General features: G+C 51.4%; 1 protein-coding gene across 1 annotated transcript; it reads left to right on the top strand.

The window, feature by feature from the left end:
• The first annotated feature begins 21,388 nt into the window (after positions 1–21,388).
• On the top strand, positions 21,389–64,186 carry LHX4 (LIM homeobox 4). Its single transcript, XM_027086459.1, has 6 exons — positions 21,389–21,526; positions 39,386–39,557; positions 56,007–56,209; positions 60,843–60,997; positions 61,399–61,570; positions 63,730–64,186. Exons 1-6 carry the CDS (start codon positions 21,451–21,453, stop codon positions 64,122–64,124), a joined length of 1,173 nt encoding a protein of 390 aa, XP_026942260.1. The 5' UTR covers positions 21,389–21,450; the 3' UTR covers positions 64,125–64,186.
• Positions 64,187–67,036: the final 2,850 nt, after the last annotated feature.

Genomic DNA, 67,036 nt, shown 5'->3' with positions numbered 1-67,036 from the left:
CACCCCTGCCCCACGGGGCCCTGGCTGACAGGCTGACAGGCCCACCAGAGGGTGAAAGAGGCTCCCGGGGCCAATGCCCACTGGGCCAAGACCGCTTGAGTACGCCCGCTCCCTCACCCCCTGGAACCTGACACGATGCCAAGAGCAGAGGATTTCTTCCAGCCAGCCCTTATGGCTCCAGTGACCGTATTTTCTAAAACCAGGCTCGGGTGTTCAGAATTAGGACGAGGCTGGAAAAGCTGATGGAGCAGCCCCAGCTCCACGGTGACTGCCCACAGTGGCCGAGGCAGGAGGCAGGGCCTTACGTGGGGCCACCAGGGCCCTGGTGGTGGCTGTGGGTCCCCTTCGTCACCGCGGCCTCTGGCAGGCAGCCGAGCATCTTTTCACCCTGTCCCAGCCCCTCTGATTGATAAACAGGGGTGGGCCTCCTCCTTAGCAGGACTGCTGCCTTTCACCTTGATTTCCCCAGGGCTCTTAGAAGCATCGATAAACCCGCTTCACCCACCAGCTGGTCCCCTCCCCCAACCCGGGCTGCCAGCCTGGGAGCTGGGGCTTCTGTGGTTTGAATGCAGCCCGCCTGTCGTTCTAGGTTGTTCTCTGCACCTTAGCAGAGCTCCCATGCAGGAGAGGTTCCTCAGAGGAGCCCTGCAAAGCAAAGGGCCCTTGTTCTGGGGCCCGACAGAGGATTTCACCACTGCCTGGGATGTTACATACTGAGTTCAGGGATGATTTCCGGGAGGAGGAGGGAGCTGGGCTGGGGTTTGAAGGATAAGTGGGTATTAGCAAGGAGAGCAAGGAGGAAAAGACGTCACAGGCAGAGGAGAGAGCACACGCCAAGTCCAACACAAGAAATTCTAAGCAAAAAGCTTCAAAAAAAATTTAAGGATTTTTTTTTCCAATGCTGCACGGGGCTAGAAGCTGGGGATAAACAGAGGAAAGAGACGTGCTGTTATGGAGCTTACGCTCTAGAGGAAAAGACAGACAAGTGAGGAAAAAATGACAGACTGTGGGAAATGCTCCAAAGGATAAAGAACGGCAGGGGGATGGGGAAGTTTCTCTGAAGCCTGAAGGAGGGAAAGCCAAGAAGGGGTCCCATGGACAGGGCTGGAGGGACCACCAGCCTGAAGGGCTGCTTCATTCAGAAGCCACCCCTGGGCTGTGGAGGGCCCAGAGCGGGGGCCCACCTCTCGCCTGGCCCCTGCACGGCAGCCTTGGCACAGGATGGGCAAGGCTTGGCAAAGGTGGAGGCACCCCTGCCGAAAGGAGGGGTAAAGCTAAGGGGGACAGCCAGCCCATGGGGGCATAGGCCTTGGGCACGTAGAGGAAGACTCAAGGAGCATCTATTTAGATTCTAGGGTGAGATCTACCTGGCAGGGCTGGCAAGTTTCCAGGTGCTTCTTTGGCAAGACTTACTCATCTCTACACTGAGAGAGCAAAAGGCCTCTCCCTACCTAGGGCGGCTGGGCTCCCCCAGAGAACAGCGGGCCTCAGTGCTGCCTGTTAACCTCCTTCCTCCACCACCGCAATGGCACGTCCTGCCCTCACCACTGTCTTCCTGGAAGCCTCTGCCACGGCAGAATTGCAGCTTGTGGTTGGACGGGACCAAAACCTCGTCTAGGTTGACTCTGCTCTACCGTGTCCCCATCAAGTTCTCAACCCTCAGCGCTTCCGATGGTCACAGAGTTTAGCAAATAATGTTAAGAATATTGATCCTTTGATAAAAACTCAACTAAGATCCCATTTTTACACCATACACCAGAGTAAATCCCAGTGATGCAAAAATTAAGGCATAGGAAAATATAGCTGAATACTTTACTGTGTTTTAAGCACAAAAACAGTGGAAAAGGTAACTAAGGTGAGAGTTTGAACTACTTGATAACACCAATTTTTAAAAATAAGTTAAAAATAAAATCAAGCTACCTATTAAAAGAACTGGGAAATATATGTGATAAATATCACAAAAGAGGCACTTCCAACTGGTGGTCCAGTGGTAAAGAATCTGCCTTCCAATGCAGAGGATGCAGGTTCAATCCCTGGTCGGGGAACTATGATCCTACATGCCGTGGGGCAACTAAGCCCACGTGCCACAACTACTGAGCCCACGTGCCGTGGAGCCCATGTGCCCTGGAGCCCACACGCCACAACTAGAGAGAGAAAACCTGCACGCCACAACTAGAGAGAAGCCCGAGTGCTGCAGTGAAGAGACCGTGTGCCACAACTAAAAGATCCTGCATGCTGCAACTAAGACCCGACACAGCCAAAAATAAATTAAAAAAATATTAAAAAGGAATATGTCCATTATGAAATATGCCATCTTCAGAAGGAGAGCAATTTGCAAGTATTGACCTAAGATGTCCAAGGATACATTTCTGTTAACATAAATATTACTATTTATTACTATATTAATAAATGTACATATTTAACACTGTAATTATTGAATGTAATTTAATGTAAATGTAAAATTATTAAATGTAATATATCCATCTATATTAATAATGTAATTTATAGCATTGTTTTTTATATATATATATATGTTAATGTTTGGCTAGAAAAAGTCTGGAAGAATATACACCAAACTGTGACCAGTGCAGTTAGATCTAGAAAGTGAGGTTGGGTGGACTTAAAACAGGGCAGGGACTAGAGTGATCAAGGGAGGTATGTAGGGTGCAAAACTTAAGGAGATGCTTATCTTCAGGGTCCCACTATTTCAGGTCAGCCCCTGAGAGTGAGTGCCTCCTTAAATTTGGTGCCAAGGGGCCTCCATAGCCTCACCCTCATCCTGGCTCTGACTTAAACACTTAAGTACGTTTTTGAATTTTTGCAATAAACATTTTTGAAACAAAAAAAAAACAAGGAAAATAAATAGAATTAAAGGATCTTACAGGTCTATTGTAAATAAGAAAAGCACTAAAGCCCTATTAAAAATGATGGGCCAAAGTATTAAAACCAGAAGAGAGATGCCACTTTTGTCTATCCTGTTGGCAAAAATGGAAGGAAAAAAAAAAAAAGATAGTGGTAGCTAGAGTGAGAGGAAATGAGATGCATCAGTTATCTATTGCTGTGTAACAAACCACTCCAAAGCTTAGCAGTTTGAAACAACAACAGTCGTTCATTTTGATCACAAGTCTGCACCTTGAACAGAGTTTAGCCTAAAATGGCTCATCTCTGCTCCATGCAGTGTATCTGAGTGTGGTCCATCTGGCAAGTTGATGTTGGCTGTCACCTGGAAGCTCAGCTGTGCAGTGGGCAGGAGGCCTCAGTTCCTCTCCACGAGGGCCTCTCCATGGGCTGCTTGGGCTTCCTCACAGCATGGTAGCTGATCTCCAAGAACAAACATCCAAAGAGAACAAGGTGGAAGTGCATGGCATTTTTATGTGCTAGCCTCAAAAGTCAAATAGCATTACTTTTGCCATTCTTCATTGGTTGAGGCAGATTTAAAGGCTCACCCAGGATACAGATACAATGGGCTTCCCAGGTTCAAGAAGAGGAGTCCCAGGCTCCACCTTTTGATGGGTCAGTGATAAAAAGTTCTGGAAAACTATATAAGATGGAAGAGATTGTTGAGGTCACCTTCGTACAATCTGCCACAGAGCACTCTCAAACACTGCTAGTGGTAGTATAAACTGATACAAATTTGGGGATATATGTAATGTTTAATGTAATGCAACTGGTAATAAGTTTTAAAAGCTTTAAGAAAATATATAACCTTTGATCCAACAATTCTATTTTTGGAATCTATCCTAGGGAAGTAATTGAGGATATTTACTAAGATTTGCTACATGATGAATATTTATAATACCAAAACAAGATTGACCTAAAGTCCAAAATAGGAGATTGATTAAATTCTGGTACATCGTTACAGTGGAATACAATACAGCCAACAGAAATGATTTGAATGTTTTTTTGTTTGTTTGTTTGTTTGTTTTTGCGGTACGCGGGCCTCTCACTGTTGTGGCCTCTCCCGTTGAGGAGCACAGGCTCCGGACGCGCAGGCTCAGCGGCCATGGCTCACGGGCCCAGCCGCTCCGCGGCATGTGGGATCTTCCCGGACAGGGGCACGAACCCGCGTCCCCTGCATCGGCAGGCAGACTCTCAACCACTGCGCCACCAGGGAAGCCCTGAATGTGTATTTTTTAACCTGAAAATATTTCCACATCATATTGGTAAGTGAAAATATGAAGTTGCAGAAATAGTATGATCTTGTTTTTGAAAAAAGAAAACACGCATATACTTATGGATACTGGATATAGGAGCAAAAACCTGGGATATATACACCAAAAATGTTAACAGTGGTTAATAGTCAGTGGTGGAGTTATGGGTGTTTGGTTTTCTTTTTATTTATCTGTATTTTCTTATGTTTATTAAATAAATATATATTACTTGTACAATTGAAAACACTTTTTTTTTTTTTTTTTTTGTGGTACGCAGGCCTCTCACTGTCTTGGCCTCTCCCGTTACGGAGCACAGGCTCCGGACGCGCAGGCTCAGCGGCCATGGCTCATGGGCCCAGCCGCTCCGCGGCATGTGGGATCTTCCCAGACCGGGGCATGAACCCGTGTCCCCTGCATCGGCAGGCGGACTCTCAACAACTACGCCACCAGGGAAGCCCTGAAAACACTTTTAACAGGCCAAGAATATGAACTGTCAATTCATAAAAGAAGAAATACAAAGATCAATAAATATATGAAACAATATCTTTTCAATAATCAAGGGAGTGAAAGATTAATAAAATATCTTTTTCTATACATCATGCAACAATAAAATCTGATGTTGGTAAGGTGATAATGTAAGTTGGCAGAATATTTCTGAAAAAAATCAATCTTAAAGATGTTTATACTCTTTGATTCAGTAATTTAACTGCTCAAAATCTATCCTAAGGAAGTAATCAGAGATACTGACCAAAACCTGGAAACACCTACATGTCCACTATCAGAAGACCTGCCCCCACGGAGTGCAATGCCCACAGGACAACTGGGTCCCCCCTTCCCAGGGCCATAGTTCCCACCTCTTCCTTTTGCATTCCCGATTTGGAGGCCAAGGGACAAGTTACCTTTATCATCACATTTGCACTGTTGATTTAGAAGAGGGAAATATTTCCAAGCACTCATATCTCTTAACTACATGAGTCATATTTCAAGAAAAATGAAGAAAGCGTTATCTGTGTGAAGAATATTCCTATATATTTGATAGGCAGAGCATATCTCTGTCTAAGAATGGAGCTAGCTCACCTCATTCCTTACCTCAGCTGCCTGCCCCTTGGGCATATGAGTTGTGACCTGATTTGAGACTCAGCTGAGACCTCACTCCTTCGGCAAAGCCCTCTGAGCCCCTCAAGCCTGAGTCAGGTGCGCCAACCCCGTGAGAGCCAACCCCATTACCACCCGGCAATGAGGTCCCCTGTCTGTGGCCTCCTTCCCCAGCTCCTCTGAGCTCCACGAGGACAGGGACAGTTTTCCACTCTTCCACTGCAGCGCCAGGACTTAACACGGGGCCTGGCACATCAGAGGTGGCCAGCGGATGTCTTTTGAATAAATGGGCATACATCCTAGGTTCTGCATTTCTCAAAGCATGTTGTCCCTTTTCGTACCCCTTTCAGTGCCGCTCAGTGAGTGCCCTGAGCGTCAAAGATGCTTAACGATGTTAGGATGAGGGAATAACAAATTGTTAAGAATTTAAGAAATTATTGGGACTTCCCTGGCGGTCCAGTGGTTAAAACTCCATGCTTCCACTGCAAGGGGTGCAGGTTCCATCGCTGGTCGGGGAACTAAGATCCCACATGCCGCATGGTGTGGCCACAAAAAAAAAGAATTTAAGAAATTATTAAGTGGTATAATTATTATTACCACTGTGGATAAACGATATTTTAGAGTCAAGAGACCTGGTTTCAAATCCTGCTGCTGCTTTTTACCAGCCACATAACCTTGGCAAGTGTTCTCTGAGCCCGAGTTTCTTCATCTGTAAAGAAGCTAGCATGGGGTTAAAGGTGTGTGTGTGACAGGGCCCAGCACATCACAGGATTTCAGACAGAGTCCCATTATCGATAGCTTCAGCCTTCCCTCCTAATCACAGCGGGCCAGGCATCGGGAAGGGCGGTGGACTCCAGAGACCCAAGCAACAAGGGACAACCAGGCAGCCAACACCCCTGGCTGCACGAGGCGCCGAGGCGCCAGGCCCTGGGTGTTGGAACTGGCCTGGAGGCTTGGCCACTTCCTACGGCTGTGGAGCGGCAGAGACAGGGCCCGGCTCAGGACAGTTCCTCAAAGGCAAGAAACACTATGTTCTCAAAGTCTTCTCTCTGAGGCCAGTTTCATTCATGGCCAGCCACAGGTCAGACCAAACGTGTGTGGTAAAATGGACAAATTATCCTGATGAGTTCCAATTTTCACTCTCCAGGAGCAATTCCCCACAGGCCTGTTCCAGAGCTGCAAGTGTGAAATGCGGCCTTCATGGTGGATTACCCGCCTAAAGGAAGCTGTCATCTCCAGGCCTCGGGGAGAGAGTGGGGCTAATTCTGCTCCTTCCTGGGAGAATTCCTTTCTGTGTCCAGCTCCTGGCCTGAGCAACCCTTCCTGTCACCACTGCCCTGTTTCTGTGACTGAAAAGACTGAATCCACGTTGTGTGTGTGTTTGGGGGACAAGAGAGGACTTGCTACGGCAGGCCACACGCGCTGCAGACTGGGGAACAGTCTCCTACAGAGGGGCTGCCCCTCACGCCTTATCTCCCTTCTAGGGGAGAGTTTTGGGTGGGCTTCTCCTGAGGGGCAGTAACAATCATAGCAGATAGGCATATGGTGCCGTCCTCAAGGAGCATGAGTTCCATTATAATTGTGCCACAGGATGGCTGAGGTGCTGAGGAAACCCTGAGCTGTCACCTGCTCTTCAGGAGGGGAAGTGGCGGGGAGGCACAGCAGGTGTTCACTGGGGAGTTAGCATGGGGGCAGGTTTGGGGGGAAGCACCAAGAGTGAGTGGGAGGGACGTGGCTTAAGCAGGGGTCTGGAAGTCGGGACTTGATCGGCAGGGGCGGGTGGGGTGTTTCAGCAGGAGAGGGCACCGTCTCAGGTGGTTTTCAGCAAGATGTGCCTGCTGTGAAAGGTGCAGGCCTGAGGTCCAAGTTCTCCTCAGCCAGTAACATGTAACACCTTGGTGCGGTTGCCCAGCCGTGCTCTGAATGCTTGCCCGCCTCTCCAGCTGCCTCTCTGGCCATACCCACAGGTACCCTCCCCACCCCAGGCTGGACAGTAGGACTTGTGGGCCCCCTCAGTCTCAGGATCTCTCACTCCATGGGCCTCATCAGTGCTCTTCTCCCCACCAGAAATCCTTCCCCACCAAGCTGTCTGGGATCCTAGGTCACCTCCTCTGAGAAGCCTTCTCTGGCCCTCCTTATACACCCTGCCGCCAACCCCACAGTCAGGCTCTTCCTCCCCTCCCCTCTACAGGCACACTAAGCACCCTCCTTTTCCTCTCTTGTTGCTCCTGCATTACTGAAGGTGCGTGCTGACTACACAGCCTCCCCCGTCACACTGAGAACTCTGGGAAGGCAGGGGCTGCATCCTCTCCATGCCTGTATCTCCTTGTTTGTCACCCTCGCTGCTCAACGAGTGGTTGATGAATGAATGTGTGACCTCCACACGCACTTGTAAGTAAAACACTTCCTGACTTTGCTAAGACTCATCTCCTCTCTGTCCCAGGCCAGTTCGGCTCTCTGCCCTGGCTGCACTCAGTACCCTAGGGAGAGCAGAGATGCCAAAAAGTGTTTTTTTTTTTTTTTTAATTTAGGTTCTCAGAAGCGCTGTAAGATGTGTCCATTGATAGACTCTTTTTGGCGAGCTTTTGGCAGAGCGGTGAACATCTTATAAACACAGGGCCGCCAACCCCCCCCCCAAGTGCCATGCCTTCTTAAAGCTTAATCCCAGAACAGGCCCAGTGACACACCTGCTGCATTCTATTGGTTGAAGTAAGTCACAGGCCCAGCCCAGATTCAAGGGGAGGGTACCCCACAAAGGCAGATACTAGAGATGTTCATCAGACATCACTTGTGTGACACACGACCATGTGACCTCTTCTGACTAGCATAAACCCCAAAGGTCTACTCCATGGATGAGAACGTGGTGTGGTTGTGTGTGCTCTTTAAGGATCTGGTCATGTAAGTGGCAACCAAATTTTTGAGAGCAACTCGTTTTTGTGTTTTCAGGAAATAGTCAACAATCTAAAATTCAGTTAAAAATCATAGCCCACTTTGAAAAAGCAAAGATCTAATAGTGAATTTTGGAGCTCACCTCTTATCATTGTCATTTCAATACATGGTGGAAAAGCAAGTAACTCCAGATGGTACAGTTATTTTGAGAGAATTTACAATAATTTGGGCGCTAACTCTGAAGCATACGTAACATACACATAGCAAAATCACACTTTCAATTAAATTTATTCGAAGGCAAAACTTTGTGGGAAGGAATAGTCCTGGGCAGAACTGCCTGGTAATGGTCCTGGCTGCCTCTGAAGAGGGAGCCCCTGAAACCTGCCGTGTCCACACACAGGCCAGATGCGTGCCGCGCAGGGGTGCACGGACCTAATTCTGCAGGGCAGGCAGTGGGCTAGAAGTCCTCTCAGATGCTTCCAGCCTGAGGATCCGGTCCTGCGATGCCAGAGGTGGCTTTAAAAAGGGGCCAGGACTTGGAAAGAAGGAAAGAAGCAGTGTGCACCCTGGGCCTGGGGCCGCACCCTGGGGGCTGGTGGGCAGGAATCCCCCAGCCTTGTCCCAGCAAGCAGCGCTGAAGCAGGAGGCTGCTGTGGCTTTTCCTGGGTCTTGGTGTCTGGGTGGTTATCCCAGGCTTTCCCCTTCTTCTTTAACTCTCATCACAGGGATCACGTGGCATATGTAATAAAGTCCAAAGAGTGCCACGGGAGAGCAGGAAGTACATGAAAAGCCAGGGACCATTAAGGGTGAGAGGTAAGTAGGGCCCTGACAGCTGAGTCAGCCTGAGTCCCCAGCCAGCGACCACGCTGATAACAGGCCCGGCAGCCTAAACAGGCCCGACAGGGCCGCGTGGCCGCCCGGGGAGCAGCAGCTGAGAGCCTGCTTCTGCCCCTGGGAGGATGCGCTCCTCCCGTTCTCGGGCTGCAGCAGCGGATTGCTTACAAACTCACTCGCTCCTTCATTCGTTCGTGTAACATATATTTACAAAGACCCCATAATATGCTGGTCCCTACACTTGGAGCTGGAGACATAATGGCAAACAAGACAGTTTCTTTACTGTCAGCAGAGAGTGTCAAGGACGGGGCCCAAGGCTGTCATAACAACATTTATTACCATCTATACAGCACCTGTTCAGGGCCAGGCCCTGAGCGCAATCATTTCAGGTGTAATCCTGAGGCAGGTGTTGCTCTCTCCGTTTTCCTGTGGTTGAGTAACTTGCCCAAGGTCTCCAGCGCTGAGGCCGCTAGTAAATGAGGTCGCCTTTGGAGAGAACAGCTAGTGAGAATCAACAGTGCTTGAATGCCTTCTCAGAGCCGCCCAAGAGGATCCCCATGACTGAGTGGCCGGGACAAGGTGCGGGCACCCAAGCTAAGGGCAGCAATGTGTGTATTATCATGGATGTTGTTGTCATGACAATGCTGGAACCCCAGGAGGGACCTGCCCCATGTTAGCACAGGGATGAGGGGAGGGCGTTCTCAGGAAGCAGGGGCCTCGTCCACACTAGCTGGTGTGTCTGAGGCCAGAGAGCCTGGACCCTGTGGGACCTGGGCAACCTCCACGGGGAGGGCGCCAGCCGGCTCCTAGGGCTCACCTGTACTTCAGGGGCTAAACCCACACCCTGACAGTTGAGCAGGAGGCAGGGGTGGGTGGGACTCACTGGAGCCCATCCCTGGGCGGGGGTAGCTTCTCTGAGAGAGACCCTGGGCTGGAGAAATGGGCAGAGCAGTCCTGGGTTTCTCCCCGCTGCAATGAACAGCGTGACTATCCTGCACGCGGCCTCGAGACTGGGGACCTCCTGCACTCCGCACAGCACGCACTTCCTTTCTTTCCCTCCCTTTCTGAACACCCCCTCTGCTGCCCTCCCCACAGAACACACATTTCTTGCTATTTGGGCTAGTGCAACCACCCCAGCAATATAAAGAAACGGTTTAACCCTTGGTTTAAAAGTCAAGCTCGCTTGGGGCTGAAATTCTATGTCCTCAAGGCACTTGGGGGAGCCTTAGACGAGCCCTCAAGAGGAGGGTCACATACAATAGAATAATTCCGGCCGCAGGTCAGAGATGCTGCTGCATTATGTGTTCTCAGAACTCATTTTATGTTGCCTGCACTGATGTTTCTGCTCGTTCTGGAAACTACGTACGGGCTCTCCTCATGATACATTTCAGGTGTTTCGCTAAGCAGATGAAATAATTTTATAGCCAGAAATGGAAGGAAATCAAGCAAACGCTTTCAATACCGAGGAGAGGAGGCCCCGCACCATCTCTTCATGGGCTGATGGCCGGCAGGGTCCAGAGGCTGGTCCAGCCGGTTGACACTGGCCCGTGAATCAGGGACCTAACCCTGGTGAATCAGGTGCCACTGGTGCTAGGAAGTAGGGGGCTGGTAAGTGGGCCTCAGTCACGGGGCCTCAATCTAGACCTTTCTGCCAAAGCTTGGATACAGTGTGGCAGGTATTAACACACAGCCAATAGCTAATAATACTATCCTGAACACTTGGTGAACTCAGTATGTGCACTTGGGTAGCACAACAGCCCCGTAAAGTACTTGATAATATTATGATGCCCATTTTACAGATGAATTTATTTTACCAGTTACTGTTCCCTTACATTAATTTATCATTACAGTGGACATTCTCCAAGTGTCGTCACTTGTATTTCTCTGTACCTACTCCCTGGTGCCAAATTCTGCCCATTCAAACCCTGCCTCTTTGTCCATCTCCTCACTTTTACTTGTGCCCTTTCGCTCACGGGAACCCCTTCTCTTCCCCCTTCTCCTCCTATCCAGATCCTTCCCATCCTCCAGCCATCTGACCACCCGGTGCCCAGTGGTCTCCTTCATCTGACCTCTGACCTCCCCCATCCCTGCCCCAGGCCTAAGCAGTGGGAATCCCAGCTCGGTCCTCCCTGGCCTTGCCTGTCCTTGTTTTCGGCCTGTGCTCTAGGAGGACAGCCAGGGGCTCACACCCTCTTGGCCACTTTCAAAGAGCCTGGGGGGCCATGAGTGGTGAGAGAAGGGTCCTCCCAGAGTGGGCTGGGGGGCAGGAAAGGGAAGCAGGGGCGGCTGGGCCCCCAGAGGCCACAGGCCCGTCTCCCCCAGCTGAGGGAGAGAGCTCACCAGGCTCTGGGGTGGAGGTGCTGGGCTGAGCTAATCACCTAAATGGACGCAGGCTGTTGAGAGACAGGCTCTATTCCCTAATAGAATTTGCCCTCAAGTGCAATTTAATTTTCTCTGAGGCGGTCTCTAGCCCCTCTGCTACCCTCCCCCAGACAGACCCTCATTTCCCCAGCTTCCAAGGGGGAGAAGAGCACCTTTCCTCAGAGGAAAGAGGAGAAGGGCCTCCCCTGGGCTCTGTCCCGATCTGTCCGTTTGGCCTCCTCCTTTGGAACAGCCCCGCCCTTGCCCCCCACACCCCTCCCCCAGCTCCCACCCTAGATGGGGGTGCCGCTCCCCTCCCAGACACTCTCTGACTTTCCTCTAGAGCCGCCTGCACTCAGCACGCGTTGAGAACAGCAGCTCCAGCCTCCAGTCCTCACCATGAAGGCAGAGTCTTCCCCTGACCTCTGGTAAGTTCACATGCTCCGAGAATGCTTTGTCCTGCTTAGTATCAGAGGCGTGGAAAGGAAACAGTCAGGAGGCGGGTGCGGGAGATACTGAAGTGGGAGGATAAGGGCCCACGTGCACACATGCCCAGGCCCCGGTGGAGGCGGCAGCAGTCCCCTCGGAGCCCTGTGGTCTGGGGCAGAGCCCAGCTCCCGAGCACCCTGGGGACTTTCCTGCTCCACCACAACCTCTTCTGGGCTGGTTTTCCTTCCCCGTATGTCCTCGTACCCCCAGATCTCAGACTGCAGTGCCCTGGAACCTGACTCTGGTCGCTGGTGGGATCAGAAGATGTGGGAATCTGGGCTCTGCGCGGTCCTGCTAGTTTCAGAGTGGACGTGGGGAGCATCTTTAGAAGCTGCTTGCCATCTCTTTCTCTAAGACCCCGTCGGGCTGTGACAGGGGCTCAGGGAGGTCTATGCACGTTCATACCTGGCCCGTGCCCATGATCTTGGATTTCTCTCCCATCCCTCCCCCTTCACCCCCACCCCTCCTAGCAGGGATGGGGTGAAGACCACAGAGAGAAGCCTGGGAGAGGAAAGCAGAGGAAAGGGGTGGGGCCCCCAGTGTTAGCTGAGGTGGCTTTCAGGGAAGGCAGGAAGCCTGCGGGGCCCAGACTGGTCCCTGGATTCAGGCGACCCTGTGACCATCTTCTTTATCTGGCGAGCCCTGGGGAGGGAACACTAGAATTCCTTTTTCTTTGCCATCAAAGCCTTGAAAAGAGCAGAGGGTGGGCCGAGGATGACGGAGAATGGATGGGTGGCAGGTCAGGGTCAACTGCAAGGGGGAGATGGCCATTCTTCAGGCAGAGCCACCTGCTCAGCCCCGCTGGCTCCCTGCTGCAGCTGAGGTCTCTTCACCAGCGTGCGGGGCCATCTCTCATGGGGCTCCATTTGTGGGCATCCTCCCCACTCATGCACCAGCAAATGCTTATCAGTCCCCTACTCGAAGCCAGAAAATGTGCTAGGTTCTAAGGGGGAAAAAAGGGACTGCTGTATGCGTGTGTGTGTGTGTATGAGCACAGTACAGCCAGGTCAAAACGCCCAGGAACAGTACGGTCCAACAGAAATATGATGCCAGCCACTTGAGTAATTTTAAGTTTGCTGGTAGCCATGCAACTAGAAAAAAGAAATGAAATTAATAAACGATTTTATTTAACCTAATATAGCCAAAAGATTAGCATTTCAACATGGAATAAAGCTTTCTAAAATCTTAATGAGACACTTTACACTCTTTTCTTTGTATTAAGTCTTAGAATCCAACATGCAATTGACATTTATAGCACATTTCTTTTCCTATCAGCCACATTTCTCAGTAGCCACATGTGACTAGCGGCTTCTGTATTGGACAGCGGTGCCCTAGAGCATGCCCACACACAGTGGCGTCCACGGGCCAGCAGGAAGGGCATGGCCTGGCAACTTGTTAGAAATGTAGACTCTCAGGTCCCAGACCTGCGGAATCAGAATCTGTATTTAAACAAAACTCCCAGGTGAGTTACGCACACTGTAAATGGAGGATCCTGTGTGTGCAGGGACGGGGGAGTAGAATGAACTTTCACGGAGCATTTGCTTCAGGGGCTTTTCATATGATCTCATATGATCCCCAACAACCCCTTCTCAGGAGAACTATCTGAGTATTAGCATCCCCAGCTAACACAGGAAAACAGAGGCTGGGACAGTGCAACTTCTCACAGCCACCAAGCTCAGAGGTAGAGTAGAGCCAGGGTTTATGTCTTCTATGGACTGCTTCCTCGGTGAGGTCTTGGGGAAATCCTTTGCCCCCCAGAGCTCTCAGTATTTCTTCTTTGACCATCCAAAATGGCCATAGTCACAGTATGTCTTTGTCCCTTCACTGCAGGCAGAAAGTTTTGGTGATGAAGGGCAGGCCCCTTCCCAGTGAACCAGGGCTGTGAAGAGAGGAGATGGCCGAGCAGTGAGAGAAGTAAAAGAAGTTCCTCGTCCTTATACACTCACAATAGCGGGCATCTGTGGGGGACTTTCCATGTGCCAGGCCCTGTGCTAACAGCTGGAGCCCTCCTGTGACAATACTAGCACTCTCCACATACCAGTCAGTAAGTGGAGGCTCAGAGTGGGTCACCCTCCAGCAGTCAGCGAAACTGAAGTCCATCTGGTCTCGGGGTCGGGAGTCTGACCCCCGCCTCACCACTTCTCACATGAACTCCACCCCTACCCTGGCCTTTCTCCTGTCACCTCTGCCCACATCTGGCACATTCATGTTTTTTTGGTTGTAAGTCAGTTCCTGAGAGGAAACTGCTGAGTTAAGTTCCTCCAGTAAAAATTCTTTCGCCGAGATGATGACAGGGTTGTTTTATAGGTTAGCCTTGACACCTGCAGCTATTTTCAAATGGATCCAGGCTGGACTTCCCACCCCTCTTCCTCCTGCTCCCCGTTTATAGCCTCCTCCTTAGAAGCTGAGACAACAGATCATCAGGTTAGAGGCTCTGGGAGTGGGCCCTGGTATGGTAGTGTAGACAGCCCCACATTTTTGCATTGTTTCCTCATCGGTAATGTGGTCGGATTACGATGGGCCCTACCTGGCTTGGGTGAGAAAAGGTGTGGGAAGGCCCTTAACCAGCTATAAAGCACCACAAAAATGTTGGTCACTGAATCATTCTTGGATTCAGGATGCCCCTGAGTCCTGGAGACTGAAGAGGGAAATGGGGTAGGGAGAAAGGGTGTCAGCTGTGCAACATCTGGACTCCAAGTTCTTTCTTTAAATGAACTTGGATATTAGGTCAACTTTAAAAACAAAGGCAAAGAGAGCATAATTGCAGGTTGTGTGGGCAGAGCAGTTCTTCTGAAGAGAAGATATAGCATCGAGTATCTCAGTGTGCCATGGAGAGGCTGTTTGGGGAAGGATGCAGAAAGAGCAGAGCCCAGTTACTGATTACGACTGTGGGTCACCTTCTTAACAACCACCACAATGACATCTGATTGCCTTCTGTGTGTTGAGCACAGGGCTCTGGGCTTTATGTGCATTATCTCTAATCCAACAAGCACCCTGCAATGTAGGGGAGGTGTTTCCCAATTTTACAGTTGAGGAAAGAAGTTGGCAAGATTAAGTAACTTGCCCTAGGTGTCAAGGGAGCCCTGATGGTCTGACCCATTGCATCAGAAGGCTATTTTCAGGGAACCCTTCTCCCAGCCACCACCCAGCTGTACCATCCTGTCTCCTTTGCTTGGTACAAAAGCTGCCTGTTTCCATAGTGGAGTGGGAGCTTTTCACAAGATGGTTAAAATTTCACCAAGGAGTAATTTAGGCACTTGACCTCAGCTTGTAACCATGCTGTAAGAGTAGGGGTCTCCTCCGCCTCCAAAAGGGGGAAAACAAATCAATCATGGGTCTCTCTCCCAACTAACATTTTTAGGAAAGAAGAGCTCCCAAGTTCTAGTCTTTGCTTGAAAGTTCCAAGAGAGTTTCTTGCCTCTCCCATAAATATAAAACAAGAGAAAGAAAAGCAGGCAAAATACTACAGAGGGGGTACAATAATGATGCCAGCCAGCGTTTCTAGGGAAAAGCTCCCTAGGTGCTTCAGGTGACCATCTGTGAGGACAGTACTGTTGTTATTTAGCCATTGAGAAGGCAAAGCAAGGAAACTTCCAACGGTTACCCCAATTAGGTTGTACACAAGTTGGGATTTGAATGCAGGTACCCTGAGCCTAGAACCCAAATGTCTGCTAACCCAGTCTCTGAGTCCCTCCCAGCACAAGGAAGGCAGATGCACCTGGGGAACTTTGCTGACACTATGTCACCGGCAGGCTGGGAATCCTGGAGCAGAGTAGGCTACGGGCTATCTGCACCTGACACCCCGGTCATTGTCTTCCAGGGTCCAGCCAGAAGCTGGCATTCAATAGATGTTCAGTGAATGCATGAATTAAGAAATAACCTAAAATACTCTAGAATTTTGATAGGAAATCAAAAGAAAGAACCCTGAGATTAGAATGAGACCAAGTTCCCCAATTCATTCCTCTGCTCCCCATACACATAGGCCATGGGGTACGATAGCTGCACAGGTGGATCTGAGGATTTGGCCTTGCCAGGTAATGTATTCTGTGTGGACCCACCACCTGGCGATGCCCAGGAACCTTCAAATAAAAGTTACTTTATGGTGCTGGCAGAAATATAACCAGACTACCTATGACAATACCCTGGCTCCACTTCTTACTACCTGTGCAACCTTGGGCACATCACTTGACCTCTCTGTGCTGACTCAGTTTCTTCATCTGATGGGGATAATAATAGTTCCTGCCTCAGGGGATTTGTGAGGATTGAACGAGTTAACATATACGGAGCACTTAGAGCAGTGCCGGCGACATAAGGGTTAGCTTTTGTCACTTTCCTTCTTTCTCTAAGGATCCCAGTGCCCTTCACTTATTCCGTTTCTCAGCCACTTACTGACTCATAATCTCATTTTAAGAGTTAGATGTCCAAGTACAGGACCATCTCTTTTCCATGTCCCTTAAATTCCTGTGTCAAGGACACAGGGCAGGTTTCAGATGAGCAGTAACTAATCGGCATCCCAGCGGGGAGAGATCCCTGGAAGATTCTGGGAAGAGAAGGAGACAAATGACAAAGTGGTGGGCTCACAAAAGGGGCCTGTGACAAATGACTGGGAGGACTGGGTGGACAGATGGAGAAGAGCAAAGGCCCCTGTCCTTTCATTGGAGAACTCCTTGTGGCTCCCCGAACAAGACAGTGACTCCCCAGGGGCTGGGCTTAGGGTTTGTCTCCCTGGTTTTCTCTGCTGGGATGACTAATATGGACCGGGGCAGAGGGTCTATATCAATCTAGCCCAGCAGAAAAATGAATGAAAATTGAATTCCCCAAGGAGAATCGGGGAGCTGTTATCCAGACAGAGATAAATCAAAGGATGCCACAAAGACAAGGGGGAGCAGGATTCCAACAGCAGGAGAATAATTAAGGAAACAGTTTCAAAATGCAAATGATAAAAGAGGGTTTGAGAGGAATAAGGACAGGAGGAAATAATTGGAGATGGGGTGACAAGGAGCAGAGGCAGCGAATTCATCCCTCAGTGGAGAAAGGGACTGGGCCTCAGGATTCCCGGTGTCTGAGGGTAAACTTGCCCACTCTGTGAAGTTCCTAAAGTGCAAGGGTTAGAAGACACACAAGTCTGCTGTGCGGAGTGGACAGAGCACCAGATTGGGAGTCAAAGACTGGATTTAATTTCCAGTTGACTCTGCAACTTATTAGCAGCGTGACCTTAGGCAAACCACTTAACTTCTCCGTTTCCTGATAATCATACCCAAGCCCAGGCATGATTATGAAGATCAAATGAGATAAAATATGTGGAGGAACTTTGTAAAATGTAAAGACGAATGGAAGCTTTAATCATTTTCTTAAGCTGAATTCTGGAGATTCTTCCCTTAGAACTGGATCCACTGACATGTTGGGTTTGGTTCCCAGAAATGTAATATGTAAATGTTCAGAAAGTGCCAGATACTCTTACTGGCTATTGACCGACTGCCCTGATGGAACTTAGACCTGGGGAAAGCCACATCACCACCAGGCCATCCTCTGGTACCCACCCTCCCATTGGGTTGTAGCTGGAAGGCACAGGTCTGAGGAGGCTCTGAGGACCATTGCTCCTGGGACGTCACTGGCCAGCCATGGGCAGCTGTCAGTGGGAAAAGCCCTGAGTCAGCTCAGAGGTTTAAGTCCGAACAGATGCACCCCAATGGTCTTCCTGGGCTATTCCACAGTAGAGATTATCTGCCTTCTGTGGGAATCAGCCGTTCTTCCATTCTGTGGAGGGTAGAGACAAGCTTAGCCCCTGTTAACCTCAGTTTTTTCATCCACCAATACCACTTATTGAACTGTTGTGAATAATAGGTGGAATTATACATGTAGAAGCACTTACCCTGGTGCCTGACACAGTTTTAAACTTTCCATAAGTGTTGGTTATTATTATTACCACCATATGCTGTTATGTTGTTATCATTATCGCTATCTGCAGCAGCAGCAGGCACTAAAAAATACATTTAAGGAAAGATTTTTATTGGGGATTCATTATTAGATGGGAAGGCTAAGGCCCCAGGAAGAAAGTGAAATACCTTGACAGATGTAGATGTTAGTGGAAGACCTTGGGAATGGGACTCAGCTCATACCAGGAGGCAAATACCTCTAGAAAAGTTTAGTAATGTAACAAGGGCATTTATTCGTGGAGCTACATTGCGTGTACATGTGGGAACACAGAGGGGTGCGGGGGGAGCAGTTGCTCACAAGGTCAAGAACTGAGAGCCAAACGGATCTCCCAGGGCTCCTCTGCCATTGGATAGACTTGAAAGTGGCATCCCCTGAACCAGCCCTAGGCACAGGAGAGTCTCCACCACAGTAATGCTGCCCCTCACCCAGTGAATGACTTAGTGACATGCAGTGGGAAGAGGGCAGGACCCAGGCAGGTTCATATCAGGGGAGTAGGAGCCGCAGAGAGCATTTTAAAAATGTAATATTAAATTATAAAAATAATTACCACATATGCTCTATATTTCACTGCATATAAATATTTTATCTTTTACGGATATTACTGAAAACATATAACAACTTTACAGTAAATCTGAAAAAGAGAAGAAAAAATTTCATGAAATACATCTCCCTAGTATACTATTTTCCATAATGTACTTCTGAATAGCATTCTGATATATTTCTTTCCAGTTTGTCCCGTGTTTTTGAAAACAACTTTTATTAGTTTTTTTCCACTTTATAAAATAACGTGCTCATTGAGGAAACTGAAAAAAGCAAAAAGAAGAAAATAAAAATTATAATGTACAGGTAACCACTTTTATATTTATATATATTTCTATTTATGCTTCTTTAAAAAATAATTATCCTAAAGTTCATACTGCTTCATATTCTCTTTTTTCCCTCACTTCCTTATAAATCTCAAACACTTTTCTACATTATTACTCTTGTGTTGTATTTTCTAATGACTGTATCATTCCATTTTATATACTCTAATAATCCCCTGCTGTTGGATATGCAGGTTATTCTCTTTTTTAAACGTCCTTGCAACTATGTCATTATAAATATTCTTGATTATTTACTGTGGACAAATTTTTGTATGGATTGGGTCAAATCCATCACACTGTTGGGCTATAAAAGATATTGCCAAAATGCCCTCAGAGGACATTGTCCCTCTTTGCATACCCACCAGGAAACTGTTTTCTAATTTCCCCACACCCTAGCCAACAATGGGATTATCACTGCTTTTATCTTTAAAATTTTTACATACTTATAATCATACAATAGTGCATTCTGCTTTTTAAAAAATTTAGTATTTCACAAGCATTTCCATGTTGCTGGGTTTCATAATTAGTTTCAATAATTGTATATTACTTTTCTTTTGTTGGATTTTTAGGTTATTTTTCTCCAAAATGTAATGCTGTAATAAGCATCTTCATGTATGAAACTTGTTTCGAATTTTATTATTTCTGTGGAAAAGACACTCAAAAGTGGAATTTCATGAGCTAAAGGGTATGAAAAATTTATGGGTTTGATACATTTTGCCTAATTGCTTTCCAAACGAATTTAAGAGCTTATAAGCACACCAACAATATTTGTGAGAGTAGCAGTATCAAATAACCGTCACCAGCACTGAATTCTACCGTCTGCCCCCCTTTACTCATTGAACAGACAAAAAAGGTGTAAGTGCTACGATGCTTTGTTTCTCCTGTCTTTGATTCTTAATGAGGCTGGCATTTCCTCGTGTTTGTTTACTAGCTAAATTTTTGTAGAAAACATTTTGCTAAACACTGAAAATGTCACCGGGTTCTTGGCTTTTTTCCTGTGCCCTGGAGTTACCTCGCAGGTAAACAGGGCAAGAGATGATGCCAACCCAGTACTAGGTCACATAGAAGTCACTGTGACTTCATTGAAAACAAATTCTAAGCGCTGACAGCCATGCCATCCGCTCCCACACTCATGCTTGTCCCTCACCAACCCTGGTGTCCCCTTTTTGGGGACAACGCCAGGAGAAAAAGCAGGGGACACGCTGGAAAGTTGGAGAGAGCACACAGTTCCCTTTCCCACCCGGGCTGGACTCCACTATGCTGGGATTACACATATGTCTACATCTCTAGAACGAATTCCGAGTGGCGGTGTCGCGAGCTCTGGGATCCAGAAAGCCGCCGGGTCCGGGGGATGGGTGTTCCGCGTCTGCCGGTCAGGCGGCGTAGAGAATCTGATGAAGCATGAGGAAACCTCGGCGGAGACCTGTCCCAGCCGTGGGCCTTCTGTTTTATTTCCTCCAGGAACTCGCGTTGAGAATTGCTGTGCGTGTGTGTGTGCGTGTGCGTGTGCGTGTTGTAAATACCGTAACAACACACACGCCTTTGCTGGTTAGCCCCTGGGGTGGTGTGCTCGCTGCCGCCCCGCACACACGAGGTGGGGAATTGTTCAAAACGCCCGCGGTCGCAGCGCTGAGGCAGAGCGGTCTCTGAGGACCGAGGGCAGGACAAGCAGAGAGGACGCGGGCAGAGCAGTCGGGACGGGGCGGGGAAGGACTGAGGAGCCGACTCGGGGCTGCAGGCCGCGGCGTGCGGGGGCGCGCACCGGGGGCCCGCGCCCTGCCACCTCCGTGCGCAGACCCTGGCTGCTCTCCTCGGCCCGCCGCAGCCCGCTGCGTGACTCGCGCGTTCCAGGCTGAGTACTGGCTGTCCCTGGCCCGGCCTCAGCCAGACGCGGGGGAGAGCGAGCAAGGGCTGGGAAGCGCCGGCGGGAAAGGAATTGGCCGGAGGAGAGGTGGAGGAGGAGGAGGAGGATGGAGTCATCTAGTTACGGAGCACGCTCCGTCCGCCCGAGAGAAGCCCAGGACCAAGAGAGCGCGACGGGAAGACACCGCCGTGCGACCCAGGCCTCCGGAGCGCCTGCCCCGCCCTTCCCCGCTCCTTGGTTCGAACGGAGGGGCGGAGAGGACACGAGCCGCCGGCTGAGGCCGGAACCCCGAGAGGATCCACGGAAACCTGCGAGCCCCAGACGAGGCCGTCTGGGACCACCTGCTGCCGCGGCCGAGCCAGCTGCAGTATTTATACACGGGGCGCTAGCCCGCACCGCGGGGAGCAGGGGGAACGGCCCGTGAGGCCCCGCCCCGCTCCATGCGGTCCGGCCCTCCTGCCCGGCCGGCCTCTCTCAGGGCGCTAGCATCACCACTCGGGCCTGGGTCCGCCGCTCGCTGCTGGGTGGGGGGCTTGGCTGAAGGGCGGGCCTCCCTGCGGAAAGCGACGTCACGGCCGTTCCTGCAGTGTGAATGAATCAAAATGCCTGGGTGACCGCGGCCTCCTGGGCGGCCGGCACGCGAAGGGTGGAGGGGGAGGGGGAGAGAAGCGGGCGGGGGGAGGGAGGAGGGGAAAAAAGCCAGAGCTGCAGCAACAGCGTCTCCTCAACCCGGGATGTGCACCAACCCGGGAGAGCGAGATCAAAGGGATTTGAAACAGACTGAGGACTGGCGGGGGGAGGGGGCCAGGCAGCCTGTGGAATCCTCCTGTAGAGGCGGAGGGTCCGGCTTCCACCGTGACTTCGGCGGTCTGGTTGGGTTTTTTATTATTTTCAAATTTCTGAATCCAGCTTGAGCGAGAGAACGAGAAATCTCCGTAGACTGCGACTCGCTGGCTCTCGCTCGGAGATGATGCAGAGCGCAGCTGTCCCCGCGGAGGGGGCTGTCAAGGGGCTCCCGGAGATGCTTGGTGTGCCGATGCAACGTAAGACACCCCCCTTTCTCGCTGACTTAATTTGATAACGAGACGGCCGGCAGCTTTGGCCGGTTTGGGGCGGGCCGGACGCTGCGCGTAGCCTGGACCGGAGAGGACGGGCGGGGCGAGGGGCCGGCGGCCCGGGCGCAGAGGCGGTCACAGGGCAGGGGCACCAGCTAGAGTGCGTTTGAAGGGCCTGGCCCTTGGCTTTTGGGGGCCGAAAGTGAAAGCCTCCCGGATGGTGCTTGAGGCGAGCCTAGGGATACCGAACCCCGCATCCCCAGCCCATGTTTTTTCTAGGAGCCTTGGGGAGAGTGCTGTCTGGGGACAGACACCAGAGGAAAGAGCTGCAGGCCAGGCCCAGGCCTAAGCGCTGGGGTGGTCCCCCAAACCCTCCTTCCCCGCCAGGGGAGGGGGCTACGGTCAAAGCTCGCAGTACCGCTAGTGCAACTTCACCCCAGCTGGCGGGAAGTTAGAGAGCGCGTCCCCCGCCGCCGGGGCTAGCGGCGCAGAAGCCCAGGCCACCCGCGCTGTCCCCGCGCGCAGGGCGTGCGCGCCTCGTGCGTCCGCAGCCGCTGCTGCCCGCGGCGCCCGCCGCCAGCGCCGCCAGGGACTGCCGGCTCCTGGTGAGGAAGTCCACTCGCCATATTCCAGCTAGCCGAGGAATGAAGGGAGGGAGAAGCACCGGGACGAAGTTGCGAACTCGGGGTACAGCCTTGGCGCACGCGAGAGCAGGCTCTCAGTATGGTTCAGATTCGAAAGGAGAGAGATAAGGGTGTGCGGGCGCTTTCTTTCCCGTCCCCGAAATTAGGAAGGCGGCCGGAGCTCGGGGCTTGTTTATCCTCAGGTGAGTGCGTGTGCGTGTGTGTGTGTGTGTGCGCGCGCGCGCGCAGGGATTTTCCCAGTGAGAATTTTCTCTGTTCCTTGCTGGTGAACGAGGTCTTCGGTGGAGAGTCTGTGCGGAGGCCAGAGCAGGTCCCGTGGCGTCGCGCTCGCTTGGCTGGCGCCGCGTGAGCCCTGCCCCGCAGGCTCGCGGGTTCTGCGGAAAGCCCCTGGGCACGGTAGAGAGAAGAGGGGCTCCCTCACTCCGCTCGCCAAGGGGCTGTGCTTCCGCCCGCGACTTCTTCAGTGGACCGGTAGCTACATCCTTGAGGTTTAAGTAAGGACCGGCTCATCCACGGAGGGTGCCTACCTAGGAACTAGGGCGCAGCAGCGCGCCCTCCTGCGCCCCGGCTCTCCATGACATGGTTTCTGCCCCAGCAGTACCTCCAAGGCAGGCTGGCGAGCGTGTCTGTCCCCTCACACCCCTACCCCGCGACTTCCTGGGAAGTTTGTGAGAGGGGACTAGAAGAGGATAGCTTCACTCAAACCTACTAAGGTTGTTCCTTGACTATATACTACAGCTATGTTTTGTATCTTTTTCTGTCAACTGCTGGCAAACAGTTCCAAGTCTGCGCTGTGCCTTGGGGAATTTACCGTTAAGATGTATCTGTGGAAGGCATTGGGGATTCACTGACTCCTTACTACCCCAGCCCTCCGAGGGCAGGAGGGAGTGGATCGTCAGCCCCTGCACAAACACAAACCCTGGCAAAGGTGCTGCAGCTTAAGTTGATTGTACCTTTGCGCGAGTGAGGGGAGTGTGTGAGTGGGCGCAGGTGTGTGTGACTCATGTCCTTGTTACCCGATACAGCTGTGCTTTAATAGTTGTGGTCCATAGGTGGCCTCTGTTAGGACCGCAATGTAAGACGGTGGGTTTTGCTCTGACAGCCTTTCTTTGGATGCGCAGGACACACTCTCAGAAGGTCTCACTTTTCGTTTTTCTTACTCAGAGACAGCTTTGATTTTGTCGTCAGGAACTCGATTTCCTAAATTGCCTAGAACTCACCTTCAGAGCTACAGTTCGCCAGGCCTCGGCGTCTTGGTTGGAACTGTGGAAAACTTAATGAGGTAGAGAAGGGGACTCTCATCCCAGGGTGGTCCAGTGAGGCAAGGCTGAACCAGGAGGGGTTGGTCTGACCTTCCTTTTGTCTTGCCGTGGTTCTGTGGCCTGGGTTGGAGGAGGCACTGGCCAAAATTTAGGGGACCAATCCCTGAAGGCTTTGGGATCAGCTTTGTTTTTTTCCTTTTGGGGATGTGTGTGGATTTTACCCTCCCCCATTGCAGCAGATCTGGCTCTGGCTATTAAGCTGTTGGTGCTGGGCACTGGGGGACTGGTCCCCTCTGGCACATATACCCGATCATTCTCTTTCTTGGGGCATCGGACCCAGTAGCCTAAGAATTCCATGGGGGGGGCGGTGGTGGACATGCCCTTGGGCCTCAGGGAGGAAGAGGGGTTAATCTCCGGCTGTGGGTGTTTAAACCTGGTAGTGGAGGAGACACCAGAAAGGCTCTCCCGCAGGGATCCCTCCAACCTGCCAACTGGAAGGGTCACCCGCCACCCCACCACCAGGTTCTGCTTCTTCACTCTGGGCCACCACAGATGGAGCACTTGGCAGCGCAGGTCTAGAGATTCCCCAACCTCAGTGCCTCTGGTGTCCTGGCCTCTAGGGGTGTTTTAGGGGTTGGAATCCAGTATAGTCTTTTGCTTTGGAGGGATGGGTGAGGCGCATTCCCTTCAGGAAAACGTTATCAAATTATGTAATCATTTCTCTCTTTTGGTGGCCTTCCTCCTTACACCCTGTACGCCCCCCACACACAGCGCCTCCCGACACTGCTCGCTCCTGGGTGGCCTGGTCTTTGAAGCGATTGCTGGCCTTCTGCTTTTCCGTGCAGAGGTTGCGGAGCAGGTCCCGGCCTTCCCGCTCCGAGAGCCCCTGGGTCGCCCGATCGGGCCGTGCCTGGCTGGGGCTTCTCTGGACAAACTCGGGGGTCTTTATCCGTTTGAGGGGCGTAGGCCTGAGCAAGAAGCTCGGGAGAATCCGGAGGGAGGAGGCTGGGAGCAATCCGAGACCAACTTTGGGTAGAGAAATAGAACACCCCGCGCCCCCCCAAAGCGCGGACTGGTGGGCGGGGCAGCCCCCCTCCCGCCGCCTCAGGTCAGTGTTTTTTAAGGAACTCGAACCCCGGCTCCTTGCTCTGAGTGGTGGGAGTGTTCTGCAGGAGGCAACACCCTCGACACCCTCGGGGTCACATCCAGCACGCGCAGAGTTCCTTGTTTTGTGGGCGCCAGTGGATAGGTTCAAAAAAGGACTTCGTCCTAAACTGATGCGTCCCAGCTACTTGGCCCACGATTTAGGGTGGCTGGTTTCTCTTGTTTCCGGCACACCTGCCTTTGTCCGGGGTCGTCCCCGCTGCCTCCCCCAGGGCTGCCAAGGTCCGAGTTCCCACAGCGCCTAACCCAGCGCTGGGTGCGCTGGCCTCTTAGCCTCCTCCGAACCTCTCTCCTCCCCGAATCCAGCAGTTCCCCCACGCACCTGGGTCCTGTCGGCCCCTCTTGCTGACCAAGACGTTTGGGAATAGTGAGGGACGTCCAGGGAGGTGGGCGTTTTATCCGCCCCTTGCCCTCGGTTTTGGTCCATCTCACACGTAGTCTCCCGGGGCTCGCGGGAAAGGACAACGGACATCCCGGAATGCTGGCTAGGGAGCAGGCCAGCCCCGCGGGAGGAAGGAGTGATTCGCCGGGTCCAGGCTGGCAGTGGTAAATGAGAAGCCAGCCCGGGCGTCTCCCATCCCTTCCTTGTCTCCTAAAAGATCTACCTTGCGCTCCTGTGAACCCCGAAGCTGTGGGGAAAGGGCATTTGATTTTGTATTTGGCAGGATCTGGGCGAAGGACTCCTCAGGACGCCTCACTACCCTTTCTTCCCTTCCTGGCGCTCCTGCGTGGGGTGAGGCTCCCTGCACTGGTCGCGTTAGAATCCTCGTCCCCGACCTTATCCTCTTGCGGGCCATTTCTTAAGGGTGGAGTGAACTCACTTCCCGGTGGGCAGTTCTCTCAAACTCTAGAGCAGGGATTTGCTCTTCTTCCCATTCCTGTCTTTTCTCGTGGTGCCAGGAAAAAAAAAACGGAAAAAAATATAGAGATTGAAATTCCATCAGATTCCAGTACAGATATCCAAACAGCAGCCCCCGACGCCACAAACCTCCTTTCCCGCGTCACAAAAATATTGTCAGGGGCGGGCCAACTTTTAAAGGTCAGACTGGCTGTCCCCGTCGGCAGATTCGGGCCTCGCGGGTTGGGGAATTCAAATTCTCCAACCGTGAGGATCCCGTCCCAGCGTCGGGCCAGAGCCACGCACCAGCCAGAGGGAGTTTGGAGAAACCCGGGTGACTGCGGCCGTGCCTCGCTTGGGGTGGCGGGAGGCCGAGGGCGCCCGAGGGGCGCGCTGGCTCCGGCCTCCTCCGTTCCCTTGCCTAGATCGGAGAGGGCAGAGAGGGCGGAGGGGAGCCCGCCTGGGAAGCCGCAGACTCAGGGCGCTCAGGGAGAGGAATTAACGATTTAACCAGGACAAAGAGCAGGCAGGTGGGGCGGGTGAGGGGCGAAGGTCTGCACTGAGCGGTCCCATGTCCGTGTCTAGGTAAGACGAAAAGTCGGGACTGAGAGAGGAGACAGGACCTAACTCGAGTGGTTTCCTCGCTCGGTCGCCGTCCATCCTCGCGGAAAACCAGAGCCAGGCGGGGCCGGGCGGGAGCGGCGTCCTCGGGTCTGGGAGCGCGACCTGCGTGACCTTGCCGCCACCAGGGCAGAGCTCCTCCGCCCCGCGGGCAGGCGCCGGCCTGGGTGGCCCGGGGGACTGACGATGAATTGCATCCAAAAGCTTTTGCTGCGCACCTATGGGCGGCGCAAGGTCCTGAGCGAGCCTGCCGCGCGCCCTGGGTTTTTGAGGGCTCGCTAGGGGAGGCAGGTGCGGACAGGGCGGCCCTTCCCGCGGAGCCGGCTTCGCACGCACCGCGTCCAGCCGCCCCGAGTGGAGGTCGCAACTGCGCAGGGGGCAAAAGAGGGACGGCCACCGCGCGGCGCATTAGGCATTTCTGCTCTTTGGCCCTTTCCCACCGTCCACCTTGCCCGTTCCTCTTCCTAGTTTATTATCCCTGTTGGTCTGGGATTGGCCAAACCCGGAACCAGTTTCCTACCTGTTTGCAGCCGGGCAGACTTTTTTCGCGCGAAGAGGCGCGGCAGGTGGGAGCGCGGCCAGAGAGCGGAGACAGTAAGCTCTTTTCTTGCGCACCCATTTCGCACCAAGAATTTGGGAAGACAAAATTAACCCCCTACGCTGGCGGCACAAGTCTTTCCGTGACTTTTTAACCCTTAGAAAGCTGTTCTCACATTTTGGGAGCGGCTCCTCCGGCACAGAGCCTGGAGGCAGCTGGCGGGTCCCTGCGCTGCGCGCGCCCTGCCCGCATTCTCGTCTGGGCTCCCAGCGCTCAGCGGAACTTGAAGAGCGCTTGAAATGTGGCAGGCTCAAGAGAGACGAGGTCTGTACCTGCGCAGCCGTTGTTGTAAATTAAATTCGAGATGGGGAGGGAATTGGTAACACTGTGTGCCCGGGCAGAAACGAGCGGGTCGCGGGTTGTACCCACCATCCTACAGAGGAAGCCGCGGCTGGCCTGGCACTCAGCGCAGGCTTCACTCTTTGGGGCTCAGCGGTTGGCTTCATCACGGATGAGACCTTTTTTTTTTTTTAAAGAAGCCAGGGCGAATGTCTTTTAAAGGATTCTGAAGGGTGAAACTAATCAGGAAGAAGAATTACTAGCAAAACCCCGGGCGGGATGAAACCAGGAGCGGCGGAAGTTAAAGGAAGGAATACCAAAGCTAGTTGTACCTCCCTCTTGACACGCCGAAAACAAAGCGGGGTTAAGACAAGAATGTAGGCTGAACGCTCTGGGGATTAGAGCAACGTGAGTCCTCAAGACGTCTTGGGGACCGCCTACGCGACCAAATACCAGGGTCGATTTTTAAAAAATCGAGTCCTAGAGGTGAGGTGGGGGTCGAGGCAGGCGGGAAACCGGCAAAGCAATGGCTTTCCATTGAGTAGACAAAACACAGCCCACAGGGGCGTCTTGGATTTTGAACAGTGACCTGATGACCCCGCTGACCAGGTGTAGACAGCCTCAAGTCCTAAATATTTCCATTGTCCTAACACTTCCCTTTTGCCTCGGATTTTAGTGTCCTTTCACTCTGTGCTACAGTCAATTAGTGATTACTTAGCACCGCATTAGCAGACAGAACCCGGAGAGACTCAGGCGCTGGGAGGGCTGCCGCGGAGGAAGGGGAGGGAGACAGTCACACCTGCAGTCATCCGGATTCGGAAATTAGTTAACAGGGACTCACCTTTCTTTCTATCACGTTGTTAAGGAATCTCCTTCGAGCCTCTTGATTTAGTCAGTACTGGTGGATATCTTGTGGTTTTCCCTGGGAAACTAATCTTCTCCAAATTAAGGAGTTGTGGAGGGGGAGGGTTGGTGGAGTTGGATGGAGGGACCTTGTGCCGTTAGGGAAATTTATCAGGATTCGGGCTGAGAAGCTTTGGAATGCAGAGAGACTTGGAACCAGTTTAGCTGCTGAGTGGACGCAAGGAGTAATCTTACCCACTTTGGGAAACCTAAGGTTGGAGACAGACTGAAACAGCAGTTTGCTATGGCAGCACCAGATGCATTACTGTATATAGATTGCTGGGTTCCGAGATGGCTGGGGGTGGGGCTTACTTTTGTAATGGTTTTCCGCCTTTCCTCCCTTCCTGGAATGTGTTGTTAACAATGCCTGTAACCCAAACGTGAGCGAACAGGGTCTACTGTTTTTAGTAAAATTCCATCGTGGCTTGAATATCTGTATTCCTTCTCTCTCTCTTCTTCCTTTATCCCTTCCTTCCTCTGTCTCTTCCTTCTTTCCTTTGTGAGATCTTTGCGGGGAGGAGCATGGGTTTGTGCAGGAATTCTGAGCACCGGGGTGCCATTGGGGGTTGAGTGCCCAGCAAGCTACAGAGAGGTGAGATCCATCTCTCTCACTGTGTTCCCAGGAGGCCTGGGAGGGAAGAGCAGTTTCTGGGTCCAGAACCAGAAGCAGCCCTGGAGCTGGGCTATTGTTTGCTGTAGGAAGAAAACCTCACATGCCGCTGTGAGGTTTTACCTGTTTTAGTCCTCAGTTTTACGGAACCCTGATCAAAATGGAACACAGATCAACCATTCTGAGGCACTGCAGTTGGGGGTAGGTGGACAGGTTGGGTTTAATTGGCAAAATTGAAATTGATTCTCCCTTTGAAAATGTACTTTGGGTTAACTGTGTTAGTGGGGGACTGGAAAATCATCTTGGGAGGCAACTCCTAACCCCTGTTGTTATTTTGGTGGATTTCTTTTCTCAGATCGCCCCACTCCCCTTCCCTCTGTCAATCTGGGTCTAGTCACAGATGTTTTACTGCGGCATCTCATGCCCAAATGCCTTTAAAGTATAATTTGTTTTCATTATAATGTTAGGGGGTTAAGGGATTGGTTCTGGGAATAGCTTAATAGAGAGAAAACTTGCGGCCAAATTAATTGAAAGTTTCTTCTTATGAGGGACCAGTTGCCAAACATATGGAATATTGCCACAGAATGAGACATCAGAAAAATACGTTGTTGAGATTTAGCAATGATTAAATGTGAAAAATGGAGTGGAAATAGATGTGTACGGCATTTCCGTAGACTGTCATGGATTTGTTTAATGTGATTTTTCTGTTTTATTTGCAATTACTGAGAATATTCAATATCCTACTGAAGATTACTAATTCTGTGTCAGTATATAATCTAGAAGATAATTCTATACCTGCAAATATATGTTTACATTTCTTATTTTATTGACTATGGGACTCCTCCTATTAAAATGTTATTCAGCCTTAAAATGGTAACATCAAAATTGTCTCCAGGATACTTTTGATCTTTTATTGAAGAGGTTCCTATTTTTTGAGCTAAGCAGAAGAACAAAGGAGATTTTCAAAGGGTCGTCAAACCACCAAATGAAACAAATAGGACCCGCGGTGGGAAGGCTTCTGGAGGAGAAATGGAGGGAAAATAGAACGTTAGGCGTGATCATTTCTGATGTGAAAAGGATTTTCTGACTTCTTCCTAGTTGTGAGTCATTTGTCAAGACAAATTAGAAAACAAACTAGAAATTAGATAAGATGTAGACTGAAGTATTTTCAAAGTATGTAAGTGAATAGAATTATATTAGAGAATATAATTTACCTTAAATGTGATACCAGTGTTTTTGTTTGTTTGTTGTTTGTTTGTTTTACTTTTCCCAATATTTTTGTGGCTGGCCCAGATTACTACTATATTTAATGCTGCCATCACCATCACAAAGTTCAATAAACCTCTTATCCTTAAGTTTAAAAGAATTAATATTGGAATTTTACGCTTCAGCTGTGTTGTTTATGAGATTATTCTTACTAGGTTATTGAGATCCCTTAAGAGAAAGTTAATGAAAACATTTTGGAAAATTATGTTATGGGCTCTTCAAGATACATTGGTTTAGAATAAGGGAACATATAAATAAGGAAACCCTAAGCTGTTCAATAAAAATGGAGTGTCTTTAATAGGGAAAGAGCAAATAAAGAGCCAGGAGGGGGAAAAAAACCAGACACATCTAGTTATGATTTGTCATATAAACTGCATCCTTGGTCTCAGTCCTCTGTTCCTTCAGTCACAGTTAGCAGGTGATTTAAAAGGGGAGTTGTGACCAGAAAACAGGATTTTATTTTCAATGGTGATGGCAGTGACTTTGATTTGGAAAGTTTTATTTTTAAAATATGTATCGAATAACAGAACTTTTAATTAATTTAATTTAACTGTACCTCTGTTATAATTCTTAGATTTGGATATTCCAGAACTTAGGTATGAGTTTAGGCAGGCCTGGTGTCATACTTATGTCCTGTGGCTTTATGTTGACACACTTTAGAATTAGTCATTCCCAGACGAAATCAAGGAGCCCCCACTGAGATTATTTTCCCAACCCACCTTTTCAAAACCATCTTCCTTCTTACTCAGAGAACATTAGGTAACAGAGCAGCATTGTCTGCCGTTAATTTTTCTCCCCCTTCTATGTGGGGAAGGACTAGAGAATTCCAAGAAAAACATTTGCATAATATTTCAATTATATGTGTGTTTCCTTAAAGCCCCCTTTGGCTTTTTTTGTAGTCAGTAAAAACAACAAATAAATAAAATTGTGTAGTTTTGGAAACATACATTGGCCAAATGTTATTTAAGACAGAATTCAAAAAAACTACTTACCAGCGAAAGGATTTGGGATGAAACCCACCAGACAGTGGTGGCTTTGGTGAACACAGTTGGAAACCTTGGTCTTCAGTCAGCCCCAGAATCTATCCCAGAGAAAAAGAGGGTTCCAGCCCTAGTTTGGCCCCCAACTGTGTACCCTCAGGGAAACCCTTTTAAATGTAGATTAGAGGTTCACTTTTCTCAGGATCTCTAGGAGGAGTAAATGAGCTTGCAGATTTGCAAGTACTTGACAAAGTTCAAAGTGCTGGTGAACTTAAAGAGGAAGATCACGGTTCCGTTTTGCAGGGGGAGTCACCCTCCGCGGGCTGGAGTGCTCCTGGGTGTCTTAAGGGGATGGCCGAGCCGATAGGGAGCACTGTGGGGTCTGCAAACGGGGAACCCTGGAAGCATCTCCCCTGGACCACCTCCCTATCCAGAAAGAAGCAAGGAAAACCTTTTCCTGGGCACTAGGCTGTCAAGCCAAATTGTTTGTGAAACAAAAAGAAGAACTCTATTTGTCCAAAAGGTAGTGAAAAAGCAATGTCTTGCAGGATTCCAAAGCGGCCCATCAAAGTCCAAATTTTACAAAATATTAATCTGTTCTGAACACTATTCCGGCCAGTACAGAATACCTGTCTTTAAAATATTACAGTATTCACTTGCATTATGAGTCCAATGGAAATATCTGAAATTCTAAACCACTTTCCCGGAAAGGTACACTTTCTTAAATACATTTTAGAAGTCATCGTCAAGTATGTTGGTTCTAGTTTTAGTCTCTTTAGTGGAAAAAAATGTTTTTCCTCACGTTGTTCATCTTCTGTGACCAAAGAGACAGAAAGCACACTTTTTCAAAGAATTAAAATCGATCAGACAAACACAAACCATTTCTGAAATGTTTCATGGTGGCCCCTGGTTCCTTGAGAGCAGTTTCTTGGAAATGAAGAAACATTGAGTGGGGAATAAAAATGCACAATAGTTATGCTATATCACCAGAGGGCTGAGGGCAATTTGGTCTACCACAGACCACATCAGACCTTTGATCTCTTCCACTTCCCAGCTTTCTGAAACTTCACTAACGGAGGAATTTGGGGATTTAAAACAGAGTCCATTGTTTGATGGGCCACTCTGAAAAACAAGCCCCGTGTACCTCCACTAGGGCACTCAGGTGATTTGAGGGCTGGACATCACGTTGTGTGTTTTATAAGCTTCCTTGATGAAGAAGTAGGTTATGGCTACAGGCAAAGGGTTTTTAGTTATTTCATATCAAATAAGAAATAGTCACTTCACCATTGGGCATTTAGATGTCTCTAAGAAAAATACTAGAAGCCTCAAATGTTAATATGAACTCAGTCCTTTCTTACCTGAATACATTACAGCAAAAGTGAAGTGAGGTCAGGCAGTTGGTGGTCCTAACCGCCCCACTCTCACCATTCACATGTGGGGAGGGGACCAAGGTCTGGCAAATTTGCCCTCATTCTATGGAAGAAAGAATCTGACAGATTTCTTTATTCCAAAAAAACTGAATCTTGTAATGTTGCATTATCTGCTGTTCATACTCTGGGATAATGTTGATTAGAAAGGGTTGTACATTTTCCAGATGCTTTAGAACTAGGGGTGTGGAGGAGTGTTTTGGAGGGGGTGGTGGGAAAATTATATTGGGAAATAAAGAAGCATGAAATAATTTTGATACACTTTAAATATATAAATCCATCTTGCTGGTGGCTGGTCAGGAAAAGGGAGAAGGGAGCTGGCCATTGAGCTTGGACAAATGTATTATGGGGCTAAGGGTCTTATACTCATTAACTGATATGATCACACAACACCACAACCCCAGAGACTGGTGTTATTATCTCCATTTTACAGATAAGAAAATTGAGGCTCAAAGAGGTTAAGCAATTTGTCCAAAATCACATACATGGTAGAATCAGAATCTCAAAATCTGGCCTGGGATTTATTGTAAACAATTTGGCAGACCTAAAAATTTGAAGATCTAAACTCTTAACATAACTGAAAACTTTCAAATTCCCTCAATAGTTTTCCCAAAAGGTCTTTGAGCAAAATTTTCTAGTTCCCCCTAGTTTTCTATTTCACTCACTGCCCACTCTCCCCACCGCTCCAGAGTTGGACAGCTCCCTCATTTCGGAGGTGGCTTCCTTTCCATAGACACAGCTTGACTTCAGAAGAATTGGCTTTTTCCTGGAATCACAATGCCTTAGCCCTTGTATCAGGATATGTGTGTGCATGTGTTTGTGTGCATGTGTGAGTGTGAGTTAGTATCTGTGGTATATGTGTGTGTACATATGAGTATGTGTGTGTGCTAAATATGCATGTCTCAGTATATGTGAATATGTGCAGGTGCATTTGTGTCTAAGTGAGTGTGGTATGTGTGGGTGCCTTTGTCTATGTATGTGTATGTCTCAGTGTATCTCTATTTGTGATTATGTTTTCCTCTGTGTGTCTGAGTGTATATGTGATTATGTCTGTGTTGTGTCTTTGTGTATGTTGTAAGTATGTGTGAATGTGTGTACATCTGACTTGTGTATGTGTCTGTGTGAATGTGTGTGATGGTGTCTGCTTGGATAGCTGTACACACAGCTGTTCTCCCTGTGGGCTTAGGTCTGTGCCTTGGGCCGTGTCTCTCCTGGGTGCTGGTGGATGGCCCTGCAGATGGGAGTGTATTGTACTGTGTGGTCCAGCATCTCCACAGATTCCTTGCCTGTTCAAGGGATGTTGCTGTCTTTTCATGCCTGGGTTTATCCTCTGCAGAGCCCCAGCAGAGAGCATCACCACAGAACACTTTCCTGCAGATAAGATAAAAATTTTCATTTTAAATGAAACGACTCCTTGGATCAGGAACTGAGTTTATAGATCAAATGCTGTCTTAGTGACTGCAAGGATCTGCTTAAACTCCAGTTTTTAAAGTAAAATTTCGTGATATCAAATACTGCATGAATAAGTTGAGTTTACTAGGGATTTGGAAATTTTGGTTACGACTTTATTTCTCTTAGGAAACCTATATAACTTCTGTCCTGTTCAGACTCTAAATTATTTTTAAAAAATCATAATTTATTGTAGGTTAAAAAAAGATTTGTTTTGTTGCTCTTTAAAATTTTCTAGTTCGTTCATATTTCACACATTTATTTCATCTAAATAATTGCATGGAGCACCGTCTCCTAAAGTGTGGGGTTGAGTTCACAGGTCCCCACCCCCTCACAGGCAGGGATGAATCTGAACTTGACAGACGCCATCCACAAGCTGGCACTTTGCAGCTGGGTGGAGGCGATCAGCCGGACAGGGGTTCCCACTCCCAGCCCTCCTTGGGCATTAGGTGTCTGTCCCCTACAACACATGCATACTCTGTGCAAAGGATGGAAATCTGTCCCTCAGACATTTCCATTTGCCTAATTGTTGGGGAGCACCAGAGGCCAGTGGCTCATCTACTGTCACTGCACACAGAGCAGCTTTGAGCCACCTCCATTTACCCTCCATAAAGTGACAGGGTAGAACCAGCCAGGTGGGGTGATGTCTCAGACCCTCCAGCTCTGGGGTTGGGTGAGCCCATCTCGCACACAGGCCCAGTTGAAATCCTGGTTCCCCCGTTGTGGGACCTTGGACACTTTGCTTGATCTCTCCCAGGCTCAGTTTCCTCATCTGTAAATTGGGGATAATAACACCTCCCTCACCAAGTTGTGCGGATTGAGGAAACATACATTTAGGACCTGGCACAGTTTATAACAGGCTCTTGTTGCCTGGTTTTACTATTACTATAGGTATATTGTGGGTCTCTTAAACCATTTCTACATTATCTCTGTTTTTAAAAATGCTCTCTCTCTCAAAATCTACAGTGGAATACAGTGGGAAAGGTTTTGTTTTCTTTTAACTTAAAAAGCACCCTTAGTATGTCTCTTACGTTTTTGCCAGACTCAAGGACCCCCAGTTGGGTCCCAGGGCCTCTCTCTGAGAACCCCTAGTGTGGGCAGCCCAGCCTGTCCCTGCCGGACACATCCCCTGCAAGCTGGAGGTCGAAAGAAATGGCTGTCTGCTGCTTTTAGTGTTGTTCCTAAATACGATGTTGCCTCAGCTTCAAGCCTCTAAAACTCCCCTGCCCGCCCTTCCCGCATACATTAGCCTTAATGTATTCTCTCTTGAATACTCGTCATATTAAGGCTCCCGGTAGATACCTTGCTCGAAATAAATTTTACGGGCATGCATCCTCGCCCTCATCCCCATGCATTTGTGGCCAGGAGGAGAAATAGAACCGCTTTCCTCGGAGGCCAAACAACAATTAGGTGGGAATTGGCGGCCCTCTGGCCCGGGGGGAGGGCGGGGTGCGGGGAAGGAGCGGGCTCGCGCCCCGAGGGTCGTCCCCAGACCCCAACCCCCAAACGTCGGGCTCTCCAGGGGTTAATTTGCCCCCGCTGGCCGGCTGCCTGGCTCCTGGGACAAAGACATCCCTAGCGGGTCGTGTCCCCGGGGCCTATGGTCCACGCCGACACCCAGGTCGGGCCGGGCACTCTCGGCTCCGGGGGCAAAGGTTCCTGCAGCTCGGCACCCGCCCGTCGGCACACCTCTTCCTTGAGCCGGAGGGCTTCTCGTTAGGGCTTCCTTCCCCTCTTCGAAAAAGATGCCTGAGCAATCTTCCTCCACACCTCCTGGCTCCGCAGCTGCGACAGCTCCGAACGCGAATTCCTGCAGGGGAGATCCACACCCTTTCCCGCTTAATGGCCAGGTTTACCTGTGTTGTCTCCACCGCTTGCCCAGGCTGGACTTGTCATACCACAGCAGCTCCAGGTTATCCTCCCCTCATTCCCTAGAGTCTCACCTCTTCTTTCCCAACCTCCAGCTGGTAAGGGCCCTGCTCTCGGAATCCTCCCTGGCCGCTCCAGGGATGCCAGTCCCTGATGGTTCCTGGAGAGAGGCAGGCGTGTGGTTGAACGGGCACCTGCCTGGAGGTGCCAAGCACGCCTCCCCACCAACCACGGCATAGTTGCTGTGTGATGTGGGCCCTCTCTGAACCTCCGTGGGGGGATCTTGACATCTTTGCGGAGATTCTCGGTGGGAGTTCAATGAGGTCAAGCCCAGGATCGTGGGCCCCTAACTTTCCTTACTCTCAGTCCAGCGGCACCACCTCGAGCACCTGGTTACTGCAGTTATCTTATCTCCTAATAATAGCAAGCCTTTACTGAGCACCTACTGTATACCAAGTCCCGTCCTACGTATATTGATTCATTTACCTTGACAACAATTCTACCAGGTACTATTGTTATCATCACCACACTTTTACAGGTGAGAAAACTGAGGCAGAGAGAGGCAAAGTAATTTGTTCAATCTTAGGAAGCGGAGCCAGGACACAAAATTAGGCAGTCTGGTTTCAGAATCCGTGGTCTTCATCTGTGTCCTACCTAGCCCTTCTTATTTGATGGAAATTCGTGTAGCTGTCATGTGTCGAGCACTTTTCTGGGACTCCTTGGTAAGTACTTATTGGTTGAACAATTTCTTTGCCAAGGAGGAAATGTTTTGAGATAAAAAGAAAGTCCCATCTGAACTGGGACAGGTACCAAGTGTCCAGGGCTACACGTGTCTGGTAGTTTTCATGGGGCATTTTGGTCTGAGAATCAGGTCAAAGGGCAAGGAATCTAGTGAGTATGACTTTCGGGCAAATGGTGGTGGCTGCCAAAACCATGAAGGAAACAAGCTGTGCTGGGGTTTAATTGGGTCCAAGATAGACAATTGTGTGTACAGGGCTAATGATGACAGTTAGTGAATGTCCCAACAGTGTGTCTGTAAGTTTTAGATACAGATGACTTAATACTTGAGAAAGCTTTCTCTCTACATAGGTTTAGATGTGCTTAAAATTTCCCCCTAATGCTTTGAGACTAATTCCTTATTTCAACACTTTAAAATTATTTCACAACCAACAAACTTGTTACGAATCAAGAAACACTAGATTCACGAAATCTCACGAGAGATTTGGTTTTAGTACTTTTGTTGACATTTGGGGTGTGCAGGAAAAACTAGTGAAGAGCTGTTTCAAGTGAGCTTCTTAGAGAGGATTTGATCAGTAATTTATTTGGTGAAAAATATCTGTGGAGTTACTCTTGTGTGCCAGACACTGTGCTAGGCACGGATGATACAAAACTGAGAAAGAAATGCTGTTCCTGTTCCTTGAGGATCTCACCTTCTGATGGGAAAGATGGTGTGTAAAAAAACAATTAGCAAAAATGCTATTTATAATAGAGGTGAGAAACCCCAGGGTTACCAGTCTCATGACATGCTATATCACGAGGCTACCATAGGAGGCCAAATGCTTGCACTTTTATGTTTTTGTTCTTAACATTTGTTACCTTCCCTTTTTTGAGGAAAAGGACCAGGGAAAATGGCTAGAGATGCTAGCACTATTTGTTCATCCAGCTGTGAAAGCCTGACCATTTTGAAACTAATTCAGTGACTCAAAATACTATCAACCCCCTGAGCAATCCCTTGGTAGAGATGGGATGGCAGAGAAACAGACCTTGAATAGGAAGTCACCCAGCACAGGAACAGGGTGCGGTAGTGGTTCAGGTTCAGTTGCAGACAACAGAATCCATTTTCACTATTTAAGTGGAGAGTGATCAATTACCAGATAGGTAGTAGATGACTTTTAACTCAGTGGAGCCAGTTCTGGACCAAGCTGCTGGGAATAACTCCCAGCCCCCAGAATGTTGTTGCTTCTGCCATGATTGCTCAGGACATTAAAGCCAGAGAACCCTGTAGCCTCTGCCATGATCCACACCGGCATAGTGGGAGCCTGCCTCTTGGCAGGCTCCATTCAACTCGGTTCTGAATTCAAGTCTCTTCTAAGTTCACCTGATTGGCAGACTCTAAATCACTTTCGGAACCCAAGCTGCAAGGGAATCTGGAAAAGCAGTTTCTAGTTTTCCTGTCTGCAGTACATGAAGGCATATTAGTTGGGTATGTTGATCGAGTTAATCGATGGTATCTTTTGCATTTCATTAAAATGCTGAGATTCTCTCTCAGGAGACTCTCTCAAAATACTGAGATTCTCCAGTGGACAAAGGATTAATCTCCAAAATATATAAACAGCTCATGTAGCTCAATATTAAAAAAATAAACAACCCAATCCAAAAATGGGCGGAAGACCTAAATAGACATTTCCCCAAAGAAGACATACAGATGGCCAAGAAGCACATGAAAAGCTGCTCAACATCACTAATGATTAGAGAAATGCAAATCAAAACTACAATGAGGTATCACCTCACACCAGTTAGAATGGGCATCATCAGAAAATCTACAAACAACAAATGCTGGAGAGGGTGTGGGGAAAAGGGAACCCTCTTGCACTGTTGGTGGGAATGTAAATTGATAGAACCACTATGGAGAATAGTATGGAGGTTCTTTAAAAACCTAAAAATAGAATTACCATATGACCCAGCAATCCCACTACTGGGCATATACCCAGAGAAAACCATAATTCAAAAAGACACATGCGGGGCTTCCCTGGTGGCGCAGTGGTTGAGAGTCCGCCTGCCGATGCAGGGGACACGGGTTCGTGCCCTGGTCAGGGAGGATCCCACATGCCGCGGAGCGGCTGGGCCCGTGAGCCATGGCCGCTGAGCCTGCGCGTCCGGAGCCTGTGCTCCTCAATGGGAGAGGCCACAACAGTGAGAGGCCCGCGTATGGGGGAAAAAAAAAAAAAAAAAAAAAAGACACATGCACCCCAATGTTCATTGCAGCACTATTTACAATAGCCAGGACATGGAAGCAACCTAAATGCCCATCAACAGACGAATGGATAAAGAAGATGTGGCACATATATACAGTGGAATATTACTCAGCCATAAAAAGGAATGAAATTGGGTCATTTGTAGAGACGTGGATGGATCTAGAGACTGTCATACAGAGTGAAGTAAGTCAGAAAGAGAAAAAAAAATACCGTATATTAACGCATATATGTGGAACTTCGAGAAATGGTACAGAGGAACTGGTTTGCAGGGCAGAAATTGAGACACAGATGTAGAGAACAAACGTATGGACACCAAGGTGGGTGGTGTGATGAACTGGGCGATTGGGATTGACATGTATACACTGATGTGTATAAAATTGATGACTAATAACCTGCTGTATAAAATAAATAAATAAAATAAAATTTAAAAAAATACTGAGATTCTCTCTCCAGGAATACCTTCAGGCATGGACTTTGGTCACTACCCACCCCCAACATATCATTTCTTTTTTATGCCAGATGACCTCTCAGTCCATGCTTAGGCAGGGCTTACTTTAGAGGCTGAGGTTTTTAGCACAGATTCTACCCAGTAGTGAAAATGTCATAGAAATAAAGGTGAATGTTATTGGGTCTTCCTGGCCATTGGCTGTGGAATTGCAGCTGGCAAAAGTGGAGTTAGCTGATGCTGCTAGCCTTGTGGTGCTCTTAGAAACAGGCAACCCTTTTGGGTCAAAGCCACCCAAAGCCAGGCCAGCAAAGCATGTATTGGATTTCAGTCCCAACCTACTCCTTTGACCAGGCACCTTTGTGCAGTGTACAACCTATACAACTGTATGTGGCAGCCCTGAGGGTTTGGCTCATATCCTTTCCCAAAACAAGCAGAATGAGAAGACATCCAAACAGCACCTGGTTAGTGGTGCCGTACAGAAGTCTTACATTGCCTCTCTCTCCTCTCTCCACAGAGATCCCCCAGTGTGCTGGCTGCAACCAGCATATCCTGGACAAGTTCATCCTGAAGGTCCTGGACAGACACTGGCACAGCTCCTGCCTCAAGTGTGCAGACTGCCAGATGCAGCTAGCTGACAGGTGCTTCTCCAGGGCCGGGAGCGTCTACTGCAAGGAGGACTTCTTCAAGTAAGTCAGAGCTGGGGGCTGCACCTTGCTCTCCTTGCCCTGATCTAACTGCCTCCCCCATGCAGTGAGGGGGAAGCTCTCAGTAAGGCAGGGTGGGGAGGGCAGGGGTCCACCCTCGGTGGGGTGGGTGAATCCTGGTGCTGAGAGGCTGTTCCTCATTGAGGGCCCCCTTTTGATCACCGGCCCCATCACCCCCTGAGGCCCAGAATCTCGGCCTCACTTGAGCTCTGCAAGGGCCATGGGTGGGGAGCCAGCAGGAGGCAAGAGCCAGACTTCTCCAGGGTGGCTGACAAAGGATCCCTGCAAACCCTAGAACGAGTTGCTCTTTCTGTCTTGGTGAGTTGGTGCCCCAGGGCACTTGGCTGTATCATTCCTGCGGCTTTCAGAGTGGTACTTTGAATTTTGTGCCCCAAATCTAGGGGCATCTTTATGGTTGCTCCTAGGGTCTCAGAGAAGTGTTGCTCCTGGTAGGGGTTGAGCCAGGCTCAGACAGTGTCATCAGCTTCAATGGAAATATGACAAAGAGACAGTTTTGTGTGACTGTTTAGAGCCCAGACCCTGCCTGGGTTTGAACTCACTTACTAGCAGTGTGCTCTTGGGCAAGTTATTTAACTTCTCTGTGTCTCAGTTTGCTTATCTGTAAAATGGGGCTGATAATCATAGGGTTGTTAGTTTTGAATGAGTCAACATGTGTAAATTCCTTAGGATACTTGCCTGGTACATGCGTATCAGCTCTTAAGACTGTCCTTGATTTTTCATTCTGGGGTTGGGTCCATCAGAAACAAATCATGTTGGAACTTTAGGTCAAAGTGAGGAGATCTCCTAGAATTTATTTTCCATGGCATTTAGTCTGAGACTTCTCTCCAAGAATTTATTACCTGAGGCACTTAGGCTGATGCCTCAAGTGACGTGGGCCAGCTGGTAACAGCAAAGCCAAGAGCAGGAGGTGGGGGGTGTCTGTCAGCGACACAGAGCCCAGTGTGGGTGGCCCATGGGGCGCGTGGAGCGTGGTGGGACTGCCGGGAGGCTCGCCAGCGCCGGGACACACTGGGCACAAACGAACAAGCCCCGGAGAGATGGTGTGCACCCTTCAGAGGATGTGTTTTCTGGAGACAGGGAGGAGAAATAGGGAGAGGTGCCAGTCCTGCTACAGAACGTGATCTCTCACAAATCCTCCCCAAGGCTTAACTGCGGGGAATAAGTGATTTGAATTTCCGATTCTCAAATTTGGTTACTCCAATATGAGTCGAAAAGCACTTTAAAGATGATCTTGGTAACCACAGGGGCTGCCTCCGTGGCTTGTGTTCAGAAGGTAGCACTCATTGTCACCATCACACTTTGGTCAAATGAGCACTGCTCTCTCCTTGGGCGTGTGTGTGTGTGTGTGTGTGTGTGTGTGTGTGTGTGTGCGCGCGCGCGCGCACATGTCTGTGTGTGTGTGTGCATGTCTGAGCTCCCTGAGGGTGGGGCAGTAGCTAGCACAGGCATACCCAATGAATCCTTGATGGTTCCAGTTGAGGGATGGGCCTCTGCTTCTTCCTCTAAGTCTTTTTTGTGGACTGTTCCCCTTTCTCCCATCTTCCTTTTGCTCTCCCCCCCTCTGACCCTCGCCCTGTTGCCTTTATTTTGGCATTTACGTGGTTCCGTCCCCTCTACCCACATCCTTTCTCAGCAGCACGTTTGCCTCTGCCTTCCTCCCTCATGGATGCCGTGGCCGAGCACCATGGCAGCTCTTATGGGCCCCTGGATGGGACGAGTGTCATCGTGCGTGGGGGGAGGACGGCAGGAGGACATAGGTGGGTGGGCCTGGCCATTGGGGTTTGCTGAGCTGTCCCTGCTTCCAGGGCCGGCGCATCATCCTCCTATTTGGAAATCCTCGGTGAGCTCCAGGATAGGTGCTGAGATGTCCCTGGGTCAGAATTCTGGCCGGGGTTCAGGCAAGACCTGTCAGGACCACAGACCTGGGGCTCTGTCATCAGAGAAGCTTCTTTGAGCCCCGGCCTTGCCCTAGGGCCCTATCTGATGTTTGCACCTCGACTGGCTGCCTCCGGGTGGGGGAAAGGGAGGTGGCAGCAGCTGAAGTGTAGACTTGGGTTTGGGAGAAGTGGTGGTAAGGAAAGAGGGTCGCTCTAGACCCGGGAGGAGCCCAGGGTATGGGCTAAGGAGGGATTAGCACAGGCCTGTGAGCCGTTAGCCCAAGACCAAAAATACAAGTGACAATTACTCACCCAGGCCGTTGCCCTGGGCCCCTGTCTCCATGGCCTTGCTTATCAGTAATGTCCCTGCTCATCTCCCCACACTTTGCTGCCCACACACCTCCCCACCAGACCAGCGTCCCCCCCACAGCTCAGCTCCTGACACCCCGACCCCAGCTCCTTCGGCAGGGCCCCCTCTGCCTACAGAATATCCCAGAAGCACTGTGCCGCCAGAGCCTTCCACCCTGTGCCCAGCCTCCCATCCAGCTCACTGCTTTCCTTGGGTACCCGATGCCCCCAGCAAGATGCCCCATTTCCCAGCTGTTTCATCGTCCAGGGATGAGGTCCACCCCCTCAAGGTCTCCCCATCCTTCCATGACGGTGAGTCCAGCCCCGCAGTGGCCTGGCCACCTTGCCCCTTGTCTCTTCCGATGACTCAGCACGAGCTGCTTGCTTTGCTCATTCCTCACAAACCTGTTTGATCTTCCCCGTTGGCTTGAGGAAAGGCGTATTAGTCACTCATTTTTCTGTCTTCCCCACGCACCTGGCCCCGAGCCTTGCCCACAGGCCATCGCTGGGTTTGACGCAACAGAGAGTAGATTACATAGTGAATTCACAACGCACTGTGGGGACCAGTTTCTTCCGTACCTGGCTTGGCGTCCTGCGAGTCACAGAGGCCCAGGATGCCTCCGTTATTTAGCCCCAGTTCTTCTCCTTCTGCAGGACTGCTCTGCTTCCTAAAGTAGCCCACTCTCAGGACTGGATCCTCTTGTAAAGCCGGGGAGCTGGCCGCATATTCAGTGCTGAAACCAGGTCATTACCTCTGTGATGGGGCTGCTGGGTGGAGAGAAATTGGAAACTGAAGTGATTCTCCCCACTGCCAATGGAGGGGCAATCAGACACGAAGATCGGGCACCTCTGAGGCCCTATAGGGGGGCCACATGGATTTACAGGCAGTCAGGCCTCACCCAGCTTTTGGGGACCATGGCTGTTTGGTACAGGAAGGCACATCTGCAGTACGGTTTGGTATAGCAAGTCACAGTCCTTGGTGAGGACAGAGAGGGAGAATTGTCTACGGTCAGAGCGGCCTCACCTCCCATCCACAGGGGTCTTGGGACCTGCTGCCCACTTGGGGCTCAGGCTGTGATTTGGTCACAGAATGCGTGGGTCTGCTCCTCATTACAGCTTATTAAAGGTCACCAGGCACCTGCTTTCAGATGGCACATGTGCAGAGGGACACTGGGAGCAGAGAGAACAAGAGGCGGGGCAGGAGGGGAGGGCAGTCCCAGGCAGCCCAGGTCCCTCCCTCGTCTCACACCAGGCTGCAGGTGTCACCACCAGCAGCCTCGAGAGAGGGCCAGCAGGTGCCGTGCACTTGGATTTGCCCGTCACTTGTGCCCGTGGCACTTGGAAGATGCCTGGTCAGAGGCATCTTCTCTATGCTCCTTGAAGTAAAAGAGAAAAAGAAAAAAGAAAAAGCAGTGTCCTTTTATGATATCTGCCCCAAAGCCTGGCTCGGAGGCAGAGGGCAGGATTCATTGACCTCACCGATCAACACTGTGGTTCTAAGTTCCAGGATCAATATTTTAAATCTCTTTGCCTATAACAAGGGGCAGGGCCACTGCTTTGCACAATTCCAGGGGCATCTTTTATTCTGTGTGAAGCTTTGTGACTCAAGACTGTAATGTGAGGAGTTCCCCGCTGGAGGTGTGCAATACCCCCAAAGTGGGGGAGGGGGACAGAGAGGAAAGCTGGAGGTTGGCTCCCACTAGCTTCCAGCCTGTGAGACATGGTCGTACTGGTGACTGGCAGCAGAGGGCGATGTTGGTGTGTGCACAGGCAGAAAGAAGTACTGTCGGAAGGTTGCACTCTGTGGTTGTTATGTTGTTTGAAGGGCGGGGGCTGGTAAACTCTGTCTTGCTCAGTAACATTGGCTGATTTTTGCTGTTGTTTGTTGTTTTGACTCTTGGGTCCTTGGATCCCCTTCTCCGAAGGAAATAACATTCTGGGGCCTGAGAGCAGAGGCTTAGTTGACTCATACAGCGTGCTTCTAAGATTATTACAATTTGAATCGCAAGCCAGGGGGCCAACAACTCCTTGGGTTGCATTTGCTGAGCAGGTCTTTTCTGGACTGTGCACCCAGCATGTGGAGGATCCCTGGCTCCTTGCAAAAGGACTAGAGCCTGGGGAGAGCAGAGGTCTGGGATTTGGGCTTCTGGGTCCCCCTTTTCATCACTGATTTGGTCCTGGGATGAGCCTGGCAGCTCCCTTACTCTGAGGCGTGGTGAAAACAGGTTTTCTGCTCCAGGAACTGGTTCAAGTGCTGGGGTCCTTAGGCAAGTTCCTTAACATCTCTGAGCTCCAGTGTCCTCTGCAGGAAAAATGGGAACGCTAACGGTGGCTGTTTTAGAAGACCTGGTACACAGTAGCATTTCGCAAAGGGGAGTTATTGTATCAGTGGAGTGGTCTGGTGAACCCAAATGGAGCTTGACCGAATTCCTGTCCTGTGTTTTACAAGCTGTTTGTCAGCAAACAAGTGACTAGGCCTTCCTGAAAACCTCATTCCCTTATCTGTTAAGAGGTGACATTCTAACCCACAGAGTTGCTATGAAATGCAACTTCCAAGGTTTTGGAACGTGCGGGCTCAGCGGCCATGGCTCATGGGCCCAGCCGCTCCGCGGCATGTGGGATCTTCCTGGACCGGGGCACGAACCCGCGTCCCCTGCATCGGCAGGCGGACTCTCAACCACTGCGCCACCAATGGAAGAAGATAGTGTGTAAACTGTGTCTAGCACTGCTGGGTGCTTCATGCTAGGTGCTGTATCTCTGGGTTTCTGGCCCTGGATGTGTTCACCTGACCTGCGGCCATGGAGGACCAGCTGGCAGAGTTCTCCCTCGGGCTGGGCCTGAGCTGACCTCTCCTGCCCGCTGCTCCCTCCAGCTTTGAGACCTTCCCACTGAGATGACTTTTAAAGGCCTAGAACTCCTCAGATGGAGGCGGGGGTAGCCTGGCAGGTGGAGAGGGTACATGGCAGTGGGCCGGTGACAAAGATGCCATGTCAATTTACATGAAGACTTGAGAAACAAACCAGTGATTATTATAACATGAAAACAAACAGCTATAGAATCAAAGAAAGGGCAAGAGTCCGTGTATGTTTTTAAGGCAAAGCACAGCCTTTAAGAACATCCCAGGCTTGAGGGGACCTTCAAGTCACGCCCTGGCCGCCAGGTATGTGTGCTGGAATCTGCCTGCCAGAGGGGGCCGTGGGGAAGAGTCGGAGGCGTTCTGGGGTGACTGCCACTCTGGGGGTGTCTCCCTGCCCCTGAGGCCCTCACCTGCCTGACGCTGCAGGGACCCAGCAGGATGGAGGGCTGTTGCGCCGTTGTCACTGGGGAGCTGTGTCCCCTCCCCCAGCCGGTCAGTCTCCAGGCGGCTGTCAGCCAGGGGCAGGTAAGCGGCGTCCTTGGGAGCCCGGGAGCTGCTGATTTATCCCCGCAGTTCAGAACAGCCTGTTTCAGCTCCGGCGCGCTCTGAGTTTGGCCCAGCTGCAGGGTAGTTTTGCTGGCTCTGGCCAGGTCTTCGTTAGTGACCTTGGGCCAGTCACTCCGGTGACCAGGGCCTCCATTCCTCAGCTGGGTGGACGCCCACAGGACATCGGGCAATATGGGCCTGATGGGCCCATAAGGGCCCAGAAACCTCTCTCCGAGGTGGACGTTGAGGAGGGAGCAGGCGCTGGGTTCGAATCCAGGCTCAGTGTGAATTTGGGGCATTAGACCTCTCTGAGCCTCACTCTCCCATCTCGAAAAAGGGATGGGAATAAAAATGTCTACTTTTCACAAGTTACTGTGAGGACTGAGTCAAATGAAGTGTTCAGTAGCCGTCATTATTGGCAGCTATCCCTATGAAGGCCGTGGTGGCATATCTATGTAGGGAGGAGAAAAAAAGAGGAAAGGAGGGTCCTGGGGCAGAGGCTACAAAAGGCCTTGGGCCAGACAGGGGTCCTGGGGAGGGAGGTGGGGCCTGTCCAGTGGCAATGGCAGGTCAGGTGATTGGAACAACTGTCCACCTCTTGGTGTGCGGAGCTGCCGTGAGTCTTCCCCACAGGAGACCATCCCTCCCTGTGTGGTCCAGAGCTCTGTGGCAGTGACCGCAGCCCTCAGCCTTCGCTTCCCACAGCTGGGTTCCCAGCTCTGGCGGGAGGGTCCCGCCTGTGCCTGTGTGGCTGCCTCTAGCTACCTTGTACTCTGTTGCCCCAGGAAGAGGCCACTTCAGTTCTGGGGTTGGTTGTGGTCCGACCTGGGGCCAGGTTCTTGCTGAGCCACTTGTTATTTTTGACAACCACACACCTGTTAGGACACACACACACACACACACTCTCTAGCAAAATGTGCTTGAAGAACTCACAAGGGGAGGGTCTCTTTGACGTGTGACTTTCCATAATTTCCGAATAGTTTATAGTCTAATTCCCTCGCTAAGCAAATTAAACCTCTTAAGGTAACGATCAGATGGTCCAGATAGTAGCTGTGCATGTGGACATTTGTAAGATTCAAACACTGGTGGGACCAGGCCCATAGTCATTTGCAAAGGCCTGTAATCAAGGCAGAAGCAATTACTTAGCTGAGCAGTTCCCCCTGGGACCTGAGGCGGTATATCAGGCGGTGATGAGTCCAGGGATTATCTGTCTGCCTGCCCCGGAGGCCTCCCGTTCAGCGGTGCCTTCCCCGCCTCCCAGAGCCCAGGCTCTCAGTGAAGGCCTCCTGACATCTCTGGAACCTGCATACTGGAGACCTTTCTGCCTTGGGAGAATCTGTTTGGAAACAAATAGTTGCAAATCAGCCTGGGAGTCAGATGGCATCTGGGCTGTAGGAACATGGTCCCCAGGCAAAGAGGGATGGGGTGACCTGGGAATGGGAGATGGGGGCAGCTTAAAACACACCAGCTGGCAGCAGCAAGTCCCATTCTCTTCATCACTGGGGCTCAACCTCCTCCCTCCTTTACTTCCCACCCACAGCCATTCAGGTACCGAGACACGGGGTCCCACCTCCAAAGGGCCTCTCTTTCCATTCCCACTGCCTCTCTCCTCTCTCCGTCCCCTGTCACCACACCTCTGCACCGCTGGAAGCTTTTCTAATCGGCTGTCCTTCCCCTCTCGATCCCCTCTCTGCCAGTCTGTGCCTTCCTGCTGCAGCCCATCTTTGGCCACGTTGCCCCCATGGCTCCTGAATCTCCCGAGCCCACCTGGCTCCGCCACGTTTCCTGCTGTTTCTCTGGCCGAGGTCACACGAAGGTCCAGGGAGAGCCAGTCTCTGACTTGCCGATCTGGCTCCTGGGGTCCGTTGGTGCCCCGGAAACGCCGCTTTCGGAGAAGCCACAGACCGGCCTTGGACCCTGCGGCGGGCATCATGGGTCCATGCAGCAGGCTGGCCGGGGGTATGGTGGGAGGGGGTGGGATGGGGCCTCTGTCCCCGAACGTCCATCCTGCTGCCTGTCCCCGTGTCTGCCGCACCACTGTTGAGAATGAGTCCTTAGGTCTTGAAGGGCTCAAGAATCAACAAGCAAGCTGCAGATGCTGTGAGAGGGCCAAGAGCGTCCATTACGCAGGGTTTCTCAAAGAATGGTCCATGCCACAGCTGTACTGGGGTCATCCGTGTGGGGCTTGTTAAAAGTGTGGGTTCTGGGCCCAGAATCAGGAGTCTGGGGTGGCAAGCATCCCAGGTGGCCCTTCTGCACAGGGTAATTCGGTGACAGCTGGGCTAACACCTTGGCAGAGAAGAATTAGTCTGGAGTAAGGAGAGCCGATTAGGTGCCTAGAGGAGAGGAGTGGGAAGGAGGGACGATGTTGTTGGGACAGCTGGCAGCCTGTCCCATCTGTGAAAAGGGAATAATAATAGCTACCGATAAGGGCTGTTGTACGCTTCCGATGAAATAGCTCACGTGAAATCCCCTGGTGCCTACTGACTGCTTAATGCATGTTCACAAAAATTAGGAGAGATGGGCTGCACTCTCGTAGAAGAGGGTCAGATCCTACATGTCCCATTGCCTCTTGGGAAGCAAATCTCCCCCCAGCAGGAAAAGCGGGGAAGGATGGCTGGGGGAAGGGAGAGTTGGGCTGTCGACCTTTTTCTGCCACTAACTGGGCTGTGTGATCTTGGGCAAGCCCCTGACCCTCTCTGGGCTTCCCCAGTTTGCTTCTGTGTTAAATGAGGAGGTGGGACTAGGTCACTGGTTCTAAAGCTTTTCCCGTTGTATTCATCTCAAAGTAATATTGAATGCTTGTTGAAAAGAAAAACATTATATTAAAAACAAAAAGCAGAGCCTGAGGGGCAGTTCTGGTGGGCCTGGGAGCTTTATGTGTGAGTATGTGTATGGGGGAGCTGTGTCCGTATTCTCTAAGGCTCTAACATTCTCCGGTGTCAGGCCTTCTCCAAATATGGCCCCCGTTTATGTCTGGAGAAGGCTGACCGTTCTGGGCCAGAACTCTGTGTGCCGTGACATGGCTGTGGTGGTGATATATGTTGGAAATATTGGTACATACAGTAACAGTAAATATCAGCGACTTACCTGTCAAGTGTGGGGATAGATAAAAGAAATACATGGAGGGAAGTGTCAACTGGGAAAAAAATATACGGCCGGCAGTAAATCACCACCAAGCAATTAAAGCATAAAATTAAGTTGTGTGGTATTTTGTTTCCTCGGGACAGTGCACCGCACTGTGGCAGCTCCTACACATGGGAGGCTGGCGTGGGCCTGGGCTGGCTTCCACGGACTGCTCTCAACGGCCCAGAGAAAGGTAGAACATTGGGTTCAAATCCCAGCACCACGGTCTATGGCTGTGAGGCCCCTGGCACGTTTCTTACCCTCTCTGAACTTGTTTCCTCATCTACAAATGGGGGAATTGTGCATTAATGCATACCATAGGAGTGGGCCATTCACTACGTATGACCAAATAGTCACTGAACACATATCCCGGGCCAGGCACTGCTCCAGGCGCTGGGTCCACTGGTGAACCAAACAGATCCAGCCCCGCTGTCACAGAGCTCGTCTTCTAGAGAGGGGAAAAGCCAATACGATAAACGAACGAAATGCACAGTACATCCATGGGAGATGAGTGCTTTAGAGAAGGGAAAGGAAGTGCTGGGGTGGGGTGCAGGGGAGGTGGTTAAGGACTGCCCCCTGAGAAGGATACATCTGAGGGGAGACCTGTAGAAAATGCAGGGGTGAGCCATGTAGATATCTGGGGAAAGAGCTCCGAGCCTAGGAAGCAGGCCGGATGGTGCAGGATGGTAGAGGCCAGTTAGGGGACTTTGGCTTTTACTCTGAGTGAGAGGGGAGCCCCTGGAAGATTTTGAGCAGGGGAGTGAGATGGTCTGACTCAGGGTCACTGTGTGGAAGATAGATGGTGGGGCAAGGGCTGTAGCCAGGGGATGCTTTAGGGGAGCTGTGGGCAAGGGGAGAGCGTGGCCTCAGCTGGGGAGGCAGTGGTGGAGACGGCGAGGGGTGGTCCAGTTCTTGGCGTAATTTTGAGTGGTGCCAATGAGATTTGCTGACAGATCAGATGCGGGTGTCCGAGGCTGTCGGCCTGAGCAACTGGAAGAATGAAATCACCCTTCTCTGAGATGGGGAAGGTCACTGGAGGAACAGAAACATTTGCAATAGATGTTTGTTTGAGCAAACATCTGGTTGCCCATGAAATTAGGGTTAAGATTGGCTTTTCAATTCCTGCAAAATGTGCTGTTGGGATTTTGATAGGAATTGCATTAAATCTGTAAATCCCTTTGAATAGTATTGCCATATTAACAATATTAAGTTTTTAAAGCCATGAACATAGAATATCTTTCCATTTGTCTTGGTCTTTTAAAATTTCTTTCAGAAATATTTTGTAGTTTTTAGTGTGTACGTCTTGCACCTGTTTGGTTAAATTTATCCTAAAATATTTGATTCTTTTTGATGCTATTGCAAATGTTCCTGTTCCTGAGGAACAGATGCTGGGATCTGCATCTGGATCAGGGGTTTGGTCTTGGGCGTCCAAGTCGAGATGCTGAGGACGTCATGGGATGTACCCGTCTGGAGTTGGGTGGGGAGGTCTGGGCTTGGAGGTGGAAGTAGAATCCCTAGGGGTGTAGGGGGGGACAGAGAAGAGGTGTGGGAGGTGGAGGAGGGGCTGTCCGAGGAAGGAGCAGACCCAGCAGAGTCGGGTCCAGAGGCCAAGTGAGCGCAGCATTCTAAGGAAGAGGGATGGCCGATGTGGTAGAAGGTCAGGGAAGATTAGGCCTGACCACTGGACTCAGCGATGCCGGAGCCGTGCTGACCTGGTCAAGTGCAGTTGGGGTTGATATGTCGGTGGCACCTTGACTGGAGCGTGTATTATTCAGGGTTTTCCACAGAAATGCAACCAACAGGGTGTGTGTTGGGTGTGTGTGTGTGTGGGTGTGTGTGTGTAAAGAGATTTAATTTAAGGATTGGCTCACAAGATTTTGGAGGCTGAGAAGCCCCAAGATCTGCAGTCAGCAGGCTGGAGACCCAGGAGAGTTGATGGTGTAAGTCCCAATCCAAAAGATGGCAGGCTCGAGACCCAGAAAGGGCCAGCATTTCAGTTCGAGTCTAAAGGCAGGAAAAGACCGATGTCCCAGCTCCCCGCAGTCAGGCAAGGGGAGTTCACTCTCACTCTTGGGAGGGCCAGCCTTTCTGTTCTCTTCTGGTCTTCACCTGATTGGATGAGGCCCATCGCATTGAGGAGGGCAATCTGCTTTACTCTGTCACTGATTCAGATGTTAATCTGTCCAAAACCGCTTCCAGACACACCCAGGAAAATGTTTGAGCAAACATCTGGTTGCCCATGAAATTAACCATCGGAGTGGATTCAAGAGAAGACTGAGAGCAGGGGCATTAGAGACCCTGCCTAGAGACCCGTCTTCTGAGGGATTTTGCTCCAAGGGGAGTAGAGAAAGGGCTGGTAGATGCAAGGAGGTGTAGGGTCAAGAGAGGTTTTATTTTTTTAAGTGGCAGAACTATGATAATAGCATGCTGTATGCTGCTGGGTAGATGTGGTAGAGAGGGGAAGTTAATGATGTGGGTGGCAAGGGGGCCAGTTGCTGGGTGAATGATCTTATTAGGCAGGAAGGAGCGGACTCTGCGCCCAGGCGGGCGGTCGGCCTTGACCAGGAGCACAGCCGAGTCAGCTGTAGGAAGCCAAGAGACCTGGGCAAGCGGCGGCGGGTCGGGGGTGGGGGGTGTGTGTGGACGGGACAGTGGGAGGGCCTGGCAGGCCTTTGCTTAGAGCTCCGTTTTTCTCCTGGAAATAGGAGGCCGGGCCGCCAGCTGAGACGGAGGATGAGGGGCCTGAGAGAGAGAAGGTATGGGAAGGTGGTGGTGGTGGGGCTAATGCACTAGGGAAGTGCCCTGTGCTTTCCCGGGCCCTCTTGAGGTCCAGAGCCTGAGTTTAAGGGGAGCCTGGTCAGGGAGGTGGTAGGTTTCCCTCAGCGCTGTCAGACACCCGGTGCTGCATGGAGGAAGCAGAGGACTGAGAGCGGGGCGCAGGTTCGGGGTGTGGGCGCGAGAGGGATTCCTAAGGTGGACCACGGAGTCTTTGCTGGGTAAGGGGGGGACGTGAGGCCACGAGGGGAGGGAGGGAGGGGCAGTGAGAGGGGCTGGGTTGCAGGGCTGTGGGCGTCGGGCTACTGCGGGGACTGAGCTGGAAGGACAGGACGGTGCAAAGGTTGGAAGTTATTCCTGGAGGCGCTGCAGTTCCTGGTGACAGGGTCCGGGGCGGACCATGGGCATGAGTGGCTGAGGAACGGGGGAGGCCATGCCTTTCAGGAGAAGAGGTCAAGGATACGAGAGGGCAGGGGCAGGAGGGACTCTGGGGACACTGATGCCACTGAGAATTATGGCAGCAGGGACGGTGAGAGCCACAGTGACCCAGGAGGGAAACTCGCCCTGGGGTGGGGCGTGGGCCGGAGTGACAATGACTGCCCCGGGGAGGTAGCGGTGTGGCCTGAGGGCCAGTTGCGAGGATCAAGTGAGGTTATGTACCACGCGGGCACACGGCAGGTGCTTGGTAAACGGGAGCTGCTCTTTAATCGTGTTGGTGACCAGAATATGGTACCTGGCCTGATGGTAGGTCAGAACTTAAAATCAGGAATGTGCTGGAACATCTGCGGTGTAGGATTTACATGCACCTGTTTCTAGAAGATGTGGTGCCTGCCAGGCCTGCCTGTCACCCTTCCTGCAGTATCCAGACACCCTGAAGTGGACAGTGGGCCAGGCAGGCCTGTCGAGAGCAGCCGGGGTGGACAGATGAATGGGCAGAGGGAACTCAGGCTGAGCACGGGAGCAGAGGGCGAGGCCAAGGACACAGGCCTGGCCCTGTTCCCAGGGTCGGGGACAGCCCCTGAACGTCAGCCACGACGTCTGGTGCATTTCCAGAAGCTCAGGCCCCTCACGCCTGAGCTACAGGTGCAGGAAGGTGTGGATAGGACCAGTTGGTGTGTTGAGGTGAACGCCGCGGGGGAAGGCTCTTGGGGCAGCCCCGCATCGCAGGCCTGGGAGCCGCGTGCTCGGCGGCTCAGAGCAGCTGGGGATGCTTGAGGGGCACAGGGCCCCTGGAACCCACTTCCAGTCCAGAGTAGAGGCACCACGGCTGGCTGCTCCGTGATGTTTGCTGCCTTTGATGCCCACCGTGCGCCAGCTGTGCTGTCAGAAGCACCGAGTTCAAATCCTGGTCTTTTTACTCTTTGCCTGTGTGAGCCGAGGCCGGCACCTCCCCCATCTGAGCCTCAGTTTCTCATTTGTCAGAAGGCATCATGATCCCCGCCTTCCAGGTTGGGCACTCAGGAGACATCTGTGGAATGAGTGCAATGATGAGAGCAAAGTGGGGTGGAAAGTTTATGTTTTCGTACACTTCGGGCCTCATTTCAACGGGGGGTTCAGTTCCCTTCTTAGGAGAGCTTTTGCCGGGATCTGCAGTTATTATGGTGAGTGCTAACCCTTCCCCTCCTGCTTCGGACGCGTGCTTGAAGGAGCAGTTCGTGCACTCATTCCTCCCTGCATGCGTTCATTCACTCCTTCGGTGGGTCTTTGTGGCTTGCCTGCTGCTCGTTGGGCAGAGATAAGAGCATTGCCAGTGACGTTGCTCTGAGAAACGTTAGCCATGAGCAAGTCCTCCCTTGTGTTTTCTTAGTCTTTTGGATCAGCTCCAGCTGCTTTCCCCGGGGAGACCGGCCGTCCCTGAAGGCCTAGCAGGCAGGGTTGACCAGAGAGAGATTGTCCTTCTGGTGAGCAAGGCCAGTGCAGTTTGCACCCAAGTGGGCAGGGCCCTGCACACGGTAGGGGCTCAGCGATAGGACGAAGGGAATGCTGACTAGAAAATTCCTCGGAAGCCTCTTCCTTGGCCAGTGTCCTGCTCGGCCCCCGCCCCCAGCATCCTGCAGATTTGGTCAGGTTGGTTAGACTATTGGTTCTGTGTAGCAGCCAGGTTCACAGTTTTACCTGGTTTTGGACCCGGGAGTTTTAGCCGCGGTCATCTCATTATTGCTCGTCACAGAACAAGTTGTGTAGCCTCTCCAGGCCGTGGCTGCCTCACCTGTGACTCTGGCTGGTCTGAGATCTGGACACTCAGGACAGTGTCGTCATCACATCTGCAGCCCTACAGGACGGCGTCTTATTCTGGGCCCGCTGGCTCTGACCAGAAGTTGGGGTGGGGAGCCCCTCAGGACTGGGCCATGCTGGGAGAGCCCTGTGGGCCCAGGGGGTGCATGCAGTCCCCTCGATGAGGGTCCCGCTGGCCGTGCTCCAGGGGAGAGGGGTAATAAGGGGCAACTTCCACTTACCATCGGTATAAATCCCACAATCAGGAAAATTGCTTCAATTGCTAAAAAACACCGGTGGGAAAGTCCATTTATTTTTCATTTTTCTTGTGCACTTGCCACCCTCACGCATGAATCACTGTCGGTATGTAGATTAAATTTATACCCTCGTTATCTTTCATGTCTCTGGGGCTCTGGTGTCAACTAGGTTTCTGGTTACGGAAAGCCACAGCCTGCATTTTAGTGGGGAGAGGATGTGGCCCTGCCTGTGGGCGGGGCCGCTGCAGGGTCTCCACTCTGTTCTGGAGTCTGCTCAGCCCTCCTCCCACCCCCCCTCCTGCCCCCACCCCCGGTCTCCACCCCGTGACTCGGCCACAAAATAGGACTTGCTTTTTGGAACATTCTAGTTCTTCTCTGGAGCTGCTTCTGCTCCAGCCTTTGCAGCAAAGGATTTGGACGCTTGGGTTTCGGTGGTTTATTTGGGAGGGTTTTGCAGTGAGCGGGATTGTTTCATTTTGAACACCTGCTTTGTGAATTGGCCTGGACTGGATAGCAAACTACAGGCAATTTGAAAACACACTCTAGTAACACGTAAACAGGCTTCCTTTCTCTTTGTCCTTCAGACACACACACACACACACACACACACGCACGCACGCACGCACGCACACACACGAGCTGGGTGCCTGCCTGCCTTCCTGTAGCTGTGGAAGCAGCCTGGTTCTCACCTGTGCTCTGGGAGGTTCAGAACCATCTAGGACGGACAGTAGACTTTGTTCTCCATTCTCAGATTTAGCCATCTCCTTGCATAATCTCTAAAATCATGGTTCTTTATTCACTGATTTATTTTTCAACAAACTTGATCTCTACTTTTCTGGGTCCTGGACTTGAAATCTGATGAAACCCTTGAAACCCTTTGAAAATTTGTTGAAAGTCCAGGCCCCACCTCCTGATGCACAGTTTTGAAAAAACTCAGGGGTAGTTGACAGAGCCCGTCCTGAGCTCTGGGCTGAGAACCCCTGCTCTAAAGAGGCCTTCTCCCATGCATGCCACCGTCCTCACAAAACCGAGGGGCATTCCAGGAGTTCAGAAGCCTGGGGTCCTTCCGAGCCAAACAGCTCAGGCCCTCACACCCTCCTCAGATCTCGTCTCAGAAGAGCAGTCCCTGGGGCCACGCTCCTGGCTCTTTCGGGGTTACCCATCTAGACTTAGAGAACCCCACTTCTCTCTGTGACCCCCATGCCCCCGGGACAGGGCTGAAGCCGCAGCTGGCCGTGCCTGCTCCAGGCCCCTGCAGCCCCCGGCAGGTATCATTACTGCACAAGAGACCCATCATTCTGCATTAATCTGGGATTCATCATGATAGCCATGACCATAATTAATTTATTTGGTATTAATGGGGATGAAATATGTACTGTCCTTTCAGGGGAAATCAGGCTGCCTATAAGCATTAGTTAAAAGGACCATTAAAATCAAACCTTCCCCAGATCCATTAGGCAAAGTCTTTCATCCTGAAGAAGATAAAGTTCTGCTGTGTGAAATGTCATGAATAATTAGGTTGATTGCTGTTTTAAACTCTGCCCCTTCCTCCCTAACCCTCCCACCTCCCTCCTGCAGCAGAGCCCCCCACGCACCCACCGCTTCATCGTCACATATGCACTGGCCCCCAGTTCCCCTCTGGCCTCTACGACCACTGGTGTGGCTCTGTGTGTATGGCCAGGACAGGGAACGGGGCTTAAATGACCCAGCTGGACTATAGTTGCAATGAGTCTACTTCTCTTCTTTTCCCAACCTTGGGCCTGGGTGGTGGGCACCTTCCTCTTGCCTCGGTGCTGCTCCAGAAAGGGGTTGATGGGAAGAGGTCTGAGGCAGCATTTTTCAAACCGAGGTCTGCAGGCCCCGCACCTCGAATGGTGGCAGGGGTATAAAACGCAGATTCCCGGGCTCACATCTCAGGGGCTGTGCGTGGGAAGGGGACGGAGGCTGCTACGGAGGGTTTGGTGTCTGCCGGATGGAGGGGAGAGGCAGGAGAGAGAACCCATCGTGAGAGGCCCGCTCTGCGGCCGACGTGTGATTTCTCCGGAGCCCCGTGTGGACCCTGGCGTGTGGCGTCTCCCGTGGGGAGCACGGGAAGAGGCGTTTCACCTGATGCTTTATGCACATGGGTGCACACGGTTGCCCCGTGGGGCTGGTCCTCTAGGCCTCACCATCAAGCTGAAGAAACCAGGAGGCAGAGGGCGAAACTGCCCGCTCAGTGGGACCTGGAAAATCCTACAGCCCTGGGTGAACTGACGAGCTGTTAATCGGACAGTGGGGTGGCCCAGGGGTGGAGGCCCATGGACCCCCCGGAGTGGTGGGGTGGGGGAGGGACAGATGAAAAGTGCGCGCAAGCCAGACCCCGCCTCCCTGCCGCGCGCTCTCATCTTTTCACGCCACACTGCCCTTACAGGCGCTTCGGCACAAAATGCACGGCCTGCCAGCAGGGCATCCCCCCGACCCAGGTGGTCAGGAAGGCGCAGGACTTCGTCTACCACCTGCACTGCTTCGCCTGCATCATCTGTAACCGGCAGCTGGCCACGGGGGACGAGTTCTACCTCATGGAGGACGGACGGCTGGTGTGCAAGGAGGACTACGAGACGGCCAAGCAGAACGGTAATCAGCACGGCCCCTCCCCCAAGTCTCCGTGCCGGCCGTGCCCCCTGTCCTGCCTGAGTCCGGGCTGCCCACCCCTCGGAGCCCTGCTCGCCCCCTGCCTCCTCTAGAACCTTCTCAGATGCCTGCAGGGAGGGGGAACCCCCAGCCCCCAGCCCTTGGCACTTGCTGCTCCACGGAAGCATCAACCGGTTTCCGGCCGCTGAGCGCCTGCCTGTCTCGCGCGCCAGCACGTTGGCTCGGGAGCAGCTGAGGACCTTGTGCCCATCATCTCGAGGCCCCTCGCTTGGGGCGGGGCTGGGAGGGTGCTCCATCTGCAGTGGAGCTGCTCGTCAGTTTCACATATCAGGGTGCACATCTACCTCTGCACCTCAGAGGCTTCGGTCAGCAGGAGCCCTGGCGTTGGCCTAGGTCACCCTTGGAACGGGTCAGCTCGTATTTCAGTATTTCAGTTAATTGTATTGTGTTTCCCCTCTCAGACTGTGGGCTTCTCGAGGGCAGGGCCTTAGGGGTGACGACTCTTGTGTCTCCCAAGCCCCTCATATGGGAGCAGATGCTCAGCCAGTCTCCTCGTTCAGGGAGACCCAACCATCTGCACCATCTGCTCCCGTGCACCCCACCACCCTTCCCTGGCCACCTCAGGGCCCTGTGCACGGTCTGCACAGAAGCTCGCAGCACAGGCTGAGGCTGATGTCGGGCCCCAGCCTTTAGTAACCACCCTGGAAAGCCTGCCTTCACAGGGGCGGCCTGGGCAGCAGCGGCTTCTGCCCTCCAAGGCCTTGCTCCTGGGCAGCCCTAGGTCTTTCCTGGGCCTTCCCAGGGCCTGGAGAGGGCTTGGACCCCTCCCCCCCATTCCTCAGCGCTCCCCGCAGGAAAGCCAAGCCTGACTCCCCACCTCCTGCAGCCTCACCTCAGGCTTCTCACTCACGGCTGTGCCCTCCACCCTGGCTCCGAATATGGCATTTGGCCAAAGTCAACCTGGGACTCTCAGGCGCACAAACTCCTGAAACGTCCAAGGTCATTTGCCTTTGACTAGAGTTTATTTCAACTCAGGGTGTTACTGCGGAACACTTTTGTTGACGGCTCTGGGCTTGATGAAAAAACAAAGGAACAACAATTTCATGTATCTCCTTCCAGGTCTTTCGTCGGTCCCCACATATATATTGTATAGATATGATCAATGCATGGAGAAATTAGTCTTTTGCTAACGAATGCAGTTCAAGGGTTTGTGTTGGTGAGGCCGCAGGAACCGAGCTCAGGCTGGGAGGGACAGCGCGGCAGGGCCTCCTCTCTCTTCTGCCCCCACCCCCAGAGTTCTGGCGTTTGACATGGACCGCCCTTCAGTCTCTTCTCCTCTTTCTGGGGCCTCTGCAAGCCTGCTCCCAGGCTCTTTGCCTTAATGTATTACTCTTCTCTGGCCCCTTAAAACTCACTCACTTTGGAGTCACTTATGGTGTCACAGAAGATTAGGGATAAACCCTCAGCGCAGATGGACTCAGAGAGCCCAAGCTGCCCGTGCAACTCTGATGCCCTCCACCAGAGACCCCAAGGATGCAGGCCACCCCCAGGGCCAGCGGCTGCTTCTCGCAGTCAGAGGCCTCCTTTAGACCCTGAGCACGTGCAGCCCGGCGTCCACTGCTGCTGTGGATGGGTCGAGAGAAAGGGGAGACCAGCTGGGGAGGCAAGAATGACCCAGTGGGGCTAACGCTCTTATCGAGGATGCTTTGCCTCGCAGCAGACCTCTGTAGGATGGTGGAAAGACACCGAATTTGGCCCCAGAGGCTGGTGGGCATCTCTGCCGGGTCATGCACTAACTTGGGGGTTCCCCCGGCAAGTCGTGTACCTGGTTGAGCCTCGGCGTCTCAGCTCCATGGGGGGGGTCAGAGCACCTGTCACATAGGGCTGTGTCCTGAGGTTTCCAGAGGCTGACACTTGTGGAATGGGACGTTCCACGAGGGAGAGACCAACGTGGAAAAGAAATGCAAACAGTAGGTGAGATCTGTTGTAGGTTTGCCAGCAGCTGGGGCTTACACAGTGTTTCTGGTCCGTTCCTCCTGCCTCTGGCTGTCAGCGAGGCAGCGGCCGCTCCATCCCTTGAAATCTGGGTGCTCCTTGGTACAGCAGGGGCCTTGGTCTGCTGTGGGGCATTTGGCTCTCTCTTTTTATGTTTTAATTCCTCCTTGCTAATCTAAACCCTCTTTCAGGCTTAGGTTCCCTCGCTGGTGCTACCCAAAAGACTGAATATCAGCTATTTGTATCTTGGTGTGAATGATTTTGTTCATTTGTTAGTCTCCCTGGATATTTGCATTTTCAATATAATGAGGTGGCATTTTATGCCAGGGACAAGTGCTAGGAGACCCTGCATAATTCAAAACTAACATATTTTAAGACTAATTTTCCCATAGGAATTAATGTAAAAAGTCGAGGGGCGGGCATGTATCCTGGGAGCACATAAATCCATAACCAGTGAAGTGTATCTTTGCCTTAATGCTACTTTTTATTTTCTCAGCACTATCTCAGTCTCTCCCAGATGCTCTCTCCTAAATTAACAGCCTAGGGTATCATGGTCTTGCTTGGCCTTCCTCATAGCGTTTTATCACATTTAACTTCCGTACCAAAGTTATTGATTTTCGGGTACATTTTTCAGCACGAGCACTGCCACCGCTACTTAATGAATACTTGGATGATATTGTTATAGGATATAAAAAAGATTTTAAATTATAATAACAGTGAATGTTAAAATAACAGCATAATAGTCCCCATAATCACAAGAAGAAAGTTCCGCGTACGTAGCCAGCCATGCGGAACCAAGGGGCCACCAACCCAGGATGACAGGGGTTTGTCCCAGTGGCGCTGCCATCTTGCCGTGGTGAGAACAATCTCTAATGCACTAGGCCAACCTATTTTGAAATTAAGCAATTCTCGATGAATTGAAAAAATTTTTGGTGGTTTCATTATTTCAAATTTTGTACGTAAAGACCGTATGGATATTTTTAAAGTGCACTGTTTCGTATTTGCATCAAGTTCTGTCATGCTCTTATCTCTATAAATACGGGCAGACGGGAGTGATTCCTAACAACAGAATTTAAAGAATTTTGGAGGTTTTCCTCAGTGCGTGTGCCTCAGTGGCTCTGGAATCCTTCCTCCTGGTCCTGTGTCCAGGACCCCAGGGAGGGACTTGAGTGGTGGGCTTTGAGGATGACAGTGCTCTGCTGGGGAAGAAAACGGCCCAAGGAGGAGAGAGGACTGGGGGCCTTGTCCCCCCTCCGCTGTGTGCACGATTGATCGTAGTGTGAGCCTGGGCTTCATGTCATTAAGGATGACTTAATCCTACAACGTGCCACCCACCCAGGCTTCAGAGGGGCGAGGGGACTTGCCCATGCACTCACTCAATGAGAATGGTGAACCCGGGTCTTCTGACTCCAAGAAAAACCTTTTAGAATTGTTGTGAGGCTCCTAGGCACATAAAGCTCTCAGGTCAACACCAGGCACACAGTAAACACTTAATAAACATTAGCTATTTTTATTGTTGTTCCTAAGAGAGGGTTTTCTTGGATGGAAAGGAAGAAAGGTAGGAAGATAGGCATGGAGCAGACCCCCTTCAAAGTACACATGTGGGAGGGGCACAAAGACCCCAGAGGGCCAGACGCAGCTGCCCGTTCCCTCTTGCTTGACTCCGGGGGTGCTAGGCAGAGAACGGAAGTAAGTCTAAGTGCTGGGAGAGGAGCAAACCACTTACACCCAGTGCCTCTCTCTGTGCCTGACTCTGACTGAGAATAAACAGCCTTTGACCCACAGGAACTTGATGCTCAAAATCCACTGAAGACAGTTGATCAATCAGCATGTTGTCCTGAACACTCTTCAGACCAGTGTTTTTCCAAAAATGTTGACTATGATCTACAGTAAGAGACTCATTTTATGTTTCAGCTCAGCACACATGTTCATACAGCAAGCATTGATCAAGTTTCATGAAACAATACTCGCTCTCATCTGCCTCGTCCATCCCGTCCCAGCCCATCCCATCTCACTCCATCCCATCCATTTGATTTCCTCTCTTAGTTTGCGATCAACTAAATTGACTTCACAACACACTAGTGGGCTCTGACCCATAATTTATGAACACTGCTTCGGTGAATAGTGAATGTACAGGTCACCCCTGCTATGAGCCCAGGGCTGTGGCAAGGCAGCGAAGCCGTGGGTGGGACCTGGGGGAACGGACCTTCCTGATGGGAGGAGGGGCAGGCGTCTGGGGCAGCCCAGAGCACAGACTTCATTCCGACTCCTTCACCTTTGCAGCCTTGGCAGTAACTCACATGGTTGGCCAGTCAGAGTGTTTGTCATGATGGGGAAACGCATGGAATGGTACACCTTCAGTCTGAGGAAAGCCCCTGTGTGGCTGGGCTGGCAGGGGAGAGGCAGGGAGCTGAGGCAAGGAGGACATGGTCCTCACTTTTCAGTGACTCAGAGGGCCTGTGGGCTCCCTGGGGTTTGGGACCACGCCCCTTTGGTATTCCCCCATTTTCCCTCACTCTTGCCCATAGCAGGCAAGATTACATGGGGAGAGGAGGAAGGTGGGTTGAGACCCAGCTGCTTCAGATGGGCTGGACCCAGTAAGAAGTGGTTTTCATTGCAGATGACTCAGAGGCCGGAGCTAAGCGACCCCGGACCACCATCACGGCGAAGCAGCTGGAGACATTGAAGAACGCCTACAAGAACTCCCCTAAGCCTGCCCGGCACGTGAGGGAGCAGCTGTCCTCGGAGACAGGCCTGGACATGAGGGTCGTACAGGTGAGACACCAGCCACCCTGGCCCCCGGGCCTCCTTTGCTGACCGGGGATCCCAGGCCCGGCGCCACCCAGGCCGGGCCTGGGGCAGGGGTGGAGGCTGTCCTGCGGGTCCCTGCATCTGTGCCCTCCAAGTGAGGGAGGCTTCGGGAGTGGTACCCATGGCACCTCATCAGCGGTGTCGCTGATCCCCTGGGGGAGTTGGGCTCAGGGCCACAAGCCCCGGAAATCTGCCGAATCAGAGGCAGATTTCTGAGGCCCAGGCAGGGGGAGTGGTGGGCACGTCCCATTCCTTGCCCTGAGCTCTGCTGAGGCTTCGGTCTTTGTCTTTTGTCTCGGGGACCCTGGGGGCTTTGGGTTCGTGGTGGACGCCCCCCGAGATTGTCTCTTGTGCTTGTGTGGCAGGTTTGGTTTCAGAACAGAAGGGCCAAGGAAAAGCGGCTGAAGAAGGACGCGGGGCGGCACCGCTGGGGGCAGTTCTATAAGAGCGTCAAGAGGAGCCGGGGAGGCAGCAAACAGGAGAAGGAGAGCTCGGCAGAGGACTGTGGGGTTAGTGACAGTGAGCTGAGCTTCCGAGGTGAGCAGGGCTGCCGGGGCGAGGCCCAGGCCCTAGGAGAGGCCCCTGGGAAACTCATCCCCGATGCTCACGAGGGGTCTTTCTGGAGGCCTGGCCACCTCCCTCCCGAACACAGCCCTCCCTGCAACTTGGGGTAAAGGGCAGGGGGGAAAGGGTAGTGGCCCTTCCAGAGGGGACAGGGCAGAGGAAACCAGAGCTCTGCTGTGGACACATGGAAGCCGGGTTCCCAGGCCCATGGGCCCCAAGGCCTCCCTTCCTTGCCTGCGGCCCGGGGCTCCCTCACCAGCCCACGCAGCTGTGCAGGACAGCTGTGTCTCTGCCTGCACCCTGAGCCCCCCTCCTGCATTTCTCCCCTCGGCTGGGGCACTGGGCTCCCTCCCGTGACCCCCTAGAGTGAGCCTCCTCCTCTCCTGGCAGTGGGAGGATGTGCTCAACGGGCCCTTTGCCCCGGGAAGTCAGTACTGTGAGTGCCCGTGAGGTGGGGACCGGCCTCATTCTGAAATCCCTTCCCCCACCGCTCCTGTCACCCGGTCCAGCGCACGCGCTTTGCTGCATGCGCTATATTCAAATTTGTGCGTCAGCGAAGTTGCAAATGGCTGCATGTTTTGGATCCTTCGGTTGTTTGCAGATAGCCGTAACGGTTCTCATGCAATGAGTCCTCGAATGTGGAAGGTCTTCTGTTGTGGGGCGAAGGGAAGAGTCCTGAGCTGGGCGATCAGTAATCTGGCTTCCGGTTATGGCTCTGTCAAACGGATTCACTTCTCTCGAGCCTCAGTTTCCCCATCTATAAATGGGGAATAACCACATCCTTGCCCACCTCGCAGTGTTCTTGGGGATCCATGGACACAACTGACTGTGAATGTGTTTGGGGAACGCTCAGCACATTTTCACACTTGGAAGACACGACCATCCCCTTTACGGAGCCTGTGGCTCCCACAGAGGGCCCTGGCCGCACGGGGTGACAGGTGTAGGCAAAAGGCCAGGTAATGGCCGTTTTACAGTGGAGCTGAGCCTTCAACCCCTGCCCCCTCTAAAGGGCATGACTCCCCTCCCCCTCTTCATTTTTATGGGTGGGGTGAGGAACAGCCTAGGGCAGGTCGTCAGAAGGGATGGGTGTTGAAGTCCACTCTGGGGTGGCCTAGGTAGGAGTGGATGCACAGGCCCAGGTGGGAATAGAAAGGAAGTCTGTGGGGCAGCAGATGGCATGAGCTGCCCGCCAGGACCGTGATGTCCTGAGAGGACTGTAGCCCAGCCCAGAGGTCTGCCCGTGGGGCCCTGGGGAGGGTTCAAGGGCCCTGTGCTCACCTTCCAGGCCTCTTGGCGGGGGAGGGGGAAAGCCACTTAATCTCCTCTAAGCTGCTGAAATCAACGTCTGGAACATACAGGATTGTTAAGTCTTGTTTCATAGCTCCTTTCTGTTGGGTGCAGGTGGGTCCCCAGGTTGACATATCATTGGTCTCTCCAGGTAATTACATAATCTTCTTTTTCTTAAGACTAAAATTGCTCACTTCGGTCGGAGAGAGGAATTCTTCCCGGTGGCAAAGGTTCCATTAGATCCCCTTAATGAAATTCTTCATAAAACAAGAAGGTCATTTGCCTTAATCAGTCCAATACTTTGTCCCCAGTGAAGAGCTTATTGGTAGACAGAGAAACCAAGTACTTTAATGTTGAACCTCTTTCCCAGGTAGACCAGAAGGCTTTTGTACACGTCTTAGAGAGGTCCTCAGCCCCCCTGACTGCATGGGCCTGCTTGTTTCCCAACTAACTGAACCAAGCACTTTTCTCAGCTTGAAAACTTTCAGATGAAATCTTGTTAGCACAGAGTTTCTTCCATCTGTGATGTGGAGAACATATGACCCCCCAAACCTCAGGCGTTCGTATTCCTCAGTGTAGCCATCTTCGTACCTGAGCACACATGGGACCAACAAACTCACCAAACACTTGTCCAGTCTTCTGGGCCCTGGGCGTTTGGTCTCTGCAGGTGTGGGTTCTGTTTTTTCCCCTTGATGTGGGTCAGTCTCTGGATGCCAGGCTGACGTGTTGGCGTCTGGCTCCTGCTTGGGCTTCTTTCCTGGTCGTGTGTATTCCTAGGTTGTGAAGAACAGGGGACCACCGGAGTCCTGGCGGCTGACAATAAATCTCCGTTCTTTTGTCCACAGAGGATCAAATTCTCTCAGAACTTGGCCACACCAATAGGATTTATGGCAACGTGGGGGACGTTACAGGCGGACAGTTAATGAATGGGAGCTTCTCCATGGATGGGACAGGACAATCCTATCAGGACTTGAGGGATGGGAGCCCCTATGGAATCCCCCAGTCTCCATCCTCCATCTCGTCCCTGCCATCCCACGCTCCTTTGCTCAATGGGCTGGATTACACGGTGGACAGTAATTTGGGCCTCATTGCGCATGCAGGGCAGGGAGTAAGCCAGACGCTGAGAGCCATGGCTGGGGGACCCACCTCTGACATCTCCACAGGAAGCAGTGTAGGCTATCCCGACTTTCCAACTAGCCCAGCCTCTTGGCTCGATGAAATGGATCATCCTCCTTTTTAAGCACCTCTCCTCCCCACCCTACCCGTCCTCTGGCTTGACAGAATATCTTCAAGGATCAAAAGAGACTTGCCTTTTAAGGATCAAAAGCGCGCCAATGTGAATTTCCATTATTTTCAATGGAAGTCCTCTGCCGGTCCCGGGGAGGTCGCGGGAAGTGGTGGGAGAGCAGCCTCGTCTCAGAACACAGCACAGGGGCACAGAGCCCAGAGCGCTAGGGTGCTGGCTTGTTGGCTCCTCCCCCGCCCTGCTTACAGGCTTTGGCTGCACAGTGCTTGGTTGACGGCATGACTGTGTCAGGCCACCTTGCTCTTTGGGAACTCTGCTCCAACTGGGGTGTCTCATCATGCCCCCCCGAACCACTGCTCTCACCAGAACCGAGATTTCTGAGGTGGAGGCATCACGGCCCTTGAGTATTGATAAAAGGGATTTCTGGACCACCTTTATTGAACCCTAATTTTCAAAATAAAAAGTCACTTATTAAAGGTCAGTGGAAAACTTTGATGGCCAGAGTTCGATGTTGAAAACATGCTCCCTCCTCCTTTTTTTTTTGCTGTGAAAAATATGACTTCTTCCCTACCCAGAAATACATGCCGGAGACCATTTGGTCAGTTTTGGTTTTTGCGAAATCCCATCTATATCACTGAATCCCTGACGGCAAGAAGTGCTTTTCATTGCAGGTGATTCTGAGGCTGGAGCTGAGTGGCCCTGGACCATCACAGCAACTGCATGACAAGTCCCCCTGGTACACAATGTGCCTTTTTAATTTGCCTGTATTATTTATTCCACAAGACAGGCTGTGGGTTCCAAAATGATCAAAGCTAAAATATGGAGAGAACAGAACGACAATCAGTGAAAACATTTGTAGACGTTTGGATTCCAAATATGCGGTCTGTTTAGCCAAGTCAGCAGATGCCAGTCTCCCAGAGTTCTCATCCGGTAGGGCGAAATGACATTGTGTCTGTTTTGAGGGACTTGGTTTAGATGAGCTTGTAACTCCACCCGCCCCCGCTCACCTGCAGCCAACCCTCCTCAGCCCTTTAAAAATGTGAGCTTTCTCTGCTGTGCTAGTTGACTCAATTGGAGGACAGTCTTGGCCTCTTCCGAGTACTAGCAATGCTTCTTGGCCTATCTTGGTTGGGAGGAATCATTTAGGGAGCAGCCCTAAAATTGTCCAAAGGGCTCCAAATGGTCCTTGGCTGCATCCCTCTGGGTTGCTGGCTGGACTCATGCCAGGCCCTGGGTTGCTCCAGTTCTGCACTCAGAAAGGCAGAGCTCTCCAGCCAGTGGCAGTGCAGAGACTCTCAGCTTGCGGGTCTGCAGTAGCCCATCACCAAGCCTGAGGCAAGGGCAAGGGCAACCCCTGCTTTATGAGCTGCTGTCTCTGCAACAGACTGCACTTCTACAGGAAATACCGTTGCGAATGGTGCTACAAGTCCCACTTTATGCCACACATCTGTCCATCAGGAAGCTCTCCGTGTGCATACTGGATTTAGCCAGGTGGAATTTATTCCAGTCCCCTTGGGAAATGGTGGTTTGCTTCTTCTGGCCTCCCATTCTCTTAAACAAGATCAGCAGAGTGGGAAAGGGTAAGATGGTATTGCCTTTCTTTCACAGCAAGTGATGGGGCCAAAGCACCTAAGGACCCTTCCTTCCGGGAATGGTTTTGAGGCCCGCAAAGATTTAGGCATAAGGTAGGCAGACTAAAGGAAGAGAGAAACACTTCCTTTTTTGGATGCTTCATCTTTTGTAAACTCCTTTCCAGGACTAAACTACGGTCAGTGAAGCTTCTTTAAAATAGATGGTCAGTAAATTCCTGGGTCAGCCTTCAGGCCATCTTTGTTCTCTGATCAATTTTGTAGTGTACCCTTATTTTTTGATGTGCTCGATTGTTGTGATGTTTTGCTTGGGGAGTCTGCAAATGTCGGCCCTCTGCCGGAGGTTCCAGGTGCAGGGATGATGGTGTGTTAAGCCTGGCCAAGTCTGTGCTGTGGGGAATTCCCCAATAATGTGACTATTCGGGGTGGGGATGGAGACACAAACGCAAGGTAACAAGTCGTGTGTCCATCTTTTTGGAGGACAGCTTCTTAAGCTCACTGTTCTTAGCAGGCTGCTTACAAAACACAGGAGAAAGACTGCTGGGTTAAAACCAGTTAAAAACTGCCCCACCCAGACCACTGTCTCAGCTTGATTACTTGGAGTAGTATCTCATGGGACGTCAGAGGCGCTTCGTAGTTTTGGCGAGTGCAGTACCGTGAGAGCAGGCTCTTTAAGGGGGAACATCCCCCTGTGTAGCACTGCTTTTGGAGACCAGATGAAATCGACCAGTTTTTGTTTTTTAGATGGGTGGATCATGCTCACTCCCTATTCCCTGGCAGGAGAAATGGGAGGCCTTCCTCATTCATACAATAACAGGAGTCTCTCGAGGAACCCAGTGAATAGTGCAGGTGACATCATGATGTCGGGAGGAGCTCCTTTGGTTTGGTGGGGTTGGCTAGCTGGGAGAGCTCTTGAGGGAGCCCTGGTCAGAAAGCCAGGGGAGCTGGATTTAAGTTCCCCAGGGCCACCTCGCCAGAAAGCAGCAAACACTGGTGCTGCATTTAGAAGCACAGTCACAATCGGTCTCAGATTTTAAGTGGATCTCCTTGCAAGTGGGATTAGTGTTATGCATGGGCTGGTGCTACCAATGAGCCGCAGGCCAAGACAGCTCCTTGGCTTTTCTGAGGCTCAGGGATGGAGAAGAACAGAACTACCCTGAGATTCGGGTCCAGGCACTCCTCTAACGCTCAGTAGTCTGTTATTGATGTATAAGGTGTTACACGGAAGCTGTTTTCCCCTTTGCGAAATGACACGGATGAATTTTAAAAACAAGATGAGACCTTCTGGAGGCGTTGACAATATCTGGACCTGTCTGG

This window comes from Aethalodelphis obliquidens, unplaced genomic scaffold, assembly GCF_003676395.1.
Source record: "Aethalodelphis obliquidens isolate GAN/ISIS:26980383/991018 unplaced genomic scaffold, ASM367639v1 scaffold55, whole genome shotgun sequence".
NCBI classification, from domain to species: Eukaryota; Metazoa; Chordata; class Mammalia; order Artiodactyla; family Delphinidae; genus Aethalodelphis; species Aethalodelphis obliquidens.
The sequence above is the reverse complement of the archived record's forward strand: the minus strand, read 5'-3'. Positions and strand labels throughout refer to the sequence as shown.

Excerpts from the sequence above, each read along its gene's own strand:
- LHX4 (XM_027086459.1), top strand. The coding sequence starts at position 21,451 with ATGATGCAGAGCGCAGCTGTCCCCGCGGAGGGGGCTGTCAAGGGGCTC. Across the intron at positions 56,210-60,842 it reads CGAGACGGCCAAGCAGAACG|ATGACTCAGAGGCCGGAGCT; the intron begins GTAATCAGCACG and ends TTTTCATTGCAG. Across the intron at positions 60,998-61,398 it reads TGGACATGAGGGTCGTACAG|GTTTGGTTTCAGAACAGAAG; the intron begins GTGAGACACCAG and ends CTTGTGTGGCAG.